Source organism: Bufo gargarizans, unplaced genomic scaffold (genome assembly GCF_014858855.1).
Source record: "Bufo gargarizans isolate SCDJY-AF-19 unplaced genomic scaffold, ASM1485885v1 fragScaff_scaffold_96_pilon:::fragment_2:::debris, whole genome shotgun sequence".
NCBI classification, from domain to species: Eukaryota; Metazoa; Chordata; class Amphibia; order Anura; family Bufonidae; genus Bufo; species Bufo gargarizans.
The window spans coordinates 1512-73600 of NW_025334192.1; the positions used below are offsets into that span (position 1 = coordinate 1512).

At 42.4% G+C, this 72089-nt stretch overlaps 1 protein-coding gene across 1 annotated transcript; it reads right to left on the minus strand.

The window, feature by feature from the left end:
- Window positions 1–6552: 6552 nt before the first annotated feature.
- Window positions 6553–36990, minus strand: LOC122922863 (cysteine-rich venom protein 6-like). The gene is made up of 4 exons (XM_044273619.1): window positions 36950–36990; window positions 23001–23066; window positions 22108–22143; window positions 6553–7001 (listed from the first exon to the last, which is right to left on the minus strand). The coding sequence occupies exons 2-4, from the start codon at window positions 23035–23037 to the stop codon at window positions 6652–6654; spliced, it is 423 nt and encodes a 140-aa protein (XP_044129554.1). The 5' UTR covers window positions 23038–23066; window positions 36950–36990; the 3' UTR covers window positions 6553–6651.
- Window positions 36991–72089: the final 35099 nt, after the last annotated feature.

The following is a 72089-nucleotide window of genomic DNA, read 5'->3' on the forward strand; positions in this document are numbered from 1 at the left end:
GTGATTTTTTTACAAAATTATTAGTGCAGTTTTTCAAGCTTGGATTTCAATGTCACAAAAGCTCAAATGCAGTGCTGGTGCACTAAGTTTGCATAAAATGGCCGCTGCCACCCACCTAACTAACAGATGGATAAAAGTATTTTTTTTTTCGGTCACTGGGCTCAGAACAGGATAAAAAGATTGTGTCCTGCACCCACACAACTAAATGTATGTAAGATTCAGTCCTATTCTCTTCCTGGAATCACCAGCCGCATCCTCTCCCTACACTAGTAACAGCAGAGTGACGTGCAGCGCTACATGACTCCAGCTTATATAGAGGCTGGGTCACATGCTGCACTGGCCAATCACAGCCATGCTATTAGTAGGCATGGCTGTGATGGCTTCTAAGGGGACACAGTTAAACGCTTGTTGATTGGCTGCTCTGCAGCCTTTCAATAAGTGCCAAGAAAGCACCGAACACCAAACCCGAACCCGAACTTTTACTGAAATTTTTGGGTTCGGGCTCGGGTCCGGGGTCTAAAAATCCTAAAGTTCGGGTTCACTCAACCCTATTAATAAGCCCTTTATTTCCCACTAATACAAGCCCAAAAATGCTTTAGAAAATATAACTGCACCGCACAAGGGCAAATAAGACATAGAAATAATTTCTTGTAATAAACCCTGTTAATAGCTGTATCAAACAGCACTTGCACCCAGGGCTTTTTTTCTCAGAGAAAAGGTGGTGGAACTCACCCCCCTCCCCTGGCCACGCCCCTACCTACCCCTAGGACCGCTCCCTAAAACCGCCCCTTTAGAGAACAGGGATGCAAGTAAAATTTGGGGGGTCACACGCTGCAGGACGGCATTGCACACCGAAGTGACTGAACTCATGCCCGCGCAGCCCACAAGTAGCGGAACAATTACAAGAGGGGTGGGGAATAGCCAAATTAAAAAATATTTTGAACCAAAAGGTGTGCTTTTGGTAGGTTTTGAACTAATGGTGGTCTGTGGATGGCACTGTTATGGGGGCTCTGTGGATGGCACTGTTGTGGGTATCTGTGGATGACACTGTTGTGGGGGGGATCTGTGGGTGACACATATATAGCACCTTATGCTATATATGTGTCATCCACAGATCCCCCCATAACAGTGTCCCTGTGAGGTAATGATCCCCAATACAGGGTCTGGGGGTTGGTATCTGGTGTTGTAATGGCAGCGGGGCCCGTTGCAGTCACTGTATTCTATTACACCGGGCCCCGCTCACTGTAATATTGAGGCATTAATGTAGGCAATAGGCATTTTAAACAAGAGAAAGCCTCTGCGATCCTCTCCCTCTCTGTACTCACAAACTCCCGTAGCAGGCAGGCCGGGTGGCAGTGCAACTCACTGACGTCACACGCCTGCTCCTCCCACTTTATGAATGAAGCAGGCGGAGCAGGCGCGTGACGTCAGTGAGTCACGCTGCCGCCCGGACTGCCTGCTACTGAGTTTGTGAGTACGGAGAAGATCGCAGAGGATTTCTCTTGTTCACATATCTTAACTTAGTACTGGGATAGTTTGCGGCGGTGGGCGGACGCCCATGAGAGGGGCGGGGCGAGTCGGAGAAAATAGGTGGCAGAACGCCGTTCCGCCAGAAAAAAAGGCCTGCTTGCACCCTAATAAGAACGGTTTGCTGGAATTACAGAGCTGTATAATGGCAATTTGGATTCCCAGTCAGTGCAGCAAGGTGTAATAGGAATGTTCCTATTACCCAGGCTGTAGCCTCCCCTACTGAAAGATGTGGAATGATTCATCCCTATCCTTTCCCTACACCTTGAATAATCTTTCCCTGCACTTGTAAATGAGGCTATTTATAGGGCTGTGACATCACAGGGCTGGCTGGCTGGCTGCTGATTGGCTGAATGCATGGCATTATGGGTGATCCCGCCTTCCCAGAGTTCCTTGCTCTATGTCCTCACAAGTGCAGCAGCCATTTTAGGAAAAAAATTTGATTAGTTACCACGAAGCATGAGGAAATTCGAATTCGGTGCGAATCAAATTTTTCCTGGAATTCGAATCGAATTCCACTTCGTCAGTTTCGATTCGCTCATCTCTGGTAACTGGAATATAAAAAGTAAAATCGCTTAAAAAAGGGGGTGATTTAAAAAAATATTGCTTCTGGTAAGAGAAGCTTTTTGGATCTTTACTTTGAATTCAGTTTACTCTTATGAAATGAATTACCATACAGATATTTTATTGCATTATTAATATTCTGTGTATTGTATTATTATGTAGAGTGAGTCAGTTTTCAGCCAGAAGCATCAACAAAAGGGTTAATATTACCCATCACTGATTTTGCAGCTGATTTGTTGGGCGGAGTGTCATGTGACTCTGCCCTTCCTATTTAAATTTAGTAACATGCCTTTGGCTGACTATTGTTATACTATGAATCCATGAAGAACACCTGTTGAAAGTTGAAGCGCGTTAATCGATATGCAGGAGGATTAATTCTCTATATATATTTTGAAAGGAAGAAATAAAAATCCCTTGATTTTACTTTTTGGATCCAATTGGATTTTTTACTTTATATTTGGAGGGTGTGAACACAGCCCGGATCCGTGCAGAGCAGGTCAGAAGACCTAAACCACTTGAGAGCCGGACTTCGTTCTTTTATAATTCACAATATATGCCTGTAGTGATGGACGAACATCTGCCGGACGGTTCGCGAACGCGATCAAATGTTCGTGAACTGCAAGTTTGCGGCGTTTCCCATTCATTTTAATGGCAGGCGAACCTGAAAAACCTTCAGCTCATATTTGCAGCCAAGAAATAATTACTAGAAGTGCACAAATAGTCCCACAACATGGACAGTGACATACCAAATGTATTATTCGAATTTGCGATCTCCATTCATAAATTTTTTTCAATGCGAAATATCAGCAATATAATTTTATACAGTACCCAAATGCACTATAAAGAAAGTATATTGGTATATAACACCCCGCTTCAATCAGTTTTTTTGGGGGCGACTGGTATATCACACCAGTAGAAATTATTTGTTCCAATAACGCTTGTCCCTCTATACACCTGCAGTATCGCAGCAGAACCGCACACAACTGCCGCTCAATACAAATGCACTATAATATACTATCTAACATAGAAAGTGTATTATTATTATTTATTATTAAAGCGCCATTCATTCCATAGCGCTGTACATATGATAAGAGGTGAACATACATAATACAGACAATTGCACTAATCATAAACAAGATGAGTTACAAACTGGTACAGAAGGAGAGAGGGCCCTGTCCTTGAGGGCTTACAATCTACATGGTATGGGAGAAGGACACAGTAGGTGCGGGTGAAGTTGGTCATGGCGGTATAGAGGCAGCAGGGTCACTGGTTGTAGGCTTGTCTAAAGAGGTGGTTTTCAGGTTTCTTTTGAAGGATTCCACTGCAGGTGAGAGTCTGATATGTTGGGGTAGAGAGTATGGGGGATGCACGGGAGAAATCTTGGAGTCGATTGTGGGAAGAGGCGATAAGAGGAGAGGAGAGAAGGAGGTCTTGTGAGGATCGGAGAGTGCGTGTGGGGATGTATCGAGAAAGTAGCTCAGAGATGTAGGGAGGGGACAGGTTATGGACGGCCTTGTATCTATTTGTTAGTACTTTGAAGTGAATTTGCTAGGCAATAGGGAGCCAGTGAAGGGATTGGCAGAGGAGTAATAGGGTGAGAGGTGGATTAGTCGGGCAGCAGAGTTGAGGATAGATTGGAGGGGTGCAAGAATCCTAGATGGAAGGCCACAGAGGAGAGTGTTGCAGTAGTCTAGGAGTGAGATGATGAGGGCATGTACAAGCATTTTCGCAGATTCAAAGTTAAGGAAAGCACGGATGCGGGAGATGTTTTTGAGTTGGAGGCGGCAGGTGGTGGGAAGGGCTTGGATGTGCGGTCTGAAGGAGAGGGCAGAATCCAAGGTCACTCCAAGGCAGAGGACTTGGTTGACCGGGGAGAGTGTGCAGCCATTGATCGTGATAGATAGGTCTGTTGGGGATGTTGGCAGAAAGATAGTGTAGTAGCCAAAGTGGTCAAGAAAGATGGTGGCTGGGCCTGGGGGGCAGTAAATGACGGCTACTTGAAGGTTGGAGGGAGAGTAGATGCGAACAGAGTGTTAGGTTTAAGGGGTTGCAGAAATTTGTAGAAGGAGATTTTTATTGGGACGTAGAGGTGATAGTGGGGATTTGCTGAGGGGGGCCTGGATTTGGAGAGATATCACCAGCAGTAAGGAGAAGCAGAGAAAGTGTTAATAGGTGAGAATAGGAGAGGGCAGGAGGTATCTGTGTGTGTTTGGGAAGGAAGTGTTTTATGTTGCCAAACAGGTTTGTGCAAGTGGTCAGATGAGACGGTAAGATGGAGGAAGAGATTAATAGTTCCTTGCTGGGTGAATAGATGTGGGGGTATTTCAGGAGGTTGTGGAGAAGTGGGAAGAGTAAGAGGAAATATTGAAACATTGTTTGCATTAACTATGTCTGTAATTACCTGTGGTCCCCTTCTGGTCTAATTCTGGTATAATTCAGTCTGTGCACTTAAGAGTTGCACTTGAGAGATGTTGTATATTCAAAAGACCAAGGTCTGAAAAGACCTAGGACCTTAGATTTATACCACTCAGTGTTCAATCAGGTGTGACCAAGAGGGGAGGGAGCTACATTTGGCCTAATCAAGGAGGACCAGATACAGGAGTGAAATAGTCAATGTAAACAAATACTCAATAAATCCAGCAGGGAAGGAGACATTAATAGTTAAGATAAGACATACCAGGATTTAGAAGGAGAGATGAGAGGGGTGGACAATATCAGACTGTGGAAAACTGGATGCAGCAGTAAGCTTCAGACAAGAAGCTTATTATAACATTGTACACGGAAGGCAATCCATTAGAAAATATATAAAGATAAAACGTAACCTTTAATAATGTTACTATGAGGGTCCATTCACACGTCCGTAAGTGTTTTGCGGATCCGCAAAACACGGACACCGGAAATGTGCATTCCGCAATTTGCGGACCGCACATCGCCGGCACTATAATAGAAAATGCCTAATTTTGTCTGCAATTGCGGACAAGAATAGGACATGTTCTATTTTTTTGCGGAAACCGAAGCACGGATGCGGAAGTGCAGATCCGCAAATGCGGTTGCGGACAGCACATTCCAGCCCCATTAAAAATGAATGGGTCTGAACACGTTCCGCAAAATTGCGGAACGGATGCGGACCCATTTTGCGGACGTGTGAATGGAAAAGATATCCCTCAAAATGAAAATAAATTAAATGATTAAAGTTAAGCAAAAAGCATAGATGTGGTCGGCAATAACAAGTGCTCGGCGGCACTAAATCAGCTGCTCGGCGGCACTAAATCAGAAACCATATGTCCTACCACAAACCGGGGGGTTCCGGTGCACATCCATGAATCCTGGAGGGAAAGCAAAAACATCTATCCCTGGACTAGATGATGATGTGGTATTGAAGGACAGGGTGGGCAAAGAACTGTCCCTGGTATTGCCCTACAGGGGGGTGCAATTCTGGCCCTGATAACAGACCACCCGTCCTGATAAGAGCGACCCCGTCCGGAACCTTACCCTATATAAAAAAGGCCCTAGTAAGCCCCTAGCCCCTAGACCCCTGACTTCCAGGTGTTCACTATATAGATCTATGTGTTTTTGACTCATTATAAAAGTATATTATAAGTATATCACACACCTCAGTATATCACACCTATCGATAGCACACCTATACCAGTCCTTAAAATGACTTTTGTGGCCCTATTAGCTAGCGTTTGGTGTCCCTAACAGCCTGTCCCTGCTCCACACAGGAATCTCTCCCTACACTGGCAAAACACTGAATGTAAAATGGCGGCCAAATCAGGTTTATTTATAAGGTAGGGGGTATGTCAATGTGCTGAAATGTCTCAATTGGCTGTCCTGTACCACCTGATGGATGTGTCATGGGTCAAAGTTCTTCACAATGTAAAAGAATATGGCGGGCGCGAATATCTCCATATGTTCGCATGTTCGGCGAATCGCGAACAAGCAAAGTTCACCGCGAAACAACCGCCGGGCGAACCGCAAGGCCATCTCTATATGCCTGCAATAGAGTTGTGCCTATACATAGCACAACTCCACAAATTGAGCCTCCAACTGGGGGTTTTGTGTCAACTATGCAACCATCTAAGACATACGTACTCACCCTATGTTGCGCTTTTCATTTCTGTTGTTTGCCTATTGCTTTGGTTTTTGTGGAAGACACTTGCCAGAGTGCCATCTGCAGGATTCAAATTTATATTTTCAGAACTATATCACTAAACTAAAGGTGACAGTTATGCATCACTACCTGTCCTCGTCCACTAACTTGGTCTGTCAGCAGTTTTGTATCAAGAAAACTGCTGACAGATTCTAAGACTTTGTTACAAATAAGAAGGATCACAATCAGATCAGTAGATCATTTCCACATCAATAAAGATAGACTGTGACCTGATCAGTCAAAGGTTGGTTAGTGAGTGGTCAGAGACCCTGATCACTTAATGAATCAATAAAAAAAGAGAAAAACAATTACTGCAATCACTTTATTTTCATTAGAAACATCTCAATATAATTGGATATAGACACTTTAAATTTTGATGAGCTCTAATAACACACAAATAGGACAGTTTACTTGTTGGAGCCACTTTGGGGGAGATCCTGAGGAAGGACACATATGTTGCTGCCAGGTAGGTGCTCATAGGTGGATTTACAGATGCAGCCTTCCCGACAAGGTATTAGGCATTTGAAATGATTGTTTAGTTTAGGGCAGGGATTGATACATGAGGTAAATGTTGTGTTGCCACTACAGGACTTGCACTTGTCAGTTTCCACACATTCACCTAAGCCATTATCTATAGTGCCTTTTTTGCAGAAACATCCTATAGCACACTTTTTCATACAATTAGGTCTCGGGTTATCGCAGGTTGGTGGACAGGGGCTCCCACAATAATCACGTTCTTTGTCTTCAGCACAGATGACTGCAAAAGAGGGAGAGCAAGTTAAAGGGATGACCCAAAAACAGCCTACACCTTTCCAGAGGATGTTTGTACTATCAAGACTTTTCACATCAATGAAGCTGAACTGTAATACCAGACACAATCCATGTACAAGAGGGGGGTTGTTTCTGAAAGCAGCCATTGTATTCTTGGTCAGACCCTTGCCTACCATAGAGGCTCAGCAGTCACATGACTCTTGAGGACACAACTTTAATAAGGCAAGACAATAACTACAGCGGACCATGGATGGGACATCAAACTTCTGGCCCATGGGAGACCAGAAAAAGCAAAGACTGGAGCCTCGTTGTTGGAACAGAGCACCATTGAATATGTGAGTGGTTGTTTTTCTTTCATGTAGACACCCTGGATTGAATTTGTGTTGGGGTTGTAAAACCCCTTTAACTAACCAACAGAAAAAACAAAAATTACAACAAACAAAGTAATGTATGTAATAAAGGCAACCAATGTACAATATGTAAATATACTGAGTTCTTATAAAAGTGACCAAACAGCAACGATGGTCCTGTTGCGTTCCTTTATCTGCTGTACTGATTAGAGACGAGCGAAGTTGAAAAATGAAAAATTTGATTTGGCAGCTTTGCCGAAGTTCACAAAGAAACTCGATTTGTTATGATTTACTTCATCACAGATCACTTTCCATTTTACTGATGTTCAAATGTGGTTAAAATGGAAAATAATGGAATTGATAAAACGGAAAGCAAAACTGAACACTGTAAGCGCATTACATTTTGATCCATCCTCATGGAGTTCAATTAACGGAAAGCAAATTTCCATCAGGTTTCTGTTCAAAATATTAATATCAGTTGAACTCTATGAGGGTGGACAAAACAGAACTCCATTTAAAGCGTTCTGCATCACTTTCTGTTTTGGCAATTCCGTTATTTTCCGTTTTAGCCACATTTGAATGGATTGCTATGGAAACTGAAACATTAATGTGAACCCCAAAATGATTTGTTACCACGAAGCGTGAGGAATTTGAATTTGTTTAGAGCCAAATTCGGCTTTGGATGCTTTGCTCAACACTAGTGCTTATCTGCCAGTCCAGATACAGTATCTCACAAAAGTGAGTCCACCCCTCACCTTTTTGTAAATATTTTATTATATCGTTTCATGGGACAACACTGAAGATCTGACACTTTGATACAATGTAAAGTAGTCAGGGTACGGCTTGTATGACAGTGTAAATTTGTCGTGCCCTCAAAATAACTCAACACGCAGCCATTAATGTCTAAACCGCTGGCATCAAAAGTGAGTACACCCCTAAGTAAAAATGGCCAGGTTGTGCCCAAAGTATCAATATATTGTGTGACCACCATTATTTTCCAGCACTGTTTTACCTCTCTTGGGTATAGCGTTCACTAGAGCTTCACAGGTTCCACTGGAATACCCTTCTACTCCTCCATGACGACATCACAGTGCTGGTGGATGTTAGCGACCTTGCGCTCCTCCATTTCCGTTTGAGGATATCCCACAGATGCGCCTCTCCACTATCTCTTATGGTTAATATAATGTCATTCTTTGCATTAATCTCCAGATCCTGCCAAATGTGTATATTTATTTCCATGTTTGATGTACTGTGCCTGGTTCACCAGCAGATGGCGGCAGTATTGGCAAAACTAGTTTACCTGGAATGGAGCCTTTCGTTCCATTCTAGCCCTCTGTAGAGAGGGAGGAGTTTAGTTAGTGAAAGTCAGTGTGGAGTACCCCTTCAAGGGGAATGCTGTGTGCCAGCCAGCAGAGCACCCTCAGCTCTGCTGGACCTGTAGGCCCATGCTACAAGCCTCAAGAGCCAGGGAGAGACAGCTCCTCTAAGTAAAGAAAGCGAGAGACAGAAGAGATGACAAAGTTAAGTTGCAGCATACAGCAAAGGAAAAGATTCCTATATAATCCTGTCAGCACAGCAGAGACAGAGAGTAACAGATGTAGCAGAGCCGAGTTTGTTTGCCTGCCATAATTCATGCCAAAGCCTGCTGGTGACCAATATAAAGCTGGAAGATTGCTGCTTGATGAAAGTTTATTCAATTAAAGTGGTTATCAAGTTCATCACAAGGTTATTCCATTCAACTACCCCTTTTTCTTCAACGGACAGCCACGCCTGGGGTTCAAGCGTATCCAGGTAGGAGCAATGTGACAATTGCACCACCTCATCTAAAGGGACATTATAGGCTACTAGTGTAGATCGAGCACCAAAGTCCTCGGGTGCTCTGGCCGAACACATCAGGATGCTCAGGTTCTCTACCGAGCACCCGAGTATAATGTAAGTCAATGGGAGAACCCGAGCATTAAACCAGGCACCACCTGCTCTGAAGAGGGAAGGGTGACTGGTTCATAGAAAAAGGTCCGAAATTTATGGAAACACCACTGAAATGGTTTGGGAACAGCATGGGGAGGATGTTGTGATGCATCTTGGACTCCTAGGTCGCTTCAGGGAACCATGTTGTCCGAGTAATACGCCACTTTTACAGAATGACAATAATACGCACAAAACCGGAAAAAAAACAATTTTAGAGGAAAAATTTATAAGAAACATTCTTTCCTGTATATTTACTTGTATATAAAGCTAAACATTACAAGGAAGAGGCACTCCGATACAACATGTCACATAAAGGAGGGCCTCATTCACATTGTGGTACAATTGTTCAGGTAGTGGGCCTCCTACACTCATAAAGCCTATGCACTAAGTGAAAGGGCTGCCAAAAATTAAAAAATTACAAGGAATCGGTGGTCCAAAACCCCCTTTGTTACACATAAAGGAAGGCATCATACACACCCTTGAAAAATTATGATTGATGGCCTGCCGGTGACCCTCAAAAACATTTGGAGCCAGGGCCTGCTGATCTGACCATCTAAAACATTAGGGGCGAGGGCCTGCTGCCACATTGGTGACTCTAGATAACCTCTGGGCTATTGCACTTCCCTGTGACGGTGACGATCCATTCGGATGTCTGCCCTATCAACTTTTGATGTTCTTTTCTGCGCCTACCATGGTGATCATGGGTAACGGGGAATCAGGGTCCGATGCCGGAGATTCAGCATGGCTGAAATCAGATTGGCTGTTGTTGCCTTGCCCCTTTTTTCCTAATTGTGAACCACCCAGAGAGGGTGGGTCAAGATATTAAAGCACAAGCGTCCAAGGAAGGCAGCAGGTGCGTGGCAATTACCCACTCCCGACTCGGAGAGGTAGTGACGATAAATAACAAGAGGCCCTGTAATTGGAATGAGTACACTTTCCGTTAACAAGGATCTATTGGAGGGCAAGTGTGGTGCCAGCAGCCAACCTGTTCCTGGCCTCCAAAACGTTCACCCAGTGTTCCGTCATGGTGAGGATTGTGTTGACCAGACTCTTGGCTAATGAGACTGGACTTGTAGGTGAGGGCCTTCTGCCACTTTATTGACTCTAGATAACTTCTAGGCGATCGCACGTCCCCGTGACGGCGATAATCCATTTGGATGTCTGCCCTATCAACTTTGGAGCAATTTTTCAACAAGTTCCTTCTGGTATAGCACCGTTTTGCTTGTCCTTTCCACCAGAGGAATGAGAGATGAGAAGTTGTCTTTGTAGCGGGGGTCAAGAAGAGTGAACAACCAGTAATCCGTGTTGTCTAAAATGCGTTTAACGCACGGGTCGTGGGAAAGGCAGCCTAACATGAAGTCAGCCATGTGTGCCAGAGTACCAACAGGCAAGACTTCACTGTCATCATCAGAAGGTGAGCTGACCCTGTGAAAGATTGTAGGTGAGGGTCTGCAGGTGAGCTGACCCTGTAAAAAATTATATGCGAGGGCATTATATGCGACAAATAAGCATGTTGATATGATGGAAGAGGAGGTGAAGGATGAGAAAAGGAAGATGTAACCATATACCCTTTTTTGTGGTAGAAAGGGTGCATGGGAATACAGTGTATTGAGTACATGAAGCAACACATTTAAAGTGCCTTTGTTCATCAGCTTTCCTCTGGTGGAGTCGAGAAGTCTTGGGCAATCCAGGCCTTGATCATTTTTATAAGAGTCAAACTGTCAGCATTTTCAGTTGACAGGCGGATACGCTTATCTGTTATAATGCCACCAGCAGCACTAAATACCCGCTCAGACAAAATGCTGGCGGCAGGGCAGGCCAACACCTCCAAGGTGTAGAGCGCCAGTTTGTGCCACATGTCCAGCTTGGACACCCAGTAGTTGTAAGGCACTGAGGGATCACTGAGTACGCTGACACAGTCTGCTACGTACTCCACTATCTTCCAAAACTTTTCCGACCTTGTGACACTAGGTCGCACATCAGGGTGAGGGTGCTGGCGGGGTGTCATGAAACTGTCCCATGCCTTGGAGAGTGTTGCCCTGCCTCTTGGTTGCCCAAGGAACTATGGACTCTGCTGCCAGCATTGTCAGATGGAAATTTTTGGAGCAATTTTTCAACAAGGACCTTCAAGTATTGCACCGTTTTGCTCGTCCTCTCCACCTGAGGAATAAGAGATAAGAAGTTCTCTTTGTAGCGGTGAGTAAAGAAGGGTGAACACCCAGTAATTTGTGTAATTTAAAATGCGTATAATGCGCGGGTCATGGGAAAGGCAACATGAAGTCAGCCATGTGTGCCAGAGTACCAACAGGCAAGACTTCACTATCATCATCAGGGGGATCACTCTCAATCCTCATCCTCTTCCTCCTCTTCTGCCCACCCACGCTGAACAGATCAAGCTAAACTTCCGCTGATGTAATGGAGGCAACCGTCTCCTGCTCCTGCTCCTCCTCCTCCTCTTCATTGTCCGTTTTGCGCTGAGAAGATGGACGGAGGGTGGTCTGGCTATCACCCTGTGTAATGTCTTCTTCCCTATTTCCAGCGCTTCCACAAAGCGTCCTCCTTAATTGTGAGCAGCGAGCGTTTGAGTAGACACAGAAGTGGGATGGTTATGCTGATAATAGCGTTATCGCCGCTCACCACCTGTGTTGATTCCTCAAAGTTTCTTAAAACCTCACAGAGGTCAGATATCCATGCCCACTCCTCGCCTTCTGATTAGCGGAAGCTGACTGGAAAGGCGATTACCATGTTGCAGCTGGTATTCCACTACTGCCCTCTGCTGCTCAAAAAGTCTGGCCAACATGTGGAACGTCCAGTTCCAGCGCGTGTTCACGTCGCACAACAGCCGGTGAGTTGGCAAGTTAAAGCGCTGCTGCAGCGTTGACAGACCGGCTGAAGCTGTCGATGACTTGCGTAAATGTGCACACACACGGCACACCTTCACCAGTAGCTCAGGGAAATTGGGGTAGGTTTTGAGAAACAGCTTAAACACTAAGTTTAAAACGTGGGCTAGGCATGGGATGTGTGTGAGCTTACCGAGCTCCAAAGCCGACACCAAGTTACGGCGATTATCTCACACAACAATGCCTGGTTGTAGGTTGAGTGGAGAAAACCACATCTCAGTCTTTTCTCTTATCTCCTGCAACAGCTCTGTAGCAGTGTGCTGTTTGTCTCCTAAGCATATCAGCTTCAGCACAGCCTGATGATGCTTCCCCACTGCAGTGCTACACTGCTTCCAGGTACCGGATGATGGCTGACTGGTGCTGCACGCGGATAATTCGGAGGTGGAAGCGGAGCAGGAGAGGTGGGGGTTGGAGCCACTAACGTAGGTGCTGGCGGAAACCCTGATGGAATTAGGGCCCGCAATCCTCGGCGTTGGTAGCACCTGTGTCATCCGAGGGTACGACTCGCTCCCAGCCTCCACAATGCTCACCCAGTGTGCCGTCAGGGAAATGTAGCGTCCCTGGCCAAATGCACTTGTCCATGTGTCCGTGGTTAAGTGGACCTTCCCAGTAACTGTGTAGGTCAGGGCACGTGTGACGTTTCGGGACACATGTTGATGTAAGGCAGGCACGGCACACCTTGAAAAATAGTGGCAGCTGGGGACAGAGTCAGTGTCCACAAGCCTAAATGGCAACATTTCCAGGGCTAGTAATTTTGAAAGGTGCTCATTTAGTGTATGGCCTGTGGGTGTGTGGCTGGGTATATGCGCTTGCGTTTAAATGCCTGAAGTAATGACATTTGGACGCTGCGCTGGGACAGAGAAGTGGATGTGGTCGCTGATGGTGCTTGCGAAGGTCCAGGTGCAAGGCGGGAAGCGTCTTCACCTGCGCCTTCAACAGGCGATTGGCCAGCACGTACCATAGGGGAAGAGGAGGCAGTGGTGTGACCCGCAGACATAGATTGTGGACCCAGGCGTTCGTCCCATTAATTAAGGTGCGTGGATGCCATGTGTCGGATCATGCTGGTGGGGGTGAGGTTGCTAGTGTTTATGCCCCGGCTTATTTTGGTGTGGCACAGGTTGCAAACTATTTGTTTTGTCGTCCGCACTTTCCTAAAAAAAAGCGCCATACTGTGGAACACCTACACCTTGGCAAGGTAGATTTCCACAAAACGGTTCTCTGTGGAACTGTGTGGTGTGGCCCCGCTTTCTCCCTTTTGCCACCCCACGGCCTCTTCCAGCCTGTTGTGGTGCTACAGATCCCTCCCCGTCTGTATTGCTGTCCTCACTCGGCTTTCCACCTTCCCGGGTTGGGTCAGTGACCTCATCATCCACCACCTCCTCTTCCACTTCCTCACTCTGATCATCCTCTTGATTTATTGACCTAACAATAGACTCAGTGATTGACAACTGTGTCTCATCCACTTCATCAACAACTTGAGACAGTAATTGAGGTTGACTCATTGGCAACTGTGTCTCATAATCAGCCACCTCATTAAACACTAATTGCCATTTCCCACCGTAATGGTCTTGTGATTGTGGATGCTTAAGAGGTTGGGAATCAGGGCACAAAATTTCATGTCCCTCTTCAAGCGTGCTTGGCGAGAGGGCTCAATGAAGTAAGGGCGATGAAAAGAGCTCCTCGGAATTTCTGAGTGTGTGATCACTTGTTTGGCTAGACTCTCCATAGTGGGAGGAAGGAGGATCAGGGGGAGGATTCTGTTGACCAGACTCTTGGCTATTGAGACTGGACTTGGTGGAAGCTGCTTAACTGACTGGAAACATTATCTGCCGCAGAGTTTTGCGAAGCCCTGCAAACTGGGACATGAAGCTAGGTATCGTGGATGATTGTTTTTCTTGTGCTCTGGCAGCAGGCACAGTTTCAACGCGCCCAGGGCCACGGCCTCTGCATGAACCATCAGCATCACGGCCACTTCCCTGTCCCTTACTACTCGCCTTATTCATATTAAATGTTATATGCACACTTGACACACAAGATGTGGCACAGATGTCACAGTTCACAGCAAGCACAGTATATGGAAAAAGTACGTAAAAGTATTGAAAAAGGAAAATAGATTTCACGTATGTTTTTCCTATCTCTGGCCCTGACGCATAGAAGGTATTGCACAGATGTCACAAGTCACTGCAGACACCCTCTATAGATAAAATATTGAAAATAATGGCCAAAATATACTAGTTTTCACTTATATTTTTCCTTTCTCTGGGCCTGACACACAGAAGGTATTGCACAGATGTCACAAATCACTGCAGACACCCTCTATAGAAAAAGTATTGAAAATGATGAAAAAAAAAAATTAGGGCTATATTATATTGCTGCCAGCCTGCCACCACACACAATAACGTTTTTTAACTAAATAGATTGCGATCACACTCCCTACATTTTCTGTCCCTTTCTAAGCACAGCTCTCCCTGACTACAAATTAGCCAAACATGCGCTATTGGGTGCTATACAGCACCCAATGACGTGTTACGGCCAGCCAATCACTGTAATGCCAGTAGCCAACATGGCTACTGGCATTACAGTGAGGGCAGCACTTACCTGCACGTTTATTGGCTGCATAGCAGCCGCAAAACATGCGGGTAGGAGACTCGAGCACGGCGCTCGAGCACATGCGGTACTCAGCCAAGTACCGCCATGTGCCGAGCATAGCAATGCTTGAGCCGAACAGCAGTTTGGCTGAGCATGCTCGCTTAACACTATAGGCTACCCTTACACCACTCTGGCATTCCTACACCTGGGTACCACCATATCACTAAAAGGGGGCCTTGTGCCCTCGTTGCTATGCAATGCAACTGGCGTCACAACAAACACTTATACCATCTTAAAGGGACCCCCAGGGCTCACCACCACCATCCCTCCTTCCGCTGCACATGCTTGGCCAATCCAGCACCTTTGCCCTTATTTTCTTTAGCAAAGCAGTGGTTGTCTTGGAGGTGTGTTTGGGGTCGTTATCATGTTGGAATACTGCCCTGCGTACCAGTTTCCGAAGGGAGGGGATCATGCTCTGCTTCAGTATGTCACAATAGCTGTTGGCATTCATGGTTCCCTCAATGAACTGTTGCTCCCCACAGCTGGCAGCACTCTCAGCCCAAATTCATGACACTCCCACCACCATGCTTGACTTTAGGCAGGACAAACAGTTGCAAGTAAACGTATGTGAACCCTTTGGAATGATATGGATTTCTGCACAAATTGGTCAGAAATTTTATCTGATCTTCATCTAAGTCACAACAATAGACAATCACTGTCTGCTTAAACTAATAACACACAAATAATTAAATGTTACCATGTTTTTATTGAACACACCATGTAAACATTCACAGTGCAGGTGGAAAAAGTATGTGAACCCCTAGACTAATGACATCTCCAAGAGCTAATTGGAGTGAGGTGTTAGCCAACTGGAGTCCAATCAATGAGATGAGATTGGAGGTGTTGGTTACAGCTGCCTTGCCCTATAAAAAACACACACCAATTCTGGGTTTGCTTTTCACAAAAAACATTGCCTGATGTGAATGATGCCTCGCACAAAAGAGCTCTCAGAAGACCTATGATTAAGAATTGTTGACTTGCATAAAGCTGGAAAGGGATATAAAAGTATCTCCAAAAGCCTTGCTGTTCATCAGTCCACGGTAAGACAAATTGTCTATAAATGGAAATTCAGCACTGCTGCTACTCTCCCTAGGAGTGGCCGTCCTGTAAAGATGACTGCAAGAGCACAGCGCAGACTGCTCAATGAGGTGAAGAAGAATCCTAAAGTGTCAGCTGTAGACTTACAAAAGTCTCTGGCATATGCTAACATCCCTGTTAGCGAATCTACAATACGTAAAACACTAAACAAGAATGAATTTCATGGGAGGATACCACAGAGGAAGCCACTGCTGTCCAAAAAATAACATTGCTGCACGTTTACAGTTTGCACAAGAGCACCTGGATGTTCCACAGCAGTACTGGGAAAATATTCTGTGGACAGATGGAACCAAAGTTGAGTTGTTTGGAAGAAACACACAACACTATGTGTGGATAAAAAGAAGCACAGCACACCAACATCAAAACCTCATCCCAACTGTGAAGTATGGTGGTGGGGGCATCATGGTTTGGGGCTGCTTTGCTGCGTCAGGCCCTGAACAGATTGCTATCATCGAAGGAAAAATTAATTTCCAAGTTTATCAAGACATTTTGCAGGAGAACTTAAGGCCATCTGTTCACCAACTGAAGCTCAAGAGAAGATGGATGTTGCAACAGGACAACGGCCCAAAGCATAGAAGTAAATCAACAACAGAATGGTTTAAACAGAAGAAAATACGCCTTCTGGAGTGGCCCAGTCAAAGTCCTGACCTCAACCCGATTGAGATGCTGTGACATGACCTCAAGAAAGCGATGCACACCAGACATCCCAAGAATGTTGCTGAACTCAAACAGTTCTGTAAAGAGTAGAGTTAAGCCGAACCCGAACCCCATTAAAGTCAATGGGGACCCGAACTTCACTTTATTATTTTCCGTTATAACCTGGTTATAATGGAAAATAATAGTATTAGCTTTTTCAGATCTGAGTTTTCACGATCGTGAAAACTCAGATACGACAGTATATTCTAACACAGAGGCGTTCCCATGGTGATATATACTAATAACTGTGTACATAACTGCCCCCTGCTGCCTGGCAGCACCCGATCTCTTACAGGGGGCTGTGATCCGCACAATTAACCCCTCAGGTGCTGCATCTGAGGGGGTTAATTGTGCGGATCTCAGCCACCTGTAAGAGATCGGATGCTGCCAGGCAGCAGGGGCCAGACCCCCCTCCCTCCCTAGTATTAAAATCATTGCGGGCCAGTGCGGCGCCCTCCCACCCTCCCCCTATTAAAATCATTGATGTCAAGTGCGGCCTCCCCTCTCCCCCCATCCCTAATTAAAATCATTAATGGCAGTGGCCACAGGTTAACAACCGCCCCCCATCATTGGTGGCAGCGGAGCGGCAATTCCGATCGAAGTTCCAGTTTAATCCCTTGGCCTCCGATCGGTTACCATGGCAGCCAGGATGCTACTGCAGTCCTGGCTGCTATGGTAACTTACCACTTTTAGCAGCATTATGCTTACCTGCGCTGTCTGTGGCCGGCTGGGCGCTCCTCCTATAAGCAATGCGCCACACAGACCTTTCACTTACCAGTAGGAGGAGCGCCGGCCGGCCACAGACAGCGCATGTAAGTATAATGCTGCTTAAAGTGCTAAGTAACCATGGCAGCCAGGACTGCAGTAGCTTCCTGGCTGCCCTGGTAACTGATCGGAGCCCCAGCGATTAAACTGGGACTCCGATCAGAACTGCGCTCCGCTGCCACCAATGATGGGGTGGAGGGGGGTTGTTAACCAATGATTTTAATTAGGGCGGGGGAGAGGGGAGCCCGCACTGGACACCAATGATTTTAATTGTGGCTGGGGGGGCCGCACTAGCCACCAATGATTTTAATAAGGGGTGAGGGAAAGAGAGGGGAGGCCGCACTGGACACCAATGATTTTAATAGGGGGGTGGGGGGCCGCACTTGCCACCAATGATTTTAATACTGGTGAGGGAGGGAGGGGCCACACTGGCCACCAATGATTTTAATACTGGGGAGGGAGGGGGGGTCTGAGGGGTTAATTGTGCAGATCACAGCCCCCTGTAAGAGATCGGGTGTTGCCAGGCAGCAGGGGGCCGTTATGTCCACAGTTATTGAAGCATCCCCATCACTATGGGAACGCCTCTGTGTTAGAATATACTTCACGATCTAACTCAAATCCGATGGTATATTCTAACATAGAGGCGTTCCCATGGTGATGGGGACGCTTCAAGTTAAAATATACCATCAGATTGGAGAAAACTCAGCTCCGATGGTATATTAATTATTACCCGAACACCAAACCCAAACTTTTACTGAAATGTTCGGGTTCGGGTACCGAACATCGTAAAGTTTGGTACGAACCCAAACTTTACAGTTCGGGTTCGCTCAACCCTAGTAAAGAGGAATGGTCAAGAATTACTCCTGATCGTTGTGCATGTCGTATCTGCAACTACAGGAAACGTTTTAAAAAATTTGGTGACGGCTCACCTAGTTTCAAACGTGGAATGGGTGCTCCAGCCAGTATAGACACACCCTGTCTATAAAGTAGATAATATTATAAAGTTATGGATTGGTTGTGCACACCTCATATGGAGTATAACATATATATCAGGACTTATTTAGATAGGTACTCAATATTTATTGTACACAAGTTAAAAAAGGTTGTATAAAACACTTAATAGCTGAGCAATGTGTCAACCGAACATCTTCATATTTGGTACCTGTGATAGAGGTTCAATCCCAAATGTGATTTTTTGATGCAATCTATATATATATTGTAAATAAATATAAAGATACAATATATCAAAATGAAAAATAAAAAATAGATATAAAATATTAGTGGTTGCAAGTGAGTATGTGTGATTCACACTATCACAAAAAATGAAATAATCAAAAATCACAAACTGTGACCTGTAAACAGATGGTTAAACTGTAGATCCCCTAGATTTAGTCTGTAGTCGGGGACACTAGGGTTGCCCGACTGCAGACACGCTGGGCACAGTTCACCATAGGAATTATACTCCCATTGTGGTTTAGTGTATAAAGTGAAAAACACTCATTAAAATATACAATAAAAAATATAATAAAATGAAAAAATGTGAGAGCAAGATGTGAACAGCTATATAGTGCAGACACAGTAGGGAAATAGTAAAACCACAATTTTACAGGAAACGTTTGGTTTAAGTTATTGCTGCCAAAGGAGGTTCAACCAGTTATTAAATCCAAGGGTTCACATACTTTTTCCACCTGCACTGTGAATGCTTACATGGTGTGTTCATTAAAAACATGGTAACATTTAATTCTTTGTGTGTTATTAGTTAAGCAGACGGTGATTGTCTATTGTTGTGACTTAGATGAAGATCAGATCACATTTTATGACTAATTTGTGCAGAAATCCATATCATTCCAAAGGGTTCACATACTTTTTCTTGCAACTGTACTGGTCCTTGTACTCCTTACCTGCTTGCCACCACACACGCTTGACAGCATCTGAACCAAATTAGTTTATCTTGGTCTCATTAGGCCACAGGACATGGTTCCAGTAATCCATGTGCTTAGTCTGCTTGTCTTCAGCAAACTGTGGGCTTTCTTGTGCATCATCTTTAGAAAAGGCTTCCTTCTGGGACGACAGCCATGCAGACCAATTTAATGCAGTGTACGACGTATGGTCTGAGCACTGACAGGATGACCCCCAGCAATTCTGGCAGCATGTCTATTTTGAAAACACAACCTCTGGATATGACGCTGAGCACGTGCACTCAACTACTTTGGTCGACCATAGCGAGGTCTGTTCGGAGTGGAACCTGTCTTGTTAAACTGCTGTAGAGTCTTGGCCACCGTTCTGCAGCTCAGTTTCAGGGTGTTGACAATCTTCTTATAGCCTAGGTCATCTTTTTATTGAGCAACCATTCTTTTTTCAGATCCCTAGAGAGTACTTTGCCATGAGGAGCCATGTTGAACTTCCAGTGACCAGTATGAGAGAGATGACACCAAATGTAACACACCTGCTACCCATTCACACCTGAGACCTTATAACACTAACGAGTTACGGTACATGACACTGGGGAGGGAAAATGGCTAATTGGGCTCAATTTGGCCATTTTGGCGTACTCACTTTTATTGCCAGCTGTTTAGACATTAGTGGCTGTGTGTTGAGTAATTTTGAGGGCACACCAAATTTACACTGTTATACAGGCCGTATACTGACTACTTTATATTGTATCAAAGTGTCAGATCTTCAGTGTTAGGAGATACTGTGTATATAATCCAAGATTATTACAATTATAGTGTATGCCACGAGAATGAATAATTCACACAGGGCTTCATAACATAGAGGACATTGTCAGAAGCATTGCTCTGAGAAAACTGGTGTGTGACCTTTCTAGGTACCGATAGTTGATATGATCAAATCCTTCATCAGAAGGTTCTTCTTTCATCAGGAATCTTTACAAAGGAAGATGTTTCTTCAGAAACATGTCATAAAAGGTATGACCCAACCAACTATCCATAACTAGTGGCGTCACTCACCTGGCACTGAGTACCTCATGGATTTTGTATGTCAGAGCAGCGCTATTAACCAAGGCCTCTCCGTTGTGAGACTCCATCTATGCATTACTTTCTGGTGGTACATGCTATACTTGGATTTTCCTTAGATTACTGATCAGCAGATAAAGGAATTTAACGGGAAATTCCATTTATGAGGCAAACCTCATCATTGGTCACTTTCATTGTAAGGCCTCATGCACACGACCGTTGTTGTGTCCCGTGCACGTTGTTCTGTTTCCGTGGAAAACTCGACTAATGCACCTTTGTCATCCGCGTCCGTGATCCATGTTTCCAGTCCGTGAAAAAAATATGACCTGTCCTATTTTTTTCACGGACAACGGTTCGCAGACCCATTCAAGTCAATGGGTCTGTGAAAAAAAGACGCAGAGGCACACAAGATTGTCAACCGCGTCCCTGTTTTTTCCTATCATTTGCATGGCAAACTTGACTTCGATTTTTTTTTTACTTTCCTTCATGTCTGGAGATACTCCAAAAATAAAGGAAGACACACGGAAACAAAAACGGACACGGATCACGGAACAACGGAACCACTTTTTGCGGACCACAAAAAAATACTGTCGTGTGCATGAGGCCTTACTCTGTATAGTATAATACAGTTAAATATTAAACACTGGTTGCCTTTATCATATCTGTTGTTTTGTGAGCACAAGTTAGTTGTTTTTGGTATGTCACCAATAATAGAAAGTCTGAATGGGAATGATGATTTTTAATTCTAAGGAACACTACAAGTGCCTAGTGCAGGGTCTGGGGACTTTGCATGAAAAGCATGACATGGAGGTTCATTTGAACCCATGCAATTAGGCATAATGCAGCAAACCAATTAGGCCTGATGTGTCCCTTTAAGAAAGAAAATAGTCCCTAAACTGGCATTTCAGAGTCCCATTTTGTGATGGAAGCTGTATCCAGATGTTTCCTACCCTGGTCAGATTTTCTGCCTAGACCTATCTTCCCTTTCTGTTAAAGGGAACCTGTCATCAACTTTATGCTGACCTCACTGAGGGCAGCACAAATTAGTGACAGAAGTGCTTCATCGTGATGTCATTAGCTAAAAGTAAGTGGTTGATGAGGACCAGCATCATAATCATTGCAGCCCAGGCCTTGAAAAGAGTCAAATCTTGAGAAGAGTCATGGTTATTCCTAATCTTCTGCACTCTCACCCATATGCTGATGATTGGCAGTTCTCTCCTAGAGAGAAAGGGAGAAAACTAGGTAGACGACTGTTAGTCATCAGCAGGTGGGCAGGAGAGCAGGACTTCATGAGTAATCAGGACTCTTCTCAGGTGGCCGTGACTCTTTTCCAGGCCCGGTCTGCAATTATTGTGATTATGGTTCTCTGCAACCACTTACTTTTAACTTTTAAATAACAGACCTCTGAAATCAACTCACCTGTCTCTACTTTATGCTGCTGTTAGTATGGGCAGCATAAAGTTGATGACAGGTTCCCTTTAAGTGAGTGATGGGAAGAAACAACAATTCTGAGCCCATTTTATGGCCGGAGCAGCAGCCGCTCACTTTGACTAATGGACTGTTACCCGGGAACTAGAGACTCCATATGGAGAAAACGAAATCTAATGCTTATATAGTAATAGTAATTATATCATGTAGAATATCACTAAATCTGGGGACAATTGACACATCTTTAGAGTTTAAATCCTTACTTTCTGATTCTGTGGTCACCAGAGCGAGGAGCACACCTGCAAAAAGAAAAACAAAAATTCTTAGTACATATAGAGTAAAATCCAAAGACACATACAACGTGAGGGGTTATAAAGAAACTGGTATGTAAGGGTGTCAGCAGTCCAACAAGATGAAAGGTATGAGAGGGACTACTGAGGTACCAGCTACAATAGGGTCTGGCCACCACAAAGGTCCTCTTGAAAGTTATCAAATTGACAATAATGCTATAGCCCCTCCCCCCACCATCAATAATAATTTGGAAGTATCTGTCTTTTAATGAGCAGACAGAAGAGATACAACTACTGAATACTTTCATTGCCCAGCAAGGACCAGACGTTGACTGTACCACTGCCTGTAAGGATGCAAACATTTTACTAGAAATTTTGAGCGACTATGGTCTGTTACGGGAAGGCTTATATCTATCTTACAGCAGATGGTATTTACCTAAGGGACATCACTATATGTTCCTACAATGGGTAGTGAGGTTCACAAATCTGTGATTTTGTGGGTTCCACCTTTTGAGGACAATCCACTTGGTGGCACTGCTGTATTCCTTGCTGGTCATAGCTAGTACTGAGGAAGATTCATCAGCTTCAGAAGCATAGAGAGGTAAGGGTTTAGTTGTATGAAGCTGATTGGTATCATATAGTTCAGCAGATAAATTGATCTTGAGATTGTGCTGAGACTTCCTGCTCTGAAAGGGAGAGAAAGAGCTGCTAGAGTCTGAAATCTAAACTGTTCATTGATTATCTACAGAGACCCGAGTGACAATGAAATACTAGTAAGATAAAAAGTAACAACGGATGCCTTTTCTTGGGGATGTAATTTGTAGTAAGAACCAATAGTATACAAACATATCATATGTGTAACTCACTTAGGGATATCAGCAGCAATGTGATTGTTCGTGTCATGTTTAACTGGGAGGTCTTTACCTTTTTTCCTGTAAATAATTAATTGAATTGATTAGAGTGATCAAATATTATCAGAGGTCTGCAAATATACTTATAGGATTCACACTTTGTCTGTTCTTGAACCAAGTTGCTTCCCAAATCCCAACACACACACCATGATGGCACATTTGAGTAAATCGGTTGGATATTTTCAAAGTATGACAACTTCATTTCAGATTGAAGTCACATCCACAATCTACTGATCGATGTGGGTGCAGCTTCTCTAATCTCTGGTGATCTGTAAGAGAAGCACAATGTGGCCGCTCAGTTTTCCTGCAGTGGCCACTTCAGGGGAAATGTGGCATTACATGTCAGCAATACAAGTAAATATGCAACTAGAGATGGCCTTGCAGTTCGCCCGGCGGTCGTTTCTCGGCAAACTTTGCTCGTTCGCTATTCACCGAACATGCGAACATATGGCGATATTCTTTTGCACTGCGCCTAACTTTGACCCATGGCACATCCATCAGGTGGGACAGGACAGCCAATTGAGACGTTTCAGCACATGGACACACCCTCACCCTATAACAGAACCCGATCTGGCAGCCACTTTACATTCTGTGATTTAACAGTGTAGGGAGATGTTTCTTTGTGGAGCAGGGACAGACTGTTAGGGACACCAAACTCTAGCTAATAGGGCCACAAAAGTCCTATTAAGGACTGGTATAGGTGTGCTATCGATAGGTGTGATATACTGAGGGGTGTGATATACTTATAATACACTTTCTAACATAGAAAGTATATTATAGTGCATTTGTATTGTGCAGCAGTTGTGTGCGGTTCTGCTGCGATACCGCAGCTATATAGAGGTACAAACACTATTGGAATAACTAATTGCAACTGGTGTGACATACCTCTTGCCCCCCAAAAAAACTGATTGAGGGGTGTGATATAACTATAATATAATTTATAACATAGAAAGTATATTATAGTGCATTTGCATTGTCTCAGCAGTTGTGTATGGTTCTGCTGCGATATCTCAGGTATATAGAGGGACAAGCGTTATTGGAACAACTATTTGCAATGGGTGTAAAATACCTGTTAACCCAAAAAAATAAAAAATAAGATTGAGGGTGCGATATCCCTGCTTCCACAAAATTACTGATTAAGGGTTTGATATACCTGCTTCCACAAAATACAGATTGAGTGGTGCGATATACTTGCTTCCACCAAATATTGATTCAGGTGTTCTATATACCTGTTTCCACAAAATAATGATTGAGGGGTGTGATATACCTGCTTCTGCAAAATATTTATTAAGGGGTTCTATATACCTGCTTCCACAAAATATTGATTGAGGAGTGTGATATACCTGCTTCCACCGAATATTGATTGAGGCCTGCGATACACCGGCTTCCACAAAATACTGATTAAGGGGTGAGATATACCTACTTCCACCAATTATTGATTCAGGGGTTTTATACACCTGTCTCAACAAAGCAATGACTGAGAGATGCGATATATCTGCTTCTACAAAATACTGATTAAAGGGTTCTATATACCTGCTAATACAAAATACTGAATGAGGGGTGCGATGTACCTGCTTCCACCAAATATTGATTGAGGCCTGCGATACACTGACTTCCACAAAATACTAATTGAAAGGTGCTATATACCTGCTTCCACCAAATATTGATTGAGGCCTGCGATATACTGGCTTCCACAAAATACTGATTAAGGGGTTCTATATACCTGTTTCCACAAAATACTGATTGAGGTATGCGATATACCTGCTTCCACCAAATATTGATTCAGTTGTTCTATGTACCTGTTTCCGCAAAATAATTATTGAGTGGTGCGATATACCTGATTCTACATAATACTGATTGATGGGTTCTATATACCTGCTTCCTAAATATACTGATTGAGGGGTGCAATATACCTGCTTCAAAAAAAGAATATTGATTGAGGGGTGCGATGTATCTGCTTCCACAAAATACTAATTAAGGGGTTTGATATACCTGCTTCCCAAAAAGAAAGAGATTGAGGGGTGTGATATACCTGCTTCCACAAAATACTGATTAAGGTGTTTGATATGTCTGCTTTCACAAAATACTAATTGAGTGGTGCGATATACCTGCTTCCAACAAATATTGATTCAGGTGTTCTAGATACCTGTTTCCACAAAATATTGATTGGGGGTGGGATATACCTGCTTCTACAAATACTGATTAGGGGTTCTATATACCTGCTTCCACAAAATACTGAATATGGGGTGCGATGTACCAGCTTCCACCAAATATTGATTGAGGCCTGCAATACACTGGCTTCCACAAAATACTAATTGAAGGTTGCGATATACCTGCTTCCACCAAATATTGATTTAGGGGTTCTATATACTGGCTTCCACAAAATACTGATTAAGGAGTTTGATATACCTGCTTCCACAAAATACTGATTGAGGAGTGCAATATACCTACTTCCGCAGAATACTGATTAAGGGGTGCGATATCCCTGCTTCAACAAAATACACATTGAGGGGTGCAATATCCCTGCTTCCACAAACTACTGATTAAGGGGTTTGATATACCTGCTTCCACAAAATACTGATTGACGGGTGTGATATACCTGCTTCTACCAAATATTGATTCAGTTGTTCTATATACCTGTTTCCACAAAATACTGATTGAGTGGTGCGATATACCTGATTCTACATAATACTGATTGAGGGGTTCTATATACCTGCTTCCACAATATACTGATTGAGGGGTGAAATATACCTGCTTCAAAAAAAAATACTGATTGAGGGGTACTATATATCTGCTTCCACAAAAAACTGATTAAAGGGGTTTGATATGCCTGCTTCCACAAAATACTAATTGAGGGGTGGGATATACCTGCTTCTACAAATACTGATTAGAGGTTCTATATACCTGCTTCTACAAAATACTGAATGAGGGATAGGATGTACCTGCTTCCACCAAATATTTATTAAGGCCTGCGATACACTGGCTTCCACAAAATACTAATTGAAGGGTGCAATATACCTGCTGCCATCAAATATTGATTCAGGTGTTCTATATACCTGTTTCCACAAAATATTGATTGAGGAGTGCGATATACCTGCTTCTACAAAATACTGATTAATGGGTTCTATATACCTGCTTCCACAAAATACTGATTTAGGGGTGCAATATACCTGCTTCCACAAAATACTGATTAAGGAGTGCAATATCCCTGCTTCCACAAAATACACATTGAGGGGTGCGATATACCTACTTCCACAAAATACTGATTAAGGGGTTTGATTATACCTGCTTCCACAAAATACAGATTGAGAGGTGCGATATACCTGCTTCCACAAAATACTGATTAAGGGGTTTGATATGCCTACTTCCACAATATACAGATTAAGTGGTGCGATATACCTGCTGTCACCAAATATTGATTCAGGTGTTCTATATACCTGTTTTAAAAAAATATTGATTGAGGGGTGGGATATACCTGCTTCTACAAAATACTGATTAAGGGGTTCTATATACCTGCTTCCACAAAATACTGATTGAGTGGTTTGATGTACCTGCTTCCACAAAATATTGATTGAGGGGTGCAATATATCTGCTTCCACCAAATATTGATTTAGGTGTTCTATATACCTTTTTCCACAAAATACTGATTGTGGGGTGCAATATACCTGCTTCTACAAAATACTGATTGAGGGGTGTGATATGCCGACTTCAGCCATATACTGATTGAGGCTTGCAATATACCTGCTTCCACAAATACTGCTCTTCTCTAGGGACTTTGGCATAGGGTCATTTTGAAAATGACAGGCAGAGGATGAGGCAGGTGCAAAAGGCCAGAGCCAAAGTGGGAAGTTGGAGAAGGTGCATGTGATTATGTCAAAGGACGCACCAGGGTTGGTTCAGTGGCTCACTAAGCCTTCCGCTTCTGCACCCTCCTTATCTTTTGTATCTGCACCCTCCTCACTGTCTGCTCTGTGCACCCCCAAAGACATCACCACCACCACCATAGCCTCTCCACTCGAGTCAGAGGAATTATTTTCACATCCATTCCCACACCTTACCGATGCACAGCCATTATTGGCATCGGATGAGTTAGAGGAGGTAGCAACGACCGCCATCCAGCGGTCTGACGACAGTACCCAGATCAGCCCAAGAAGGGTGGTTCCCGCTGTTGCTTCCTACTCCGAGATATCCAATGTCAGTGGTGGTGAGTTTGACAATGAAGATGTCACATGGGTGCCCACAAGAGAGGAAAAGGTGGGGAGTTCAGAGGGAGAGATGGAGCAGAAGATAGGGAGGAGAAGGAGAAGAAGCAGGCAGAACTCGCAGTGCACAGGAGGCAAAAAGCAGACTGCAAATATATCTGTAGCGAGCCATCCACCATGCACGGCTACATCTTGCGCTTCCAGGACGCCGGCACATGGCTCCGCAGTGTAGCCTTTTTTTTTTAACGTGTCATCTGCTGACAATAGTGTTGCCATTTGCAGCCTGTGCTGTAAACTCATAAGTCGCAGTAAGTCCAACACTCACCTTTGGATGACTGCCTTAAGAAGGCACCTGGCCTCCCATCACCGAGCCCAGTGGGAGCAATGCCATCAGAACCCTCAAAGCCACACTCCCGGCGCTCCACGTCCTGCCTCTTCTCCTATCTCCTTCCATTTGTCCTCCACCTTCCACCGTGCCGTCGCCGCGTTCATCTGGCAGAAGGCAGGCTTCTTTGGCCCAAATGTTCGAGCATAAAAAGTTGATGACGCTGGATAACCCTCTTGCCCAACGGCTGACCGCTGGGTTATTGGAACTGCTAGCCCGCCAACTACTGCCATATATACTTGTGAACTCGGAGGCCTTTAGAAAATTTGTGGCCATTGGCACACCGCAATGGAAAGTCCCTGAAAGGAAATATTTCTCACAGAAGGTCATCTCATAGCTACATGGCTACGTTCAGCGGCAAGTGAATATATCTCTCGCACACAGTGTCAATGCCAAGATACATCAGACCACAGACACGTGTTCTAGAATACACAGGCAGGGAAGGTACATAACTTTTACCGCCCACTGGGTGAACCTTCTGATGGCCGTCAAGCAAGTAACCCGTGGCACCCGTGTGGATTTGGTGTTACCGCCATGGAATACATGCAGGCCTGCCTCTTCTTCTCCTCCTCCTACTCCATCCTCCGTTTCCTCCTCAGCTGACTCCTCCTTTTCAACTGCTACCACCTCTTCCGCTGCCCCCCACAAGCTCCCCAGAACCTATTCGACGTGCCAGGTGAGACGTTGCCATGCTGTGCTACAGCTGTTGTGCCTGGAAGCCAAGAGCTACACCGGTCCTGCACTGCTTTCAGCTCCGCGGTCACAGGCCGATCAGTAGCTAACCCCGCTCAATTTGAAAGTTGGTAAAGTGGTGTGCGACAACGTAGCCAATCTGCTAAGCCTTCTGAAAAAGGGCAAAATGCATGGCACACATCCTGAATGTAGTCGTGCAACGATTCGTTGCCAAATACCTCGGGGTCCAGGATGTTTTGAGGCAGGCCAGGAAAATCTCTGTCCATTTTAGAAGACCTTACACAGCCACGGCTCGCCTTGCTGACGTTCAGCGGCGACACCACCTGCCCATCAGACGTCTGATTTGTGATAGCTCGACTCGCTGGAACTTCACCTTGTATATGCTTGATAGGCTGTTCCAGCAGCAACGTGCCATTAACGACTACCTGTACTAACTGCGGCAGGACAGGTTCTGTGGAGCTTGGTTTCTTTTCTCCACGCCAGTGGCTGCTCACGAGCGACGCATGCAGACTTCTGCAGCCATTTGATGAGACCACCAAACTGATCATTCACAGCCAGAGAAACCCCTGGACTACTGGGTGTGCAGGCTTGACCTGTGGCCAGAGCTTGCACAATTTGCCATAGAACTCTTGGCTTGCTCCTTGTCAAGTGTCCTGTCCGAAAGGACATTCAGCGTAGCAGGGGGGATTGGGACCGATAAACACACTCGCCTAGCTCACGACAGTGTGGACTACCTCACATTTCTAAAAATGAATGAGGAATGGATCTTGGAGGAACACATGTGACGACCACATGCAATTGAATTTACTCATGCTGGCCCACACATATCCGCCTCCACCCAGAACAAAGAATGGTCCTTGTTTTATGAATATACAGTGTCATAAAAAGCCTTTTCTGTTAGGTGTATGCCTAATTTTGGGGGCCTGTACTCCACTGGACTACAATAAAATTGTTATTCAGTGACCGCCTAATGTACAGTTGTGTTCAAAATAATAGCAGTCAGACATCACTAACCTGATCAATCACTGTTTTTGGTAAAAAAATATATTTCTACTAAGCAAATAATTTACTAGCAGGTGTAGTAGAGTAATAGAAATTCAACAGGCCAAACAGTCATGACATGCATGCTACTGATTCTGTGTAATTGAATCACTAATTGAAAGGGGCATGTTCTAAATAATAGCTGTGTGGAGTTCAATGAGTGAGGTCATTCATTCTTTGAAAAACAGGTGGCAACTATTGCGCTTATTTAAGACAGAAAATGTTGTACATGCTGGTTACAGTGCATTTCTCTCTGAAATTCTGAGGAATATGGGTCATTCCAGACATTGTTCAGAAGAATAGCGCACCTTGATTAAAAAGTTGGTTGGAGAGGGGAAAACATATAATGAAGTGCAGAAAATGATAGGCTGCTCAGCTAAAATGAACGCAAATGCTTTTAAATGGCAACCAAAACCTGAAATTCGTGGAAGAAAGCGAAAAACTACCATTCAAATGGATAGAAGAATATCCAGAATTGCAAGGACTCAGCCAACAATCAGCTCCAGGAAGATCAAAGAAGGTATAAAGTTACCTGTGAGTCCTGTTACAATTAGAAGACGCCTATGTGAAGCCAAGCTATCTGCAAGAAGCCCCCGCAAAGTCCCACTGTTGAAAAAAAGACATGTGCTGAAGAGGTTACAATTTGCCAAAGAGCACATTGACCGGCCTAAAGAGACATTTTGTGGACTGATGAAAGTAAGATTGTTCTTTTTGGGTCTAGTGGCTGGAGACAGTTTGTCATACGCTGAAATCAAGCCACAGTACACTGTGAAGACAGTGAAGCATGGTGGCACAAGCAGGGGTGTAACTACCATAGCGGCAGACCATGCGACTGCTATGGGGCCCAGGGCAAGAGGGGGCCCAGTTGGGATTATCTCCTCTTCTACTGGAGGTGAAAACTTGGTCAGGACTCTACCCTCAAAAGGAACAATTATTAGCAAGTGAGGCAGTGGGAAAATGGCCCAAGGGTCATTGAAAAGGGTTTAGGCGGAAACTATTCTGTCCTGTGTAGGGGCCTGGTTTGATCCTTGCTATGGGGCCCTTACTTCTCTATGTACGCCAGTGGGCACAAGCATCCTGATATGGGGATGTTTCTCATACTAAGGTGTTGGGTCTATTTATTACATACCAAGGAACATGGATCAGTTTGAATACATCAGAATACTGGAAGAGGTCATGCTGCCTTATGCTGAAGAGGAAATGACCTTGAAATGGGTGTTTCAACAAGACAACGACCCCAAACACACCAGTAAATGTGCAACATCTTGGTTACAGACCAACAAGATTGACGTTATGGAGCGGCCGGCCCAATCCCCGGATCTTAATCCAATAGAAAACTTGTGGGAGGAGAAAAAATGCAGTTTCTGAGGCAAAACCAAGAAATAGAGACGAACTGTGGAATGTAGTCCAATCATCCTGGGCTGGAATACCTGGTCACAGGGGCAGAAGGTGGTGACTCCGAGCAACACAGACGTCCAGCAGTTCTCAGAAACAGCGGTTATACAACTAATTATTAGTGAAGTGATTCAAAGGAAAGCAAAATCTTCAAACATTTTTCAGTTTATACGGATTGATTAGAGTTAACACTCGTGTTTTCTGAGAGTTCTGAGTTGTGTGTTTAGTGAATGTTTGAGTTTGTAAAGAAGAATATAAACACTGCTATTTGTTTGAACAGTCTAATATTCACTTTTATTCATTTTTTTAGAGGAACAACACAAATTTGAAATATTTTTCTTCATGTTCATGTGTTCAGCTTGTATTTAAAATACAATTCCCTCATAAAATAACAATTCCATTCAATGGAAAGTAACAGAAATGAAATATAAAAAATTAGTATATAATACATATTGCTTGATGGTATACAGTATGTTGCAACCAACTGTGGTCTCAGTCCCTCTTCAGGTTCCTACTGCGGAGCTCACGCAATTTGCTGGAACCTGTATTTGTGTGCAGCGGCATTTATGAAAGTAACATAGTCCTCCAATTCTCCACAGTATGTTTGTATTAGAACATAGCGATCTTATTGCTACTTTATATTGCACTTTCCATACGTTTTGTATTTTGTTACAAATTTTTGTTCGATGCAATTTACAACAGTTTCGCTTACCAGCGTTCAGGAGTCTTTGTGCAATATGACCGATAATGGTCTAAACATACGTGGCTTCCTCCTATGTACTTTTTTCTCTGAAAATGCTGTGGTCCCCCGTCCATTGTTACGCTTGTGCCGGGCTCTTGTTTCAGCACATGCGGGCTGGTGATCCCGGGACGCCAACTCCGCTGTATCGCACATGCTTTCCTTGATGGAGGATTTTCGCTTTACCGCTTGCGTTATCTTGCTTTGCCAAACGCGTTTCGAAACCTTCATAGTTTCTTTATCAGTGGACAAAAGATTTTATATAAAATGAGGGACAGGATGCCGTTTATATTGGGTTATCAGCAGTCTTTTGAAAAACGCGGATCCGACTTTATTAGGTCTGTATAATTAATGAAGCCATGGACCGGACCACTATCACTTTTAGGGCTTGTTCACACGACCATGCCGTTTTATGCGGCTGCCGCCCGTGTGCCTTCCGCAATTTTCGGAACGGAACAGAAAGCCCATTATAAAAATGCCTAATAGGACAAGACTCATAATTTTTGCTGGGCCATGGAATGGAGCAACGGATGCGGACAGCACACATCTTTTGCAGACCCATTGAAATGAATGGTTCAGTATACGCAAAATAAGTTTGTGTGAACAAGCCCTTAGTCTCTTATTCACATGTTGCGACATATTCAATTTCTCATAATACCCTTCATGTGACTGATATAGCGTCACATATACTATACGATGTGTAGGGAGCAGTGTGTTATGTTATATTCTTATAACCCATGAATAAAAATAAACATGTAAAATAAAAATAAAAATAATCATAAAATGTAAAAAGTGCAAAAATACAGAAATATAAAATACAGAAATATATGATACATTTTTGCATAAATGTTTTGAGGCCGATGGGAGGATGCAGGTCATGTCGATGCGCTGGAAAACAGTCTGGCCTCGACATGTCGTGTAAATCTACCGAAATTTTCCAGTTCCGAATTGAGTCCCAAAGGAGCCAATAGTCCAAATTCATAGATCATTCTAGATTCATATCTTGACATTTTCGAGATGAAGTCTCCACCACTCCAATCTTTCTTCACTGATTGGATTGCTGCATATTTCAAACCTGATGAATTACTGGCATGGCGTATTTTAAAATTATATGAAAGGGTATGTTTCTCATATCCTTTTTTGATATTGTTAAACCCTAGTTTTAAACGTTCTTCCTGTGCGGCCTATGTACTGTTTAGCGCACGGTCCTTCCAGGACGTATATAACTGCTTTACTATTACAAGATAGCATTTTCTTAAACCCTTAAGGACCCTGCCTTTTTTTTTTTACCTTAAGGACCAGGCCATTTTTTGCAAATCTGACATGTGTCACTTTATGTGGTAAACGCTTTTACTTATCCAGGCCATTCTGAGATTGTTTTCTCGTCACATATTGTACTTCATGATAGTGGTAAAATTTGTATTTATTAAAAAATTCCAAATTTACCCAAAATTTGGAAAAAGTTGAACATTTCCAAATTTCAATTTCTCTAGTTTTATAATAGATAGTAATACCTCCAAAGATAGTTATTACTTTACATTCCCCTATGACTGCTTCATGTTTGGATCATTTTGTGAATGCCATTTTATTTTTTGGGGACGTTAGAAGGCTTGGAAGTTTAGAAGCAAATCTTGAAATTTTTTAGAAAATTTCCAAAACCCACTCTTTAAGGACCATTTCAGGTCTGAAGTCACTTTGTGAGGCTTACATAATATAAACCACCCAAAAATGTCACCATTTTAGAAACTAAACCCCTCAAGGTATTCCAAACTTTGTTAACCCTTTAGGTGTTCCACAAGAGTTATTGGCAAATGGAGATGAATTTTCAGAATTTCACTTTTTTGGCAGATTTTCCATTTTAATCCATTTTCCCCAGTAGCAAAGCACGATTTAACAACCAAACACAACTCAATATTTATTACCCTGATTCTGTAGTTTACACAAACAACCCATAAGTGGTCATAAACTGCTGTATGGCCACACGGCAGAGCCCAGAAGAAAAGGAACACCATATGGTTTTTGGAAGGCAGATTTCACTGGAATAATTTTAAGCTGCCATGTCACATTTGAAAACCCGCTGATGCACCCCTAGAGTAGAAACTCCAAGAAAATGCCCCCGTTTTGGCAAAGCAGTTTTGTTGGTACTATTTTAGGGTACATATGATTTTTGGTTGCTCTATATTACACTTTTTTGTGAGTAACAAAAAATTGCTGTTTTGGCACTGTTTTTATTTATTGTTATTGACAGTGTTCATCTAACAGGTTAGATCATGTGGTATTTTTATAGAGCAGGTTGTTATTGACGTGACAATACCAAATGACTACTTTTTTGGTTGTTTGTTTCAGTTTTACATAATAAAGCATTTTTGAGTGTCTCCATATTCTGAAAGCTATACTGTAGTTTTTGGGCGACTGTCTTTCGTAGGGGCTATTTTTTTTTAGTATAAGATGACTGTTTGATTTGTACTATTTTAGGGTGCATATGACTTTTTGATCGCTTGGTATTGCACTTTTTGTGATGTAAGGTGACAAAAAATGGCTTTTTTGACACACTTAAAAAAAAAAAGGGGGTTAGGTCATGTGATATTTTTATACAGCAGGTTCTTATGGATGCGGAAATACTTAATATGTATACTTTTTTTATTTAAATTTTACACAATAACCAGCATTTTTTAAACCAGAAAATCATGTTTTAGTGTCTCCATATTCTGAAATCCATAGTTCTTTTTAATTTTTTGGGGCGACTGTCTTAGGTAGGGTATATTTTTTTTTTGCTGGATGAGATTACGGTTTTATTGGCACTATTTTGGGGTGCATGTCTTTTTGATCGCTTTCTATTACACATTTTGTGATGTAAGGTGACAAAAAATGGCCGCTGTTTTGGCGGCTCGGATGCGTACCCATTCACTTCAATGGGGGCGCAAAAGATGTGGATAGCACTCCGTGTGCTGTCCGCATCCTTTGCTCCATTCCATGGCCCCGCAAAAAATTTCAACTGTTAGTGTCTTACACTGTATGATGTTAATAGTTGCCTAGGAAACCCAACCTGGGGGCTGGGCCCCTTAGGCCTCTGTACATGCTAGGCCCCAAGCCTTGAAATGGCTTGGGGCTGCCATGGCAACCATCGAGTCCCCTCCACAGTAGCACGGGGACCCGATGGATGAGGTGAGGGAGCGCAAACCTCCTATATGCCGTTGTCAGAGCTGATTGCGGCATATGAGGGGTTAATCCAGCAGCATCGGCGTTATCACCGATGCTGGTCGATGCAGCAGGGATCCGGCTGTCAGTAGCAGCCGGATCTCTGCCGCTGATCGCGGCACCGCACGTGGGGGGGAGGAAGGACCGCAGGACGAGAATGCTCGTCCTGGGGCACTAAGTACCGGCCCTTTAGGATGAGCGTTCTCGTCCTGGGTCCTTAACGTGTTAGTTTCCCACTCAAATGCATTTGCCTTAGATGTTAATTTAAATTAAAATTGGTAGCCAGGGGCAAAATAAATCAAGGGCCCCCTTACAGGCCCCACCCATGTTCTGCTGCAAGCCCCCCCAACGTGTACAGAACCAGGCCCCTCCTAAGTTCTATCCTATACAGGTAAGTATTACGATTCGCGACTAGGGTGGCCACTTGCTTCACCCCAAAAAGGAGGACATTCTAGGCCACACCCTCAACCTTATAAATCACGTCCCTCTCCCAGTAAGTGCCCGGCAAAAGAAAAAAAATACGTCACTATAGCGCTTTTGCTTTACTGGACTCTACGGGATGGAAAAGCGTTGTATTATTAACTCAGTTCAGCAGTCCTGAGTCCCCCATTCACAGTAGTTATTAACCCCTTTCACCAGTCCCCTCTTCAGTGAAGAGGGGACTTCTGAAGGGGTTAATAAATACTGTGAACAGGGGACATTTGAAAGGGGTTAACAATTACTGTGAAGGGCCTTTAATAGTTATTAACCCCTTTCAGCAGTCCCCCATTCACAGTATTTATTAACCACTTCAGCAGTCCCCCATTCACAGTATTTATTAACCACTTCAGCAGTCCCCCATTCACAGTATTTATTAACCCCTTCAGCAGTCCCCCCTTCACTGAAGTGGGGACTAGTGAAAGGGGTTAATAAATACTGTGAATGGGGGACTGCTGAAAGGGGTTAATAACTATTAAAGGCCCTTCACAGTAAGGGCCTTCAGTAGTTATTAACCCCTTTCAACAGTCCTTCATTCACACTGGTATTTATCAGACTTTTTTATAACGTATTTTTCTCCCCTTTTCTCCCCGGGCCTGCCACAGCCCACAGCAACAGCAGCGCCGCCAGCCCAGCACAGTCTTTCAATTTCTTTCAGACCAGACACGGCTGAGACGTAAAGCTGCCTAGGCTACCACTTAATCCAAAACCACAACCTCAGCGAACTCTGTGCCCACGCTCCTCAGAGGTCCCTTCTTTCTCCCGCAAAACCCGCAGCGCCAATGAGTGCGCGAACAGCGCTGCGGTGTGTGTGACATTAGTGCGGTGCAGAAGGAACACAGTGACGACTGTAGTGATGGGAAGTTCGGATCTTTCAGATGAATCGGTTCATTTGAATCAGCTCATTCAAATGAACCGATTCATGAATCGGATCTTCGCTTCACTTGCTGAGTCACTGACTGCTGAGCTGACTCGCAAGTGAACCGAAGACTCTAGGTGGTGCGCATGCGCGGATGCTATCGAATCGATTCACTTGCTGACTCAGTCGGCTCTTGGTACATTGTCTGACTGAGTGAGTCAGGAAGAGTGATCATACTTATAGTGAAGGGATTCAAGGGAAGCGGACGCCGGACAGGAGGACTCAGGAGTCAGGAGCTGTCATGTGTGGTGTGACTGTGCATTGTTGTCTGTTGTGCATGCAATGCATTGTTACCCACAGTGACAGCAGGACAACCAAGTGACTGCACAGGGAAAACTGGATGCGCTGAGTTGATAACAGTATTACAGTAACACTGGCTGATAATAAAATAGTCCCCACAGACATCACTCAGGAAAATAACTAGTGTGCAAACATATAACATCAAGCGATATATAGTATATACTCATTTTTTAAATTTCATTTCTGTTACTTTCCATTGTGTGGAATTATGTGCTAAACCCTGGTGAGCTCCTCATAACAATTGTATTTTTTATATATTGGCTAGCCTCAAACTGCTTTCCAGTGGGTGATAAAAATTTAGGAAGGACTTTGCCTCCTCATTTGAAAAGCAATAGAAGAAAATAACGGATAAGAATCAGCAATGGGAGCCTGATCCTGCTTTCTACTCTAAGAGTTGGTAGAACCAATCTCTGGATCCTTCGTATTGAAGTGCATGTAGAGGTATGAACCAGCCCCAAAGTGAGGCCCCTCTGTGATGTTAGTACATACCTATCATATTGGTGAAATAATATATTATCTTTTCTTCCAGATAAGAGTAGAAGCTTTGGTACATACCTGGATGATGCACTGTGTATTGTCTTCTGGTGATGCAGGGATACTACTGGTGTGCTATTATATATACATTGAGGGTATGGGTGTGTTCAGGGTGTGTGATCTGTGACCTAGTTTTAGTGTATAATGTGTCATTGATGTCATTATATAATATATAATTAGTGAACCAGGAATACATGAACATTATGATCTGAAGAGCTGGTGCAACTTTATGTAAATCACTAGTGTTGAGTGAAGCGAAGCATCAGAAGCAGAATTTAGTCCAAAGTTTAAGAAAACTTTGATTTTAAATTAATCCATATTTCCTCGGGCTTTGTGGTAATTAATAATTTTTTCCTAAATGGCGGCTGCACGTGTTAAAAAGTGAAAGTAATTGCAGAGGAGAGAAGCCTCATAACGCATGATCCCAAATAATGCCGTGCGGCCAGCCAGTCCTCAGGTTGCCATCCCCTTGTGATGTCACAGCTAGGCAGAGCCCTATTGCTGCGACCTTGACCGCAGGGGCAATGTGTGAGTGTGATGGCCCGATAGGTGTAGTGGTTGTTACTCACGTTTCTGCAGCTCCCTGGGCCGGCGTGCAGTGAGGAGAAGGAATTACTTTGGGGCACATTCTGGTGTTAAGGAATCTCCTGCCAGATGTTGGTTGAGGTGCCCTTGATGGTATAGGGTTTAAGGTGCAGGGAATGCAGGGTCAGAGATTTCATTAATGCACATTTAACTCTGTATTCACAATTATTGAATAATGTGTCACAGAATTTTAATATACATTAATCACGTTTATTATTGTGGTATGAATTACACTGGATATGGGTATGAAAAAATGATTTAATTTTGCTTTAAATTTAACCATATTAATAATTAACTTTTAACAGATATTTATATTAGTTTATTACAGCACGTTTAGCAGTTTATAAGTAAATAATGTACTTTCATAAGGAGAAAACCCCTTTCATAGAGATAAATATGTTTATAACTCGTTATAGTAACATAGTACATAAGGTCGAAAAAAGACATCTGTCCATCCAGTTCGGCCTGTTATCCTGCAAGTTATCTTATTGTTTTTGAGGATACTATATATAGTTTTAATTATTGCCCTTCTTTTAAAAGTTCTGTCCCTCAGTATTAATAATATGGCTATGTGCGTATGGGGAGTCTCCCTGCCACGGAGCTTCTGCCAGTCTCCAAGGAGATGAGACGAAGACAACGTCAACCTACACATGTAACAGAAGCCCTCTGTTTGTCTGTTGGAATATTGTGGATTTTTGGGTACTTTTTAATGCATTATAAAAAAAATGTGGTTTACTGTCTGGAGATGATTGGGTTACCTACAGTGTCTGACTTAATTATTTCCCAGTCATGGGGGAGACATTGTACGTCCTGTATGGGAGTCTTTATACACAATGTGGTTTTACTGTCTGGAGATGATTAGGTTTCCTACAGTGTCTAACCTGATTATCTCCCAGGCAGAGGGGAGACATTGTGTGGGACTGTCCCGGATTGTGTGATTATTTACCTTGGTCTGTGTGTTTTTCACGCAGTTCTCCATCAGGTCCCCAGGGGAGGTCCCCTTCCATAAAGACTGGTTTATAAGGCCAAGGGTGGCACCAATAAATGTTGATCTTCTTACCCACAACTCGCAGCCTCGTCTCGTGTTGTAGGGAACAGCTATATCACTACTACCTCTTGAAATAGCTGCACAGCTACTGGAAATCGCAACTCGGCTTGGAAGTCTCTGGAGCAGCTCTACAGCGCCATGCTGACCAGGGGGAGAAGGACGTCGCCAACGGTAGATACCGTTACATTTGGCGGCAGCAGTGGGATGGTCCTTCTACCCCAGGAAGCATGCAGGAATGGAAAGCCGATATGAGCAGCTAAAAAGGACGACCTTCAAGAATCTACCGGAAAGCTGTGGAGGGAGTGCCAGCAACCGACCTAAGAGGGAGCTGATTGCGGAGTTACAGCAGCTGGATCGGAATTCTGCCATGGCTAAAACCCCTACCCCATCTGGAGACAAAACGGCTCGCATAGTGAGGGAGCGGTTGGAGATCTATGGGCTAAACCCCTCTGAGGAACGGATTGCACAGATTTTTGCCCAGGTAGCAGTGGAAGCTCGAGAACAGAGTGAATACGAGCTGCAACTAATTATTGCCCAGCGACCTCCAGTGCCACCCCCAGTCACCCTTACTCTGTCCAGCATAGAAAAGGAGAAGGTACCATTTGCTGCATTTAGACAGTTCCAGGAGGCAGAGGGGGAGATCGACAGCTATTTGGCGGACTTTGAAAAGTAGTGTGTACTTAACCAGGTATCTCCAGAGTAGAGATGAGCGAACTTCTGTTTTAAGTTCGGCGTCTAAAGTTCGGCTTCCGGTTAGCGGAGAATCCTGATCTGGATCCGGATATGGATTCCGACTTCCGTTGTGGTCCGTGGTAGCGGAATCAATAATGGCCGATTATTGATTCCGCTACCACGGACCACAACGGAAGTCGGAATCCATATCCGGATCCAGATCAGGATTCTCCGCTAACCGGAAGCCGAACTTTAGACGCCGAACTTAAAACAGAAGTTCGCTCATCTCTACTCCAGAGGAATGGGTTACCATTCTATCCGACCAGCTATCCGGGAGAGCAGCGGAAGCCTTCTGGGCCATCCCAGAGGACGAGGTAAAACAATACCACCTTGTCAAGACACCTTACTTAAACAGTATGCCACAACTCCTGAGGCATACCGGCGGGAATTCTGGGATACCAAAAAGCGGGGATGTGACACCCATATGGAATGGGCTAACAGGTTGCACCGCACCGCTACCCATTGGATAAATGGTTGCCAGACCGTATCTGCAGAGGAGGTGCTATAACTTATTATCTTGGAGCATTTCTTCAATAATCTACAGCAGGACTTAAGCAACTGGGTAAGAGATCGACATCCCCACACCCTGACACAAGAGGCATGCCTGGCCGATGAGTATGCAGATTCCAGGCGACTGGACCCAGAGTTATAATGACCTAATCCTCGAGCCAGTGCCCGGGTCCCCATTGTATCCAGACCCACTCCATGACTGGAGTTTGGGGCCTCTGTTCCACCCAGCCCCCCTCATTTTGCTGGTCCTTCCAGGAATAGTTCAGCGTATTCCAAGGTGAAATGTTACGGATACCACAAACCAGGAGACCTAGTGGCCAATTGCCCTTTTGGCCCTCCCCGACCTTCCTGGAACAACTCATCCCCTGTGTCAACCCCTGCTGCATCCCGTACCCAGGCTGTCCACTGCATGGACACGGACACTCACCCTGAGGAATTTCTGGGGGTCTTGTATGAGTTCAATCCAATTCATGCTGATTCCGGGGATAATAGACAGCAGCACCGACAAGCGGTCAAACTCGACGGACAGGTCGCACAAGTATTACGGGACACTGGGGCTACCATTACACTAGTACAGAGGCACTTGGTTACTTACAGCCCATAAGCATACGGGCCAACCCGTAGTTGTTTGAGTGGCTGGGGGAGACGTATTTGGCCTGCCTACCCCCCGCGTTCACCTAGACTGGGGATCCGGATTCGGTGTAGTGAAAGTTGGCATAATGGATAACTTACCTGCAGAAGTCCTTCTGGGCAACGATTTGGGCCCCCTCACTTCTGCCTACGTCCCCACCTCTACAGCAGCTGCACACCCTGTGACGACCAGGGCCCAAGCTAGAACCGAATAACAGACTAGACAGCCCCAAGTTGCCCTGAAAAAGGGTCAAACCGGGTCTGCCAGCGTATTCCACTGAGAGGGAGCCATGTAACAGAAGCTCTCTGTTTGTCTGTTGGAATATTTTGGATTTTGGAGTACTTTTTAAAGCATTATAAAAAACATTGGTTTACTGTCTGGAGATGATTGGGTTACCTATACTGATAGGGAACTTAGACTGTGAGCCCCATTGGCGAAAGTTGGATGCTAATGTCTGTAAAGCGCTGCGGAATATAGTGGCTCTATAAAAGTGCATAAAATAAATAAACCTACATCACTTAGGTGCGGAAGGTTGCACTTTTCTGCATCGGACTCAGGTGAAGGGTGGAAGTAGCATATACGTGGCAGGCAGAGATTAGTCATGCGCCGATAAGATGGCCGCAATGACAGATTAGTCACGTGCAGTAATACATATCTTCTGATAGGCCATAATTACTTTAAAATCACACCCTGGCATCCCCTAAGCCTCTCCTCCTGAAGAAGCAATAACGTGAAACGCACGTTGAGGGGATGCCACCATTTTCACTTCCTAAGTTCAGGTATGTTACTGAGAAGAATGTTTTAGTACAGTTTTATTATGCCATTTGATTCCTACATGATGCTTTAGATTGTAAGGAGACATTGGCTATTATTTGGGGGTTTTATTGAGGCGGTATTTCACCGCCCAAATATATATGGTGTTAAATCCCTAAATCGTAGCTCCTCAAAACACTAATGCTATTAACAAGTTTGGCCATACTTTATGATAATTAAAGAGATGTAGGACAGTATTGACTTTTGGTAATAATAGACTACTATGGGGTTATGAATTAGTGATAGAAGGTGAAATTTGGCGTCATATGTTTGTATCCCTACTTTAATCATGATATTTATAATACATTTTTCATTATGTTTAATAAAAAGTGAACTTAGTATTACTCATCTGTTTTTGGATTTATAGATACATATCATATGTGTAACTCACTCAGGGATATCAGCAGCAATGTGATTGTCCGTGTCATGTACAGCTGAGAGGTCTAAACTTTTTTATGTAAATGATAAATTGATTAGAGTCTGAAAACTATATCAGTGGTCAGCAAATATATTTTAAATATTTATACATTGTCTGTTCTTGAACTCAGTTGCTACAATTCCTAGCATGCTCCATTCATTTCTATGGGAGTTATGAGAAGAGCAGGGTGCATGCTGGGAGTGGGACATCCTAAAACAAATAATGTGAAAATGGCTTAATGTAACTTATTGTATCATAATGTGCCTAAACCTCAATCAATTGCCTTGAAACTTTGCACAACCAAAGATCCCAGCTTCCCAAACCTATCCTGGAAGTTTCATGGCTACCCACAAGGCAAATGAGTGACATTAAGCTTGTTTTTTGGGAGCTTAATGTAGCTTAACGTACAAAAAACTACTCAGATGTTAACTCATTTCCCCCAATCTTCCCATCCTACTAGACTCTCTCTATGCCAACATATTCTGAAGATTCTGGGTCATTTGATAAAACATACCAAAAGTTATTCAAATGAAACTATTTTATTCCTTTTTGAAAACATTTAGCTTAATTTTAAATGTAATGTACCATAATGTGCCTAAACCTCAATCAATTTCCTTGAAACTTTGCACAACCTAAGATCTCAGCTTCCCAAACCTCTCCTAGAAGTTCCAAGGCAAATGAGTGACATTAAGCTTGTTTATTGGGGGGGCGTGGCTAACCGCCGACTGGAGAGGACGCATCTTCCCTCTGCTCTGCTTCTGGGGGCACAATCCTTCTCAATCCTTGGCTAATTAAGCCTCAAAAGACCCCAATTTATCCATAGTGGGATTACCCACACTCCACTCTACACGGAGAGACCAAAATCGGGTCACAGAGCAGTTCTGGGACTGAATTGCCGCCGAGGCCTAGCAGCGTGTGCATCCACGGCTTGGACTGAAAACTACGGCGGCTAAAACAGCCAGAAAATCGGGACGAACTGTATCCCCCAAGCGATTCAAAAGATTAACTCCGTCTGAATCATCACAGCACGGAATCAAAGGCCAGGGAGACGCCTTCAGCAAAAACTATCAAGCGGGAGCCATCTTGAGACACAGACAACATTAATCAAGGTACCTCTCTACCTCCGACGCGCCCCAGCCACATACAGAGCTGAGGAGCCCCGTGCTGACACCCACAGCAGAAACGCTGACACACCGGGAAACAGCAGCGGCGGTCTGAAGCGTCCCCATCGGCTCTTACCTGGCCCTCTGCGCTGGATAGTAACTCCGGTCCTGTCGATCGGTGGCCCCAGTCCGGACGCCGACCTGCCGTCTAGTCAGTGAGTCTGCCTGGAGCCGGGGGTAGAACCTGCAGCAGGTCCGACCAGACCCTGTGCAAGCCAATAAGGTAACCCCTAGTGAGGGAGCTGGATAGCTGCAGGGGCTGTTTGCTCAGACCAGCACTTGATTAATAAACGGTCCAGCCCTACAACAACTAAATTGATATATCCCCACAAAGGGCCCAACTTCTGCCTAGCGCTGGGACACAGGGTTCCCCCCCCCCCCCCACACTGGCCCTTCAGGAAACAAATTAAAGGGTTGAAGACCATTTAAAGCTTACCCCACTTGATCACCTAAATTTAAAGAGACAGCGTCATATTTATTTTGCTATACTAAAGTGCCAGAAGATAGCGGATTAAATTGATTATTGGTTTACGCATTGTGAATTGGAGAAAATTCAACAGAGGGGAATGAAGCTAGCTTAATGACATAACCAGTATCACCCTTACAGCGTGGCATCTCAGCTTGGTTTAACCAAAATGGTCAAAATTGGTGGGTCTAAAGCTGGGGAACCAGCCAGTCAGCAGAAATTGAATTCAGCGAGTGGAGAAATGGACAAATTTATAAAAAAAGCAGCAGCCACGGTTGCAGCCAGAGAACATAAAATGACGCCAGACACTCCAAAAGCCACAGGCCGTAAACAAGCGGAATCTCCTGCCCATGAATGGGAAAGTGGGGAAGATACAGACAATCTGCCCATCTCCAGATCTTTCTTGAAGGAAGCTTTAGCATCTTCGCTCTCCTCTGCATTAGACCCCATCAGCTCCGACCTAACGACCATCAAGCTCGACGTCAAGCAGATAGGGAGAAGAGTAGAGACTTTAGAAGAAAATCAAGCGAGCGTAATTCAACATCAGCAGGCAGTCACAAACAGTGTCTCCCTAATCCAGAAAAACATCAACAGTTTATTCAGTGCAATTGAAGATCAGGAGAACCGAGGAAGACGAAACAACCTCCGCTTTCGTGGCCTCCCTGAATCAGTTGCTGCTGGGGACCTTCCCTACACAGTGGTTCAAATCTGCCTTATGCTCCTTGGCCCTGACACCGCTCACGAAGTTACCCTAGAAAGGGCCCACAGAGCTCTAAAACCTAAACCTGCACCGTCAGAACCTCCCAGAGATGTGATATGCAAATTTCTGGCGTTCCCGGTGAAGGAAGCGATCATGTATAAAGCGAGGTCCGGGAGTCCCATACAATGGGAGGGGAAAGACATCCTTATTTTTCAAGATCTGGCTCAATCAACCTTGAGGAAGCGGAGAGCGCTTAAACCTCTCACAGACTGGCTTAGATCCAAGAAGATTCTCTAATGCTGGTCCTTTCCCTTCGGAATATCCTTCATGTTTGACGGCCACAGACTGTCCATCACCTCATTCCAGGACTTAGAACCAATATATGATCTTCTGGGATGTGGCCCTTTAAACATCCAAAACTGGGACCCCGTCCAAAACCTTCTAGAACTCCAAGAACTACCCAAAATTATGCACACCTAAGTCTCAAAGACATAGGAGAAATGCAGAAGGTCCTTCTCCCAGACGTCTACAAGTGGACGATTAAAACTTGCTCATCACCATCAAGAATTAGCTGTAGGCTTTTATCTTCTAAACCTATCCCTCTGCCTCTTCTTCCTCTCATGTCACCCCGCCTAGCTAGGGGTATAGAACAATCTAAAAATAGACCTTTACTGTTTGTGAGTAGGTTATTAACCTCTACTTAGGGTGATCTAACTGTCACTAATTTTTTCTCCCCTCCCCCTAAATGCTCCTTCTACCCAATTCACTTGGGTTCCACTTTAACTAATTACTACCATTTAATGGCTATAAAAGTTATTATGTTATACTTTTCAGCAATGGCCCGTCCACTAACCCGGGCATATTGCTCATTGTATGTTTATGTTACTATTATTTTAATAGGAAACTGTATTGTAAGTCTGAGTCTGAGTAAAGAGAAAACCAAATGTCATATGGATAGGTTTGCGGCTCCCCTGGTGGCTGGAAACTTGGATTCCATTAGCTTCTCATCGCAAGTAGTGAGTCTGAAACCCCCCAACATTCTCAAGCCATGACAGATCTTCAAATATCCTCATATAATGTCAAAGGCTTTAAAACGCCCTCCAGAAGATCTCAAATCCTATCTTTATTAAGAAAAGAGAAATGTTCGGTTGTATTTCTTCAGGAAACACATTATAAAATCGACCATTATCCTAACCTCTCATTCTCTAGTTTTCCAGTGTGGTACCACAGTGGATCCGACTCTTCAGCCGCCAGGGGAGTAAGCATTGGATTCAAGAAAGGTTGTCCATTCCAATATACCTCCCATATACAAGATCCTGAAGGCCGGTATATAATGGTAAAAGGTACCTTTGCAAATCAAGTATACACCTTTATCAACATCTATGCCCCTAACACTCAACAACATAAATGGTTCTCCTCCTTAACCCCACTGGTGGAAGAATTTAAAGATGGAGTTGTTGTCATGGGCGGGGACTTTAACATAACAATGGACCCCACTCTAGATTCCTCATCACAAAAATCCTCTCTCTCCTAAACAAAACTCAGAGGTGTCCTTAAAAGACTCCACTCTCTCCAATTGGTCGATGTGTGGAGAATTTCAAACCCTTTAAATAGGGACTACACTTTTTACTCTAATATGCACCACTCCTATCATAGACTGGATTACATATTAGTCTCAAAGGAACACCTCCAGTTTTGCACTAATGCAAGGATGGGGTCTATACACCTTTCAGACCACTCTCCCATCTTCCTATCGATCTCTAACCCACAAAATATTCCTAAAATATTCAAATGGAGGTTAAATGAACAACTAATCACTTTCCCGGATTGCAAAAAACAAATACAGAGCTCCCTGGAAGAATACTTTTTCCTAAATGCCATTCCCGAAACATCCCCCCAAATTGTGTGGGATGCACACAAAGCCTACATAAGAGGACAATTTATTAAATTAGGATCCATACTAAAGAAAAAGAAAATGGCAAAGATGGAACAGCTTCTCTCGGAAATCCAGAAGCTGGAGGAGTCCCATAAAAAATCTCTTCTAGCCTCGGATCTATCCCAACTTAACAATCTTAGATCAGAACTAAAAAACTTCCTTAACGCTAACTCAGCCAAATTTTATTTACACTCCCAATTTAAATACTTTGCCCATGGCAACAAGGCCTCAAAATTAATGATGAACCTCATAAAAAAGAGGAAAGTCCAAAGCCACATCAGTAAAATTAATAGGAGGGACAGGGGGGTGGCTATCACCTCCAAAGACATTGCCCTACAATTCCAAGAATATTATCAAACCTTATACAACATCCCACAGAGTAAGCCACATGCCCAAGACTTATCTAGCCCAAATACTATTGACTCTTTCCTTGATGCCATTACCCTTCCCAAATTGACTGAAGAGCAAAAATTGATCCTTATTACCCCTTTTAGCACTGAAGAACTCAACAGAACTATAAAAAACCTCCCAAACGGCAAGGCACCTGGCCCAGATGGTCTCCCGGCCCTTTACTATCGCTCCTTTAGTACCACCCTCATCCCACACTTACTTCAGGTATGTAATAGATCCCTCCTAGGATTACCCATTTCAGCAGACATGACTAAAGCTCATATTACCATTTTACCCAAAGAGGGGAAAGACCCGTCTCAATGCTCTAGCTACCGCCCCATATCCCTTTTAAACTTAGATTTAAAAATCCTTGCTAAAATGTTAGCTAACCGTCTCGCCCCATTCCTCCCAGACCTGATTCATAGGGATCAGACAGGCTTTGTAAAAGGCCGGGAAGGGAAAGACAACACTGCAAGAATTCTCAATGCCATCTACCACGCAAAGAAGAAAGGCATTCCCCTGACTTTGCTAAGCACTGATGCGGAGAAAGCTTTCGATAGGGTCAATTGGATTTACATGCGCTGCGTAATGGTCAAATTTGGTGTTCCACCACCATATATAGATGCCACTTTCGCTATGTATTCCAATGCCTCCGCATCAGTGCTGGTAAACGATACTATTTCTCTTCCATTCGTAATTAAAAATGGCATGAGACAGGGATGTCCCCTGTCCCCCCTTTTATTTGTTTTAACAATGGAACCGCTTCTACAAACTATCAGACAAGATACAACAATAGTGGGGTTAAAACTAGGTAAGCAGGAACATAAAACCGCAGCTTTCGCGGATGACCTGTTAATCATCACTACAAATCCTCAAACTTCCTTGAAGGCCATCCATAATTTGCTAGAAAGATTCAGCCCCCTCTCAAACTTCAAAATCAACATGAGCAAATCTCAAGCCATAGGCATTGGCATCCCAACGCCCGTGATTAACTCTCTAAAAGCTAAATCTCCTTTTAGCTGGGACACCCCCTTTATCTCTTACTTGGGAATGAAAATAAGCTCCGACCCCAATAACCTTTTCAATCTTAACTATACCCCATTACTTCAATCTATCTTGGATCAGATACACCATCTAGATTTCCAGACCCTGTCTTGGTTTGGTAGGAAGAACTTAATCACTTCCTTGATCATCCCAAAACTCAATTATTTAGAACAAGTACTTCCCATTCCAATTAAGAAAAAACATTTCAGGTCATTGACGTCAGCAATTCGTAGATTTATATGGAAACAAAAAAGCCCGAGATTAGCGATGACCACTCTGCAAAAGCCCAGGGATTAAGGTGGCATAGGCCTCCCTAATCCACAAACATACAACAAGGCTATCCATCTGACTAGTGATGAGCGGCAGGTGCCATATTCGATTTCGACGAAATTCGCGAATATTCGATAGAATATTCGTTTTATATTCGTCGAAATCGAATATTCGTCATTATTCTTGTTATCGCGATTAATATGCGATTTAAATAATCGAATTTCGATTTTAACTTAAAGGCTACTCTCCTATTGAAATTGCAATTCGATTTTTTCAAGTTATAATAATCGAATTTCGATTTTAACTTAGCACTGCTATATGCCATATTAGGCTAACTAATATGGCATATAGCAGTGCTAAGTTAAAATCGAAATTCGATTATTATAACTTGAAAAAATCGAATTGCAATTTCAACGTAATTCTCAAATCCGACAGTACATTCTAGTATATGGAGATGTTCCCATGGTGATGGGGACGCTCCATGAGCATGGAAGTCGGCAGAAGCGGCAACGGGCACTGACTGGAGCAGCCAGGAAGCCAGGAATCCAAAGGACAGGTAAGAACAACTTTAGGGAAGTGGGAAAGAAAAAAATATAACACTAAAAAAAAACAAAAAAAAACAAATATTCGAAATATCGAATTTATATCACTATATTCGAAATATTCGCGAATTAGCGAAGTGCCGATATTCGCGAAAAAAATTCGATATTCGAATATTCGCGCTCAACACTACATCTGACTAGAATCCTTGATTGGTTTCGGAAACCACTCCATAAATCATGGGTGGACATGGAATCATCCATAGCTCAACTTTCCTTCAGATCACTCCTGACAGGTGACAAAGGAACATTAGTTTCTCTCTCCAACACAAACCAGATTATAAAATCCTCGCTCTCAATATGGAACTGGTTTCAGGAATCCAATTGGGGTTTTCCTCTACCCTCCCCCTTAATCCAAGTAAGAGACATTCTAGACTTAGCCCCTCTAGAATTAAAACAATGTCTCCCTAACTCACTTAGAACATCCCAAACCCCCATTATTTCACTGTTTGATGAGGAGGGTAAGTTAATCAACAAAAAAGAAATGGCTGAGTTACTCTTAACCTCAGATACACTCCCCTCCCCGATATCATTCCTTCACAATTACATCTCTAAACACATCCCACTCCAGACTCTCCTTAGGCCAATTACTTGGTTCGAAGGATGGATAAGTAGTCAGAACGCGATAAGCAAACCGATCTCTCAAATATACAAAAAATTAAACTCTCCTATTAACATGCCAAAACCAGCTTTCATAGGTTTATGGGAAAGAGATTTGGGAATTTCCTTTTCACCGCCAAAATTGACCAAACTTTTTATTTCCCCTCATAAATCGTCAAGGTGCGTACTGATTCAGGAGAATAGTTATAAAATTCTAACGAGGTGGTACAAGACCCCTGATATTACTTCCAAATACGACAGCTCGAATTCAGATGGGTGTTGGAGGTGCAGGGAATCAAAGGGAAATTTTCTCCACATTTGGTGGACCTGCTCAATTGTATCTAAATGGTGGAAAGACATATTCGACAGGAGCAATTCAATATGTAAAACCTCAATACCGCAAATCCTCAATTAGCCTTATTGAGCCTTCCACCTCCGGACTTTATCCCTAAGATCCCCCCTTTGTTCCATAACCTTCTCATGGCTGCTCGCCTCCTTCTGCCTCGCTTCTGGCTTTCAACAGAACTTCCGTCCCCAGAAATGTGGAAGGATAAGATAGATAGCATATATAGATTTGAAGAATTGGCGGCTGCTGAAGAGCGTAATTTACAAAAATTTAGTGTTAAATGGGATAGATGGGTGAAACATAACCATTCCAATCACATGCAGACTTCTGTTAATAATCTGCTGACTCATTAATAGGGAATATACATATTTTCCCCTTCGTTCAACCAAGAGAGAGGTTATAATAGTCTAAGGGTTGGCCTTCTACATTAACTTTACTACTTGGTAAGAATTATTCTGTAATTACAATTATATATATGCTCTCGACTCAACTACTCCTACCCTATCCTGCCTACATCCTCATTGCAGTTTCACTGTGTTGTTACTGTTTACATCTAATGTTTACATTTAATGTTTACATCTAATGTTTTTCATCTATTGTATACTCTGTACAACCCAATATGGATTAAGTACGACTCATCTATTTCATGACTGTACAATTAAAATTACTTTAAATAAAAATAAAAAAAAATAAAAAAGCTTGTTTATTGGGGAGCATAATGTGGCTTAACGTACATAAAACAACTTAGTTGTTAACCGATTTCCCCCAAATTTCACATAATATAAGACTCTTATCTATTCAAATAAATCCTGAAAAAAAACCTGTGCTTTAGTAAAAACACAGCACACTTTATTTATTATTTTTTAAAATATGACATTGGGGACATGTCTTCATATCCCTAGTTTTCTGTCAACGTTACTTTCATATTGCAATAACTCCGTTTGCAAGAAGGCAATTATTTATTTATTTATTAAACTACAGGTGAAACTCGAAGAATTTGAATATCGTGCAAAATTTATTTCAGTAATGCAAATTAAAAGGAATTGCATTAATGCAGCTTAAAATTTGAATTTTGTGAAAAGGTTAAATATTCTAGGCTCAAAGTGTCACACTGTAGTCAGCTAATTAATCCATACCCCCTGAGCAAAGGGGACCTCAAAATTGAGACTTTGGGGTTTCATAAGCTGTAAGCCATAATAATCCAAATTATAACAAATAAATGCTTGAAATATCTCACTTTGACTGTAATGAGTCTCATATGTTGGTTTCACCTTTTAAGTTGCATTACTGAAATAAATGAACTTTGCACGATATTCGAGTTTCACCTGTAGTTCCATAAAGGAGTGTCATCCATTGTAGAGCCCATAAGACACTGTCACCCCATCTACTGCCCATACAGCTATGTCAGCCTATGTAGAACACAAGGAGCAATGTCAGCTCATGGAGAGCACATACAGCAATGTCAGCCCATAGAGAGTACATACAATTACCCTCAACTCTTTCTTTATAATGTATATTATTATTATTATTATTATTATTACTATTATTATTATTACTACTACAGAAATGCAAATAATTCACAAAAACTATATGCTGCTACAGTCTGTGTCTAAGTATGACATACCCTACCAGAGATCACTAGGGTCAGTAGGGCCCAGGTTCCGGAGTATGAGCCCCCCTATCATTGAGGTCGGCTCATACAGTTAGGAGGTCAGGGATAGGTTAAGGGATCTGCTAGGTGGTGTCCCAGTCCCTTATCCACGGTTTCTGGCCTGGTGGCATCCTATTTATCCCAGACATTGCATGGTGAGGGGTTTCTGCCACTCCCCACCGTGACATATATTTTCTATGTTAGAAAGTATATTATAAGTGTATCACACCTATCGATAGCACACCTATACCAGTCCTTGAAAGGACTTTTGTGGCCCTATTAGACATTGAGCTTGTTTTTTGGGAGCTTAATGTGGCTTAACGTACAAAAAACAACTCAGATGTTAACCAATTTCCCCCAAACTTCCCATCCGACTAGACTCTCTCTATGCCAACATATTCTAAAGAGTTTGGGTCATTTGATAAAACATACCAAAGGTTATTCACATTAAACTATTTTATTCCTTTTTGAAAACATTTTGCTTAATGTAAAAAGAGCTTAATGTACCATAATTTGCCTAAGCCTCAATCAATTGCCTTGAAACTTTGCACAACCTAAGATCTCAGCTTCCGAAACCTATCCTTGAAGTTTCATGGATTTTGGCTACCCATAAGGCTAATGAGTGACATTAAGCTTGCTTATTGGGGAACTTAATGTGGCTTAATGTACAAAAAACTACTTAGATGTTAACCGATTTTCCACAAAATTCACATAATATAAGACTCTTATGTATTCCCATACATGATGAAAAAAACTGTGCTTTTAGTAAAAACACAGCACACTTTATTATTTTTTTTAAATATGACATTGGGGCAACATGACAGTTTAATGTTCCCCATTATAATCAATTTTTCTAATTAAATGAAATAACAGCACATAGTTTTGGGGGCGGAGCCTGACCGCTGAGCGTGATGGAGGTCTGAGACAGAGCTCCTGCCGTCTAGACCCCTGCTTTACCGCGAAAAGACTTTCAGAAGCAGATAAATATGGTCAAGATCGGGAGAGATAAGCCCAGAGACCATCAGGCAACTCCTAAACATAAGAAAGGGGCAGACGAAGATGGACCATTTTATAAGAAAAAAGCTGGCACTTTCACCAGCGCGTCTGAGCAAAATGGCGCCGCCGCCCTCGATACAGGACTCGGAGGAGGAGGACGGAGAGGAATATGTGGGAGCCGAGGGAGGAAGAGAGGAGGCTGACACCTTACAGTCTGATGATAACAACACCATCTTCACAAGATCCTTCCTTAAGGACTTTCTGGCTCAAGCAATGGCGCCGCTGCTACAGGAAGTGAGAGACATGAGCGAAGATGTGAAATCCCTTGGACACAGAGTCGAATCCCTGGAAGGGAATCAGAGCCGATTAACTGGCCGGGCGTCTGCTGTATCTGATCTCCTGGATGTACAATCTAAATCGCTCAACAATGCTTTATTGCTGATAGAGGACCAGGAGAATCGGAGCAGAAGAAAAAATGTCAGATTTAAAGGACTACCAGAAACAGTAGGTGCTGCGGATCTACAAGCCGTTGCAGAGCAGCTATATACTGACATACTGGGTGCAGACAAAGCTCAGGACATAACCATTGAAAGAATCCACAGATCGCTGCGCCCTGTCCCAAAGAAGGGCGAGCCGCCGCGGGATGTTATTTGCGGCCTATTCAGCTTTAGAAGCACTGCAGCCCTACGTCGAGCGATGCGAGAGAGGAAGGAGCTACAGTACGAAGGTACGAAAATTTCCTTATATCAGGACATTGCTCCGTCTACGCTGATAAAAGGAGAATTATGAAGCCTTTAACTGACTATCTATGAGACCAGAAAATATTATACCGGTGCCTTTTTCCTTTCGGTCTCACATTCAGCAAAGATGGCAGACGCTGCACGATCCGAACCACGTCGGATTCACCCGAAGCATGGGACCACCTCAACACTGACCCGATACCAGTGGACTCTTGGATGCCTTTGGACAGCTCCACTAAGCAGTTGCCCCCACTTCCACGACTGGAACCGTGGTCGACTCCTGCAAGGAACAAGAATTCCAGATCAAATAGAAGATGAGGAGTGATCCGGCCCCAAGAGGGAACATTTACCTAGAATACTATCAAGAATTCGTATGATGCTTCTAAATCGTGAAGTTATTCATCCATGTGCTTCTGATCTCCCTCTCCCTTCAGGGAATCATAAGCCATATTGCCTATACATCTTGATCTCATTTCATATTTTTCATTTTTCTTTAATCTCTCTCTTTTTATGCCTCCTCCCCCTCTCACTTTAATGGATCTTGCTTTTACTTCTCTGTCCCCTCCCCCTATATATCTTATTTTTTACCATTTCTGATGACACTTTCTCGATCTTTGACTATTATCCATTTCCTATTCTTTATCTAATATTGATATCTCCTATTTTGCCATAGATCAAACTCATTTCTTTGGCAGAAAGCTATATGATCGAATATGTATGCACCCTGTGGATACGAAGTGTGTCCACTGGATGCAGTATGTATAAGTATTATTGGCAACAAGCCCATCGGTGTCTTTACGTACTTGTATACCCACATACATAGGACATGTGTAAAGTGTATTATGTTATGTTATAGAGATACCATGACCGCTCACTAAACATCATCTCAGCTAATAGCTATATAGGTCATACAGAAAGATAGATACTGTCCCACCAACCCTACCCTTCTCCCCAACTACCCCCCTCCCCCCCTCACCACTACCACCCCCTTTTTTCCCCACCCCTCCCACTCAAGTTACTGTGAACCAATAATGGTTGGATCTGTAAAACTATAATACCTTGAACTGTACTTAGCAGTAAATATATAGACAGCATGCATTTTCTTCTATTAAGCATGAGTCTGCGGTGCCAGATCAGGAATCACTTTTGATTCTCTGTCCCCGCATATTCCTTCTGCATGAGGAACAGCGACCAACTTACCGGACGCATTCTAACGTGCAGAGAAAAAGGGTCCTCCTTAAAACTAGCTTCAAGATTACATTTCACAGGACCTACCAATGTTGATTAGTCAGAATTTTCTGACTCTTTTGCTGTTCTTTTTGTTCATAATTTATCACAGGTTGTTCCTGGGAGTTTTAGCTCAGAAGACTACTTACCCTCTCAAACACCAGTACGATGGCAACCGCAACTACAACTTCCTTCAACGTTAGAGGCTTCAATTCACCTCAAGAGAGGTCTCAGGTACTATCTCTTTTGAGGAAGAGCAAATTAGATATTTGCTTTCTTCAGGAGACCCACTTAACAATTCATAGAATCCCTAACTTACCACACACACACTATAACAAATGGTTTCACTCCACAAACAAAAAAACGGCTAGAGGAGTTAGCATAGCGACAGCTAAACATATACCCTTTGAATCTATTTTGACGCTCTCAGATATAGAGGGAAGGTACATATTTGCTAAAGGTAAGATTGGTCATACCTTAGTATCCCTAGCTGTGTCACAAAAAACACTAGGAAATATTCAAAATCTACTGACCAAAAATCACTTAATTGATACCTGGAGAACCCTTAATGCCTCAGCTAAAGACCACTCCTATTTCTCACAAGTTCACCACTCTTTCCAAAGAATATACTATATATTCATCTCAGATAATCAGATAATCACTTAAACACCCTTAAGAAAGCTGAGATAGGATCTATAACTATATCAGACCATGCACCAGTCTCGACGTGCACGTCCTTTCCCTCCCTTTCAGTGTGGGAGTGGACCTGGAGGCTAAATGAGACTCTGCTTGACTCAGACCATTCCCTAGCTGATATATCTTGGAAATTGGCCCTTTACTTTCAGGACAACAAATCGTCAGATACCTCCCACACCATAGTCTAGGAAGCGCATAAAGCCTTCATCAGAGGAGAACTAGTAGCGCTAGGTACAAAAATTAAGAGAGACAGACAAAAAATGTTAAACTCCCTGCTATCACAAATAGCTGCTCTGGAATCTATCCAGAGACAATAGAAAGCTAAAATCATGCAGTATGACCTAATTGCACTTCGCCACAAACTAAAGGAATTGCTTAACATTAGATGTGCCAAGGCATATTAGTATGCACAATTCAAATACTACGCACATGGTGACAGAGGTAGTAAGTTAACGTCCCACTTAATTAAGAAAATAAAAGATGCTCAATTCATTAAAAGTATCAAAACTCACTCAGAGACGTTAACCAATGACACGAAAAACATAGCTGCTGAGTTCAGCTATTTCTATAGCCAATTGTATAATCTCTCTTCAGATCCGCAGGCAGACACAAATCAACAGAAAATTGATGCGTTTCTTTCCAAACTTAATTTACCTACTATCCCCAAAGAAGATTGCTTATCTTTACTAGCCCCTATAACTACAGATGAACTCTCAGACATCATCAAATCCCTTCCCAATGGGAAAGCTCCAGGTCCAGATGGGCTTCCCGCTGGGTACTATAAAAAATTACTACCGGTACTACTCCCCCACATTACAGCTTGGTGCCAAGCACTGATGATGGGTGCTTCTCCCCCAAAACAAACTTTAGAAGCTACTATCACAGTAATAGCGAAAGAAGGCAAAAAAGAAACGGAATGCGGCAGTTACAGGCCTATTTCTCTCCTTAACTTAGATGTAAAGATATGGGCAAAGATTTTAGCAAACAGACTAAATAAAATTGTCCCAAAAATAATTCACCCAGATCAAGCCGGATTTGTGACAGGTAGAGAAGGCAATTTTCACTCCTGCAGAGTTCTGCATGCGATCAAACTGGCAAAAAAACAAGAAACGCCCTCTCATCCTTCTCAGTACGGATGCCAAGAAGGCGTTTGATCGTGTTAATTGGTTGTATATGCAAAGGGCTCTGCATAGGTTCGGTGTACCCCCCCCCCTTCATCACTGTGATCATCCTAGTGCTAGAGTGAGGGTCAACAGCATATTATCTAACCCCTTCAACATAAGCAATGGTACACGTCAGGGTTGCCCGTTGTCCCCTACTCTTTTTATTATCACCATGGAAACCGTGTTACAGGCAATAAGAGACAATCCTATGATTAAGGAGCTAAAAACTAACCTAACAGAACATAAATGCGCCGCCTTTGCGGACGACCTTTTACTCCTGATCACAAATCCAATCCAGGCATTCCCACCGCTAATGACATTATTTGAACAATTCAGCACTTTATAAAATTTTTAAAATCAATTACTCTAAATCTGAAGCGCTCAACATCTCCGTTCCGACACCTCAAATCCATATTCTGAGATCTTCCTACCCTTTTACATGGCAACAGGAAAAAATTAAGTACCTAGGTATTTTCCTAACAAACACATCAACAATTCTGTATTCCATGAACTATATTCCCTTACTGAAAAAAAATCAGAGACCAACTAAACTATCTCTCCCCTTTGTCTCATGGCTGGGTAGAAAAAACCTTCTGCAGACATACATCATGCCTAAACTACTATACCTCCTCCAAATGGTCCCCATCCACCTACCTTAATCCTTCTTTACTATCATACTATCTATATTTACATCCTTCCTTTGGAAAGGCAAAAAATCACGTTTAGCATATGAAAAATTGATTAGAGCCCGACCACAAGGTGGTATGGGTCTCCCTGATGCCCAGACCTACTACAGAGCGATACAATTAAAAAGGTGGTTGCAATTATGCATCCCACACCTCAGAATCTTAGGCTCAGATATAGAGCTACCTACCCTAACTAATTGCCAACTGGCAGGTTTATGGGGCATCGGGAAACCTACTCCCCCAATAGAGGGATTGTCCAGAGGGATTTATTTGGTGTTCAACACCCTGTCCAAACATACACATTTGCTCTCCGATCCTCCAAGGCTTCTACCTTCTTCATTAAGTCCGTACCTGATTTATCCCAGCATCACCAACCCTCCAGACTTTTGGAACTTATTTAAAGACTTAAATATTGAGGAACTACTAACTCAGACAAATACAACAGCAGTAAACACATTCTGTTCCCAATGTCTGAAACAGGCCAATTTCTTAGACATAAAAGTCTAATGTTCTAAACTACATGTTCTAAACTACAAGACAAGTATATAACAGTTAAAGAAGATACCTGGTTTGAAAAACTAGTACAAGGACAAACAACACTTAAACACGCAGTTTCCAATATTTATAAAAACCTGCTGAGTTTACTGAAAAATAACAAACCTACATACATCACCCAATGGGAGGGGGATCTGGGGATATCATTCAGTGCAGCGGAGATTGACCAAATACATCTAAGATCTCATGGATTCTATAGATGCGTAAAAATACAGGAACATTCCTACAAAACGATGGTCAGATGGTATAATGATCCCAGTAAACTCCACATAATGGGTTTATCAAAAGCAAATATATGCTGGAGCTGCTCCCAGAGTAAAGGCACTCTGGGCCACATATTTTGGTTCTGCCCGCTAATCACCAGTTTTTGGTCCGCTATTGAAACAGAAATAAATCAAATATGTGGCAAATCCCTCCAGCTTACTCCTACTTCGGCACTATTATGGCTGCCCTCCAAGAGCTGGTCTCCTAAACATTTTGATTTTCCAACATGGCTTGTTCAAGCAGCTAGGTCCATTATCCCGCTGCATTGGCTTGACCCAGATCCTCCTAGCATCCCCCAATGGAAGGCGAAGGTAGGACAACTATATCTTATGGAAGAACTCAGCAGTTGAGCTAAACGATCACATTTCAAATTTCTGCAACTATGGAGACCATGGATTGACTACAGGAAAGCATAGACTGGCTGGGAATCTCTGGGTCCTACACTTATACACACTTCTACCCATTTCTGCCCTTTCATTTTTTCCACATACTTCTGTAAACACCTTACTGACAGCAAGTTTATAAGGTGACCTCTCACTCTGAAGCAATATGCTTAGTATTGCAAGGCTGAAAGAACAAAAATAAGCAAGACAGAGCCGTGACTAGTAAGTGTACAGTACAGACCAAAAGTTTGGACACACCTTCTCATTCAAAGAGTTTTCTTTATTTACATGAATATGAAAATTGTAGATTCACACTGAAGGCATCAAAACTATGAATTAACACATGTGGAATTATATACATAACAAAAAAGTGTGAAACAACTGAAAATATGTCATATTCTAGGTTCTTCAAAGTAGCCACCTTTTGCTTTGATTACTGCTTTGCACACTCTTGGCATTCTCTTGATGAGCTTCAAGAGGTAGTCACCTGAAATGGTTTTCACTTCAAAGGTGTGCCCTGTCAGGTTTAATAAGTGGGATTTCCTGCCTTATAAATAGGGTTGGGACCATCAGTTTCGTTGAGGAGAAGTCAGGTGGATACACAGCTGATAGTCCTACTGAATAGACTGTTAGAATTTATATTATGGCAAGAAAAAAGCAGCTAAGTAAAGAAAAACGAGTGGCCATCATTACTTTAAGAAATTAAGGTCAGTCAGTCCGAAAAATTGGGAAAACTTTGAAAGTAAGGGCTATTTGACCATGAAGGAGAGTGATGGGGTGCTGCGCCAGATGACCTGGCCTCCACAGTCACCGGACCTGAACCCAATCGAGATGGTTTGGGGTGAGCTGGACCGCAGAGTAAAGGCAAAAGGGCCAACAAGTGCTAAGCATCTCTGGGAACTCCTTCAAGACTGTTGGAAGACCATTTCAGGTGACTACCTCTTGAAACTCATCAAGAGAATGCCAAGAGTGTGCAAAGCAGTAATCAAAGCAAAAGGTGGCTACTTTGAAGAACCTAGAATATGACATATTTTCAGTTGTTTCACACTTTTTTGTTATGTATATAATTCCACATGTGTTAATTTATAGTTTTGATGCCTTCATAGTCATGAAAATAAAGAAAACTCTTTGAATGAAAAGGTGTGTCCAAACTTTTGGTCTGTACTGTGTATGTTGAGTTCTCCTCCGGAATCCAACTATGTACACAAGCATCTCTATACGGAAGTTGACGGTGACGACCATTGACTACAAATTACATTTTATCATTCCTTGAAGAGCTGTACTGGGAACAACCTGTGATATGTGTACTGTTTATTCTGCTTGGAGGATACTAGTCTCCTCCGTGAGTTGTTTATGTTCAAGTCTATAATGTTATACCCCGTCAAAGATTACTAGAATAAATATGAGGATAAACGCAATACTTGAGATGTTTCAGGTCTTTGCTAGACCGGTCGGAATAATAATTGTCACTCTTATCTATGTATTGCCCAAAAATGAATGCTTTGACGAGCGCTTGTTATATATAACTGTTTTTCTGCATTTGCAAATATGTAAAAGAGAATATATAACTTTTTACTATTCTGTAACACTGCAAATTATGCCTATATTTTCTTTGTGAAAAACAAATAAAACAGATATTTGTAAAAAAAAAAAAGAAATAACAGCACAAAGTGTGCAGTTTCACCCGTACCCCCACCCCACCCGCTCTTTATTCAGAATATAAATAGTTTAATGTGAATAACTTTTATCAAATGACTCAAAATCTTCAGAATATGTTGGCATAGAGAGAATCTATGTGAGAAAAAAAAAAGCAGTACTAGTGGCTCGACCAAATTGCCCAAAAGATGATGGGTGCTCCACTAAGTCAGAACAAGTAAAAATAGAATAAGTGTGGGGGCACTCACTATCCTGCAGCAAATGGACTAGTAGCAGGAATAAATGTTTTTTTTAATAAAAATGTATTAATATTCCAAAGATAAAAACATGTGAAATATATGCAACAAATGAAATAATATCACCAAGCTATGTGGGCCCCATATAGTTGAAAAATATAAATAAAAAAATGATGTGAATTAAGAAATGATTGTAATGTGGTTGCAACCAAATTGGAACCTGGACTCGAATTGAGCATCGACACGTACAAGCTCTTCTAACCATCTTTGTATGTATCCCCGTAGAAAATAATTTTCCTGTAGAAAATAGTTTCTCAGTTCATTATTTAGGAGTCTTATATAGAGCCCTAGATGCCAGAGAGCTTCGTATACAAAGTCCGTTGAGCAGACAGTGTGCTTCACTTATAGCACGTAATAGCACTGGATGCGTGAATTCCACTGCAGATGGTAGTCACTGTCTCTCAACTGCAACCAAACCAATATGCATCATATGCTATGGTAACTTCCCAATTGGGAATACTGTACTTTACCAGTCAGATGTCTTCAACTGTATTTGTTTCTACAGTCTGGTCTGGCTGGAGAACGCTGGTTTAGAGCGGGATCCAGTTAAATTAAAGTGTAGAATACGATTGCTGCTTTGCCCTTCCAGGACCTGCAGAGTGTCCCACATGGTTTACAGATCCCCATATGACTTGGGAGGCAGGCTGAGCAGTTCGATCCCGCACTTTTACAGGTTCAAGAGATTTCCCATGTCACGTCAGGGGAGATGTTGTTTAAATAATCCAGCGTTTGTAATGTTGGAACCACAGTCTTTTATTCCCTCGCTGTTTGATACCAGACGCATTTCGGGATTAACAGCGCCCCTTCCTGAGTGCTGAGAAAGAATCTAGTAGGGTGGGAAGTTTGGGGGAAATTGGTTAACATCTGAGGTTTTTTTTGAACGTTAAGCCACATTAGGCTCCCCAAAAAACAAGCTTAATGTCACTCATTTGCCTTGTGGGTATCCATGAAACTTCCAGGATAGGTTTTGGAAGCTGAGATCTGAGGTTGTGCAAAGTTTCAAGGCAATTGATTGAGGTTCAGGCACATTATGGCACATTAAGCCATTTTCACATTAACTGTTTTAGGATGTCCACTGGGAGTTGTAGTTTTACAACACCCGGAGAGGCGCAGGTTGCCTACCCATGCTCTATTGTATGCAGCTTGCTTCTGTACACACTCTGCATCGGAGCCACAGGGAAGTATGACCCCTCCTCGGACTCTGGAACCGTTCTCATCAATTGTATCCCTAAGATTCTAAGGTTTTCAAATTCTGCTTGAAGCCTTTAGCAACTGCGGCAGACATGTAGAATCTAACTTAGGAACCAAACCCTATAGTTCTATGGTGTTGCTAAGGCAGAAGGAATAGAAGTAGAGCACAAAACTACTCTGGATCCCATGGCCATAAAGTGCCCATCAATAAACTGCTCCTTTGCTTGCTGAGACACTGTGACTGCAGATATCTGCATTCACCACTAGGGGGAAATGCCAGCATTCAGATTTATACAGCCGCCGATAAGTTCAATGCTAGTTGTATGCATCCAAATGCAGTTAGCTCCCCTAGTGGAGGCAGCCAAAATTACATCATTTATCAGGAATACAGAGCTCCTGTATACAGACAAAATGAGAATTAGCAAACAAGCCATAGTGCATGTTTAGGATCTCTCAGTCGGTAAACCTTATTTTGCTTTGTGAGCTCCTGGAAGATATAATGCCATGTGCAGCTCCAATAGTTATACATTGCATTATATGGACTCTATCTCCATAAGGCTCAATATGGTTATATCAAACAGTCTTCAGTCTACTGCAGAAAGAAAAAAGGAAAACAAGGTCTCTGATACGTTGCCTGGACTTTTCACGCTGCAGATCCTAGTTTAGTGATGTGGGTCAAGTTCACTTTAAATCCAAATTGTACGAAAATAGGATCGGGCTGCAGATATTCCTGAAGTCCTCTTTCACACCATGTGGTTTTACAACATCAGATCTAAGCACGGGATGAAATGTAAGTACTCATAGAATTCCTCCCCTCATCCAAACCTATAAAAACCAAGGGGTCGCAGAATAGTGAAGCACATTCACATATATGTCCCGTAAAGAGGTTTATTGTACTTAGCCCTAAGTAGACGCCCCTGACGAAGCTCAAGCAGCGAAACCCGGGTCGGGCACCATGGAGATGATAAATTCTGATATGCTGATTACAAGTGTAACTTTGTGAGTACAATTAACCTCTTTACAGGACATATATGTGAATGTGCTTCACTATTCTGCAACCCTTTGGTTTTTATAGGTTTGGATAAGGGGAGGAATTCTATGAGGACTTACATTTCGAACCGTGCTTGGATCTGATGGTGTAAAACCGCATGGTGTGAAAGAGGACTTCAGGAATATCTGCAGCGCGATCCTATTTTCGTACAATTCAGTCTACTGCACCCCAATCTTCTGTTCAGGATAAGATTTTGACCCTCAATACATGGGTCTACTGGGGAAAATAAGCATCTTTACTCTATGATGCATATCATGGTCCATACAGGTCCTGCTATAATCTGTAGATTGGTCCATCACATGTATTTTGTCTGTAATAATTCCTATTGTTGTGCCTTTTCATAGGTAAATGCATTGATATCCAATTTATTTTAGTTAAGATGAATGTTCATTACCTTTAAGAGCCATGCTCGACTATAGTTACAATTTTGTATGTCTTGAGAAGGCCAAAGTAAGGTCATACAAAGGTTTCTGCTCTTTAGTGTTATTCTTCTCATGAGTGTACCAGTCTGAGAAGAGGCCTCCTTATCTACTGATAAATTTATGACAGGAGGTAAAGATAAGCTCTATGCAGCTGGTGATAATTACCTATACAATTAGGCATTTATCAATGAAGCAAATATATAATATGTAGGTATTCATTTAATGAGCCTTAGTCCTTAGCATAAGACAATCAGTCGAACATATAATATATATTATACTGTTATATGTGATGAAGACAACATGTATCCAGTATATTATATATATTTCTCATTGGGAGAATATTTGTCTCTAAAAGAGTGTCTGTGAAGATGTGTGTTTTGTAACAATTATTCACCTCTTTGGTATGAGAGGAGGTACTGATATCCCTGAGTAAACAAAGCCATTGAAGTTATTTACGATGCACAAATAAACAATGTGAGAAACATTCAGAGAGACGCCTAGAGGTCTGTCTCTAATTGCTACAAGTGTCAAATCTAATCCCTATAGCCTTGAATTAAAGCTTTTAAGGTCAAAATGTATATTATACCTTTATTCAGACTTACAGAAGTTAACCCTTTATACTAGGATGCAAATAGCTTACACAGCAGTGCCACCTAGGTATGAGTAGTTGACATTACAACAGTAGCAAAAGTGCATTCTGGGTAAGGTTATGATGTCATTTCTTATCAATAGTCACGCCCATCCGATTATGATTGGAAACTTCCAAACTAGGAAGGTGTGTCTAACTGATAAGTTTGTGTTCATAAACCATACACAGGGGGGAGAAAAACACAGAGAAAAAGACACACACAAGAAAGAGGAGAGGAGAGAGGAGAAGTTGAGCTCTCTAGAGGGGTCTATCAGGATGAAAGCCATGGTTAGATGCGCTATGATGGACCACCCAGCTTTCCTAGGAGCAGAAGTGAGATTTCTACTAGGACTTGGTAAGAGACACAGAAAATTATATTTCATCTTATTAAGCCTAATTTGATAGTGTGGGTGAAATTATACCATCTAGATTGGCGAATAAATGCATTAATTAATTGATCATCTCCATATTGAGATGTAGTTTTAGGATATTGTGAGGCTTCATTCTACCTGCAGAAAAATCAAGACTCATAATCTAGCAAAGCATTAACTAATTGCTTAGATATATATATATATATATATATATATATATACATATATTGATAGAACATTCTTCGCCAAGCTAAGTGATGGATTCCCACAGGAAAGACTTATTTCAAGTCCTTCCCATTTAAGATATGGTCTAGCAAAGATCCTATATCCCTTTTATTTGTCTTAATGGTCTTACCAAAGTTATATGTGTGAAAATAATCCAGGATGAGGTGGAAGGATACAGTTATCTCTTCTAAGTTATATCCTTGAATGGATTTTTCCCATCTTGAAGTCATGTGATGTATAGTTGGTTAGAAGGGGGAGGAATGTATTTAGCATTCCATATTGATGTCTAGGATTAGACATGCCCGTCCTGATATCATGAAGCTTTCTCTGAACAGAAGTAATGTATATAAATTATGTTTATATTTTGATATCCGAACCTAATAGCTTTGTTATAATGTGACAAGTTATTTCCACTCACATGTATTGTTAAGCTTGTAATGCTTTATATTAACGCTATATATATTAATTTGCATGTATCATTGTGTTTATTTACTTATATATGTTTATAACCTTGTAACCAATAAATCTGCATATTTTTATAATACCTGTGTATTGTTGTATAATGCAGAACTACATGTTTTATCATTAACGTCATCTCACGTCAAAAAGAACTTATTTATCTGAGGAAATAGTCGGACTCAGATGTGAATTGTATTAATTAGGTTGTCTACAATTCACCAGGTCATGATTTTAAGAATTTATGACAAATGTTATAAATAAAATTTTTTTATGGTTAATAATTTTTATGACCATAATTAATAATTCTTAATTGAATTATTACAACCCGACACTATCAATACTAGAACTTGCACTGGAATATCAGTCAGAGGTGGCCATGCAGATGATTGAGAATCACTGGCTTGGCCATGTGTATAGCTCCCCTAGACCTTCATATATTGGCCCATGTATATCAATGCTCAGTTTTCCTAAAATGTATCATTCATAATGGATTTACTGAAATCCAGGTCATGGTGGTAGGATGGGGACCGCCACTCACTATAATCTGGTCCTGACAATGAGCAGGTTCCCCAATCCAGTGACCTATCCATTGAATTATGACTGTAATCATCTTGGCACCTTTACAATGTCTTAAAAGCCAATGTGACTGGCTCTTCTGGAGGATTTTAAGTTTACATGCAATAACACACAGGGCAAAGGTATATATCGCCAGCTTTCTTTAACCCCTAGCTACTGTGTGTCTGTCAGCAGTTTTGTAAAAAGAAAACTGCTGAAAGACTCCCTTTAAGTCACAAAGACTTTATTGCAAATGAGACACATCACAATCAGTTCAGTAGATCAATTCCACAACAATATAGACTGATTGTGATCTGATTGGTCAGAGATTGGTCAGTGTCAAAGATCCCAGATCGCTTTTTAATGAATCAATAAAAATAGATAAAAACAATGTCAGCAATCATTTTATTTTCATCAGACACATCTCTATATAATAGGACAAGGTCACTTTACATTTTGATGATTGCTAATAAGACACACATGGGATGGTTTACTTGTTGGAGCCAACTTTGGGGAGATCCTGTGGAAGGACACATCTCTTGCTGTTAGGTATGAGCGCGTAGTTGGGTTTACATGCACAGCCTTGCCTACAGGCTATTCTAAGGCAATTTGGGGGAGATACAACACCGGGGCAGTTATTGGCACAATTGGAATATGTTGTATTTCCGCTGCAGAGTCCGCACTTATCCTTTTCCACACATTCCCCCCAGCTATTTAATACAGTGGTGTTTGTGCAGAAACAACCTGGAACACACATGTAATTGCATGCAGGATTCGGGTTATCGCAGGTTGGTGGACAGTCGCTCCCACAAGGATTATATACTTTGCCTTTACAGTCTACAAAAGAAGAATTAAGAACAAGTTAAAAGAATGTCTGGGATTAGGAAAACATGGCTGCTTTCTTCCAAAAGTGTAGTGCCACGCCTTTCCAGAGGATGTTTGTAGTATCGGCTCTATTCCATGGACAGGAGGGGGCGCTGTTTCTTAAAGCAGCCTTTGTTTTATAGTATCAGCCGGACCCTTGGCTGTTGATGTGCAGCTTAGGGACCCCGTCAGTGGCTCTTTTTCTTTCATTTACACACTCTCCTGACCCTGGTGTAAATTAGGTGGGATTGGAAAACTCCTTTAAGTAATCAAAAAAACTAAACAATAAACTAATAAAATAATGTAGGTAATAACGGCAAACAATATACAATATACACGTATGCTGTATTACTATGGAAGTGTCCAAAGAGCAAGGATCGTCCCATTGCATTCCTTTATCTGGCAAACAAGGGCCAGTCCAGATATATAAACCAAGGAATCCAGGAATAGTGTGAGGCCTGGGCTGATAGCATTGCTCCGAGACACCAGAGGTGTGAGACCACTAGGTACGCATAGTTGATCGAGTCACATCCTTCAGCAGAAAGTTCTTCTTTTATTTTAAGATCTTTACGAAGGAAGATGTTTCTTATATAATGGTTCATAAAAGGTAAGACCAAACCAACTATCCATACTTAGTGATGTAATTCACCTGCGTGTGCTAGGGAAGCAGTAAAGACCGCCCATTAGTGCTGGTGACGTCACCGGGCTCACTGCTAGGTGGAAGTCTCTGCCTAGGATACCCATAGTGAGACCCGATACCTCACCGGAGGAAAAAAAAAAGCCCTTGCCCTGTTCTATGCACTGCAGGACAAGGGGAAACATTGGAGCGTGAAATGCTCTGATACTCCACTCATTCATGCTGAATGAGGGAAGAAGGGGTTATGTCCGGACTCAGCTCTGAACATGGACAACCCTTTAAACTAGACTGTAGAAGATGCATTCTTGTTCTTTGGACATTTTCATCAACTCAGTATTGTACAATATAGTTTAGTATTATACACTGGTTGCCTTTATCCCATCTGTTGCTTTGTGAGGGCGAGTTAATGTTTTTTTGGTATGTTACAATGTCACCACTAATAGAAAGTCTCATTGGGAATAATGGTGTCAATTTGAAGAAACAACAATTCTGAAGCCATTTTATGGCCGGAGCAGCAGCTGTTACTTTGATTAATGGACTGTTACCCGGGGACTATAGACTCGATATGGAGAAAGTAAAAAGAATAGTAGTTTGCCACCTGTACCATACGAAAATGAGCTGGGGCGTGAACACTAGTAACCTCACCACCACCAGCATGATCCGCCGCCTGGCATCCAGCACCGTAACAAGTGGAACGAACGCCTGGGTCCACAATTGAAAAAGTGTACTGGATGTCACTGATATTTTAGGGATGCATACACTTTAGACAGGAGATGTGGCACGGATAATTTAACTGTCTGCAGCGGAAAGTAACAAATACTTACCAGGTATTGATACTGCGGTTACCAGAGCAAGGAGCACACCTGCAAAATGAAAATAAAACTGCTAAGTTCATGTAAAGACAAATTCAAAGAACATATGGAACGCGAGGCGTTTCTAAGAAACTGGTACCTACTGCTGTCAGCAGTCCAACAAGATGAAAGGTATGAGAGGGACTACTGAGGTAGGAGATACAATGGGGTCTGGTCACCACAGGAGTCCTCATTAAGAGTTAGCATATTACCCATAATGCTATGTCCCTGCCTCACCTTCAATAATAATTTGGAAGTATCTGTCTTCTAATGAGCAGACAGTAGTGATGAGACTACTGAATACTTTCATTGCCCACCAAGGACCAGACGTTGACTGTACCACTGCCTGTAAGGATGCAAACGTTTTACTAAAAATTGTGAGCGACTATGGTCTGTTACGGGAAGGCTTAGATTTCTCTTATAGCAGATGGCAATGACTTAAGAGATGCCACTATATGTTCCTACAATGTATTGAGTTTCACCAATCGGACATGATTTTGTGGGTTCCACCTTTTGAGGACAATCTACTTGGTGACACTGCTGTATTCCTTGCTGGTCCTAGCTAGTACTAAGGAAGATTCATCAGCTTCAGAAACAGAGAGGTAAGGGTTTAGTTGTATGAAGCTGATTGGTATCATATAGTTCAGCAGATAAATTGCTCTTTAGATTGTGCTGAGACTTCCTGCTCTGAAAGGGGGAGAGAAAGAGCTGCTAGAGTCTGAAATCTAAACTGTTCATTATCTACAGAGACCCGAGTGACAATGAAATATTAGTAAACTAAAAAGTAAAAACCAATGCTTTTACTTGGGGATGTAATTTGCAGTAAGAACCAATAGTATACAAACATATCATATGTGCAACTCACCTAGGGATATCAGCAGCAATGTGATTGTTCGTGTCATGTTTAACTGGGAGGTCTAACTTTTTTCCTGTAAATAATGAATTGAATTGATTAGAGTGATCAAACATTATCAGAAGTCTGCAAATATACTTATAGGATTTACACTTTGTCTGTTCTTGAACCAAGTTGCTTCCCCACTCCCAACACACACACCATGATGGCACATTTGAGTAAATCAGTTGGATATTTTTGAAGTATGACAACTTAATTTCAGATTGAAGTCACATCCACAATCTACTGATCGATGTGGGTACAGGTTCTCTAATCTCTGGTGATCTGTAGGGGGGAGCACAATGTGGCTGCTCAGTTTCCCTGCAGTGGCCACTTCAGGAGAAATGTGGTATTACATGTCAGCAATACAAAGAATATGCATCCATGTAACACATGGGCATGCTGACTCCCACATAATAAAGAAGTCTTCATGTTATCCATATTTCCAAACTGATGGGACAAAACTTTTAATGAAACAAGAAAAGACAAGTCAGCTATCAGCTCTGGTTGGCTTCAAACTGCTTTCCAGTGGGTGATAAGAATTTAGGAAGGACTTTGCCTCCTCAGTTGAAAGGCAATAGAAGAAAATAACGGATAAGAATCAGCAATGGGAGCCTGATCCTGCTTTCTACTCTAAGAGTTGGTAGAACCAATCTCTGGATCCTTTGTATTGAAGTGCATGTAGAGGTATGAACCAGCCCCAAAGTGAGGCCCCTCTGTGATGTTAGTACATACCTATCATATTGGTGAAATAATATAATATCTTTTCTTCCAGATAAGAGTAGAAGCTTTGGTACATACCTGGATGATGCACTGTGTATTGTCTTCTGGTGATGCAGGGATACTACTGGTGTGCTATTATATATACATTGAGGGTATGGGTGTGTTCAGGGTGTGTGATCTGTGACCTAGTTTTGGTGTATAATGTGTCATTGATGTCATTAAGTAATATTCAATTAGTGAACCAGGAACACATGACCTCATCTAACATGATCTGAAGAGCGGGTGCAACTTTATGTAAATCACTAGTGTTGAGTGAAGCGAAGCATCAGAAGCAGAATTCAGTCCAAAGTTTAGGAAAACTTTGATTTTAAATGAATCCAAATTTCCTCGGGCTTTGTGGTAATGAATTATTTTTTCCTAAATGGCGGCTGCACGTGTTAAAAAGTGAAACTAAGTGTAGAGGAGAGAAGCCTCATAACACAAGATCACAAATAATGCCGTGCGGCCAGCCAGTCCTCAGGTTGCCATCCCCTTGTGATGTCACAGCTAGGCAGAGCCCTATCGCTGCAACCTTGACCGCAGGGGCAATGTGTGAGTGTGATGGCCTGATGGGTGTAGTAGTTGGTACTCACGTTTCTTCAGCTCCCTGGGCCGGCATGCAATGATGAGAAGGAATTACTTCGGGGCACATTCTGGTGTTAAGGAATCTCCTGCCAGATGTTGGTGTAGGTGCCCTTGATGGTATAGGGTTTAAGGTGCAGGGAATGCAGGGTCCCTGATGTTGTGATGCCATCACCTTTTGGTGCAAATAAGGTGGTAAAAGAAAGAGGAGTCCATTTAAATAAATAACTAGAACATTTTCTTAGAATCACTTGCCTTGAAGTAGATGTACAGATCATTGCAATGCAAAGCGGTAGTTCTAATCCATTCAAAGGTGATCACAAGTTAGTGGTATGCGTAATCCTAATAACAGGCTCTGGGTGAGGTATTGACTCTGGTCACACTCAGGCTACTGTAACTCCAGCAGCAGAATACTGAGTGCAGCTCTGTAGTAAAAAACGGGATGTAAATCAGCATCAGTACAGGATTAGTAATGTAATGTATGTACTCAGTGACTGCACCAGCCGAATAGTGAGTGCGGAATGGGCCTAAAGAGCATTTGGACACCTTGGTGGTAGGGACCACAGCATTTTATTCCTAGTCAACTGAATGGTAAGGTACTACACGTGGCATGCACGATGTTTTGTCTCGAAGCAGCGCAAAATCCTCCCCGTGGATGAGGAGGTTAGACGTATTCTCGGAGCCCTTTTGAAGGTGCACTCTCTAGAGTATGAGAGGTTGGGGTGGGTAGAGTCTCTCTCCTCTGGAGGGGTTTTGCCTTTGGGGTACCCTATCCTGTTGTCTCCCTTCCCGGTGGTGGGCTGATGCTAACTCTCTAGATTTTTGTTTTGTTTTGGTGGCTGTACGAGGACATAGGGCTTGCAGTTGCCGAACTTGGCCTTTGGTGGTTGTGTGGCTGAAAAGCCTAACAATGGGTGGTATGGTTGGTCTGCCATGTGTTTTAGTTTATATGTATATATTGGTATGTAGTGTATATACAGGTGAAACTCGAAAAATTAGAATATCGTGCAAAAGTCCATATATTTCAGCAATGCAAATTAAAAGGAATTGCATTAATGCAGTTTAAAATTAGAATTATGTGAAAAGGTTCAATATTCTAGGCACAAAGTGTCACACTCAGCTAATTAATCCGTACCCCCTGAGCAAAGGGGACCTCAAAATTGTGACTTAGAGGTTTTCATAAGCTATAAGCCATAATCATCCAAATTATAACAAATAAAGGCTTGAAATATCTAGCTTTGCATGAATTGAGTCTATTTCATATATTAGTTTCATCTTTTAAGTTGCATTTCTGAAATGAATGAATGCTACACAATATTATAATTTTTCGAGTTTCACCTGTATATTGTATATTTGTATAGTGATGTATATATTTTATAATTTTTGTTTTGTTTGGTGTAGTGTTAGGTTGGGTGGTGGGTAAAATCCTGGGCTGGTTCATGGACGTTTTTTAAATAAACATTAATTATATATGTGTTGATTTGTATTGTGGTAAGATTTCTGTGTTTTGTTGTATTTTCTTGTGTGTGGGTAAAATGCAACCGGATCAGGAATGTTAGTACATTGAATTTGTAAATACTGTATATAGTTGGTGTTCTGTGGGGGAGTGAGAGTTGGGTTGCACCGGTGTTGTCTGTACCGTGCTGAGTTGCATTATGTTCTGTATATTTGGTTTAGGTTTTGTTATATTATAGTGGTATTTATGTAACTATTTATTTTTTTGTTATGTTTTTACAAATGTAATAAAAGAAATACAGGATGTAACTCAAGATCAATACAGGATAAGGAATTTAATGTACGTGTATGTACACAGTGACTCCACCAGCAGAATAGTGAGTGCAGCTCTGGAGTATAATACAGGATGTAACTCAGGATCATTACAGGATAAGGAATTCATGTACATAAGTTCTTCACTGGAGCAGCGACCTAAAGGGTCGGACTGTTGATGGCCTGAAACACCAGCACTAGTGAGGAATATTAGGCAATATGATAGACATCCTTTCGTGAAAGTTATTATAGAGATATTCTCAGTTTTATATTTCACCAATGGCATTATTTGCCTGCCTGCAGTTTTTTCTTCTATTTATATCACTCTTATTTAGGAGCATTTATAGGCACTTACACTTATTACTGTATACACACAGCAAATATATATATATATGTTTTCTAATTAGACCAAGAAATATAAAAGTCAACAGTCATAAGATATGCAAAGTACTTGTACAAAAGCAATTTCATAATAGATTAACATATTGTAATTACATGTTACCTTCCAAGATTTGATTGTAGGAAGTTCCTGCTAGTAATATTGAATACCTAGCTAATAACTCGTGATGACATGGGGAAAATATGGATTACTGCTTTTCATTGAGGCAGTGCCAAGGGTGGGTAAGCACTGCAATCTCTTGGCATACTGGCCTTTTACCATTCGGGGAAGGAATCTAAGAAGAATTTTATCTTGATGGACGTAAAAGAGTTAACTGCCTTGGATGTGCATAATATTCAGGGTAGAGTAATAGGGTCAGCATCCGGGCAATGTAGCTGGCGTTGTCATGCTAGCTGAATATTCCCCGGGAGAGGGGAGGAAAGGGAGGGAATAAATAAGAGTGCAGATTACCTCATGGTCAGGCAAAGGAGATGGAGCAGAAGTTGGAGGCATCTGACAAAGCACTGGGAGATTGGGCTGGAAGATGCTGCAATTCCTGCATATAGTTTGCTAGAAGTAGAGGTGAGCAGCACTATTTATAAGGTTGTACTGCCTCAAAGCCTAGAGAAATAAAATGTTGCTGAGCACTGCATAGGAGATGAGGGTTAGGCATAAGGGACCAAAGAAGCCAACCAACCCCCACATCCTGAAAAGAGCCTTGTCTTAGAAAGGTGCCAGGGTCTGTAATAAAGACCAGAATGGCTGGTCATGATGCGTTACGATAATGTGTGCTGTACTGTGGGAGGTAGACTACTGCAACAGATACACTGCAGACTGTGCTGTAATGTGCCAAGGAGATAGCTGTGGTAACAACTGCAGTTATAGCCATTTTCATTACTGAGACCAGAGACCTTATTTTTGTGTCCTTGTTTCAGCTCTGTTTGTGTCTCTTCCTTCCATC

Bases quoted from the DNA above. Each gene is read 5' to 3' on its own strand.
- LOC122922863 (XM_044273619.1), bottom strand. From the start codon at position 23,037: ATGACACGAACAATCACATTGCTGCTGATATCCCTAA. The intron at 22,144-23,000 runs GTGAGTTACACA...TTCTTTTTGCAG, and splicing joins ATTGCTGCTGATATCCCTAA to GTGTGCTCCTCGCTCTGGTG. The intron at 7,002-22,107 runs GTAAGGATTTAA...CCTCTTTTGCAG, and splicing joins GGTGACCACAGAATCAGAAA to TCATCTGTGCTGAAGACAAA.